Here is a 65,175-nt window from a genome sequence, read left to right as displayed (position 1 = left end):
TAGGTGTTTTCTCTGACTCAGGTGCAGGCAGCACAGGTCCAAAGCCTGGTGGAGAGGGCCAGGGTGCGTGGCTGGAGGAAAGGAAATCAGGTGGTGGGGGCCCCTCTTACCTCCTCCTGTAACATATCCTCAAGTGGGTGGCTGCCTCCGGCTAGCCTTCCATCTTTAAACCCACTAATCTGTCTCCACTTCTATTTTTTTCCCCAAACATTTTATTTTTAGTTATGCATTTGTGTGAGGATTTGTTTACATGCATTTAGATGCCCAAAGAACCCAGAAGAGGAGCTGGAGTTGCAGGCAGTTGTGAAGTGCCTGATATGGGTGCTGAGAACTGAACTGGAGTCCTCTGGAAGAGCCGCAAGCACCCTTAACTGCTGAGCCACCTCCAAACCCCTCTGTCTCCACTTATTTTTAAAGCCCCAAAGGCACCTGGAACTTGAGACATGACAGAGTTTAGCTAGTGCTGACTCAACCACTCACCAGCTGTGAGACCTGTGGGAAAGAAACTGCTCCCCTCTTGTAGCAGGCTTTCTTGGGCTGCCAGGCCCCAAATCATGACAGATACTTATTAATTATGAATGCTTGGACTTAGCTTAGGCTTGTTTCTAGCTAGCTTTTTTTTTTAATTTAAATTATCCCATTTCTATTAATTTATGTGCTGCCCCAAGGTTCATTTACCTCATCTACGTACTGTCCATCTGCTTTCCTGCTTCCTCCATGTCTGGCTAGCTGGCCCCTGGCTGGCTGGCCCCCAGCTGGCTGGCTCCTGACCGGCTGGCTGGCTCCCCTTTTCTCTCTGCCTACTAGCCCTTCTTATCCCTCCTCTGCCTAGCTATTGGCCATTCAGCTTTTTATTAGACCAATCAGATGCCTTACGCAGACAAGGTGAAATAGCAACACATCTTTACACAGTTAAACAAATGCAACATAAAAATAGCACATCTTTACATAGTTAAACAATTATTCTGCAACACAAACAAATGCAACACATCTTTACAAAGTTATACAAATATCCTATTCCACAACACCCTCTGAATTTTGTTTTGTTTTGTTTTTCTGCACAATGGAAAACACTAGGCTGTAATAATTGGGATGAAGAAAATAATGTAAGTGAAGTTCTTGCCAAGCACTAGCATAAATCTGTCCACCATTGTCCACAGAATAAAGTAACTATTATTCACGTATAACAAGGAATGGTGTACTGATGGCCGCTGTAATGAAGATGCAACCAGAAAACACCATGCCAAGTGAAAGAAGCCTGGCACAAAAGACTAAGTAATATATGAGCTCCTGGGATAGGCAAATTCACAGAAAAAGTATTAGAGGCACCAGGGGCTTGTGGGAGGGGGCAGGATTATTGTTTAATGTGCACAGAATTCCTGTTGGGACCATGAAGAAATTCTGGAAAAGGATAGTGGTGATGGCAGTACAACATGGTGAGTGTCGTCAATGCCCCTGACTCTCACACTTAGTAACTGGTGAAAACAGGAAATTTTGTGTGTCTTTTACCAGTGTAAAAATGTTTTTTGAGCCAGATGGTGGTGGCCCACGCCTTTAATCCCAGCACTTGGGAGGCAGAGGCAGGTGGATCTCTGTGAGTTCGAGGCCAGCCTGGTCTACAGAGTGAGTTCCAGGACAGGTTCCAAAGCTACACAGAGAAACCCCGTCTTGAAAACAACAACAACAACAAGTTTTTTGAAGCTCAAGGACAATTTATTTGTGTTTAAAAGGAAAGCTTAAAGCAGGCAAGCTGTAAATCGCAAAGCTGCTGGGAGGAAGAAGACGCATGAAGTCATCCACATGGCAATGGGCAGCCTTAGAAAAAGAGTAAGGGATCCAGCAGCTTCAGTTGGGAAGTTTAAAAGCCAGGTGTGGTGGTGCGTGCCTTCAATTCCAGCACCCAGGAGGCAGGAGCAAACTCTGTGAGTTTGACTCAGCCTGATTGAGTCTCAGAAAGGCCTGCAGACCCAGTGAACCCCACAGCCATTCAGCTCCTCACAATCACATTTTGGGTAAATAAATAAAAACATTATGCTAAGTGAAGGCAACCAGACACAAAAGGTCATATATGGCTTGCTGGGTTTCAGATTTGGTCTGAGTGAGTCTCTCAATAGTTTTGTTTTGGAAGTTTTGTCCCCAGGGTAGCATTGTGAGGGGTGGGAGAGCCTTTAAGAGGTAGGGCATCATGGGGGGCTGCTGTGGGATGTCCTTCTGTATGCTGTGAATATGTGTTGCTCTGGTTGGTTGATAAATAAAGCTGCATTGACCTATAACAAGGCAGCTTAGAGGCAGGTGGGAAATCCAAGCAGACGTATGGAGAGAAGAAAGGAGAGGAGGGGGAGACACCAGCTGCTGCCAAAGGAGCAGCAAGATGCCAGCAGACCGGCAATGCCACGGCCACTTAGCAACTTATAGACGAATAGAAATGGGTTAAGCTATAAGAGCTAGCTAGCAAAAAGCCTGTCATAGGCCATACAATTGGTAATTAATATGAAGCCTCTGAATGATGACTTTATGAGCGGCTGAGGGCCCGTGGGGCTGGGCGGGACCTGAGAAAACTTGCAGCTACAGGGGGCTGTTAGGTTGTGGGCACAGCCCCTGCCCACAGAATGAATGAATGCTGCTCTCACAAGTGAATCAGTTAGTCTCTAGAAAGCAAGCTGCTATAAAGGAGCAGGACCAGCCCACACCGCCCTGTGGCCTCTGTATCGTCTCTTCTCAGGCATGTGGCCCCGACGGAGTGTATCAGCCATGTGACAGACCAAGTTCTCACCAGAGTGAACAGCTGTCAGCTCTGTTTTGATTTGAAGCCTTATTTGTGTGTGTGTGTGCGCGCGCTTGGTCAGAAGACAACTTGTGGAGTCAGCTCTCTCCTTCCACCATGAGGCCCCTGGAGAATGAACTCAGGTCATTAGAGTTGGCAGCAAGAGATTTTGTCACCGAGCCATCTTGCTGGCCCAGTACCATGTTTTTGAGTAACCGAAACTATGGCATAATATACCATCTCCCCTGACCCTGCTTCTTTCTTCCGCTCTCTCCTACTCTCCTCTTTCAACAGCAGCTCACTGTGCAGTTCAGGCTGGCCTCCAACAGGTGATCCTCCATCTTCCGGCTCCCATGTCTGTCCTGGGATTATACGTATTCTACTGGGGCTTTTGAGAGCAATTTTCCTACCCTCTATCCTTAGAGGGTGGGAGAGCAGAAAGTGCTTCAGATCCCTACCTTGGCAGACCCAGACCCCTCACCTCCCCCGAAGCCAAAGACTCCTAGCCTCAATGAGGCCATCTGCCTCACCTCCCCACCCCCGAATTGTCCTCTCTGGGCCAGTGTCTCCCCTGCTGGACAAGTACCTACTGCATGACCAGGGTCCTCTTGTCCACTGGGCAGCCAAGGATGTGGAAGCAGGCCTCCTGAAACTCCTGCACCCTGTGGACTTTGGAGAGACCTGGGGGACAATGGAACCCATTCCTCTCCTGGGTCTGAGGTCTTGAAGAAGATAATGCCCAGCTCAGCTTGCCATATATCCAGCTGTTAACCACAGATACCCCAACTTCTGTCCCCATGTACTGATAAACACAGAGTTCTTGAAAGCCTTTGGTGAGGTAGTGGGGAGGGGATTTTAGGGGTGAGTTCTGCCTGGAGATCTGAAAGGAGGAAGGGCTGGGAGGATGGAGCCTGTCTCTCTGCACACACCTAGCATGCCACACCCTGAAACCGATGGTGCCCTGCTGAATGCCAGCAGCTGCATGGGAGCCTTCAGAGCCAGCAATCCCTTCTAAGCCTCTAGCCCTGGTCCCAGGAACCAGGCAGCATGCAAGCTCAGATTTCTGAGCTGCTGCAGGCCTGCCTGAGGGAAGATCAGATCTGGTGGGTACTGGAATCTGTGGGAATGGAGAGCTCCTGGGGCCTGGTCCGGAGGGTAGAAGGACCAGACTGTAATCCTAGCACTCAGGAGGCGGAAGCAGAACTGTGAGTTCCAGGCTAGACTGGGCAACACAGTGAACTCCAGGCCTTCCATTGAAACAGCAAGACTCTTAAAAAAAATCATGACATAAAAACAATAAAAAGCTCTATAGACTTCTCCTGGAGGCAGAGTCCTGAAGGACTTGGTTCTTAAGCTATATGGGGTGTCTAAATTCCCTGGAGAACTCATTAATACACAAACTGCTGGATTCGACCCAGACATTCTGGATGGTTAGGTCTGGTGGGGCTAAGAGTCCTGTTTCTGGCAAGTTCTCCAGGGAGAAGCTGCTGTTCTGGGCTTGGATAACTTTACAGGAACTGCCCAGATATTACTGATCTACTAACTACTTACTAACTACTTGGACTATTCAGGAAAGAGGTTGCCCCCTCACATGTCAGTCCTGCACCAACAGCCCCTCTGCAGGCCCAGGGACAGAGCCTCACAGAGACCTACATGTTTGTTGATCATGCTACTACATATTGTCAGTCTGAACTTGTCTGTGTAGCTTCCCTTAGGACACCAGCGTGTTCTCGGGTGTTCACTGAACACTGATGGCGGCATCATGACGTGGTTGCTACATAACAGCCAGTGACTTCTTCAGCTTGCATGCAACAAAAAAGAAAGGTCGTGTCCATGAATGCTGAAGCAGGCCCAAAACTCATGTAAGGAGGAATGGAAGACGTTGATAAACAGAAGGGGTTGGAAGGGGTGTGAGAGACCACTGAAGCTGAAGGAAAGCAAGGCGGGAAGGAGTCTTTGCTGAAGTCTGGAGACCCACAATATTTGGAAGGAACCACGTAATTTTGACACACTTCCAGATTACGATTGGGAAATTATTCTAGTACACTACAGTGCCTATAGTCCCAGCTGCTCAGGAGGCTGAGGCAGGAGAATTGCCACGAATTTGAAGTCAACTTGGGCAACCTCATGAGTTTAAAGCCACCTTATGATACAGAGTTTGATCTTTTCTTGAAGAAATAAGCAAGCAAACAAAAAACAAGCAAACAAACACTAGACAAACAGAATAAAGCTGGGAAAGTGTATTAGTCAGGTTTTCATTACTAGAGTGAAGTACCTGAGGCAGACAACCTCATAAGAGAAGTTTATTAACCCTGCAGTTTTTAAGGCTGAAAATCCAAACAGCATGGAGCAGGCTCTCAAGAGCCCTCCTCTTCTCTTGGCTACAGCAATCATGGGAATTCATCTCTCTCTCTCTCTCTCTCTCTCTCTCTCTCTCTCTCTCTCTCTCTCTCTCTCTGTGTGTGTGTGTGTGTGTGTGTGTATGTGAGCATATATGTGTGTGTATGTATGTGTGAGAGAGAGAGTGAGAAAGAGAGAGAGAGAGAGAGCAGGATACAGTCACAGGGGCTCTATCCTAAGGACTTACTTAATTCATCCTAATCATTGCAACCTCTAGCTAGCATAGTCAGAATAAGTCCCAGGGGAGTAGGGGAAAGAGGAAGGAAGAAGGGGCCTTGAGTGATTTGCTGTAGTCTCAGTTGATCTCTGAGATTCAAAGTATGAAGTGGGTGCTCCATGGGTTAGTATTCTGTCACCAGAGAGGTGGGGTAATGACAATGTCTTCTTTGTGGAATCTTGTGAACAATTCACTCAAGACCAAACAAAACAAAACAAAACAAAACAAACAAACAACAAAAAAAAAAACCACGTACAAGGGGCTAAGGTGGCTCAGTAGTTAAGAATGCTGACCGTTCTTACAGAAGAGGCGGGTTCGGTTTCTAGGAACTCATATGGCAGCTAACAACTGTTTATAACTCCAGTTCCAGGGGGATCTGACACCCTCTTCTGGCCTCCACACGTACCAGGCAGAATATGGTACACAGACATACAAGCAGGCAAAACACTCATACACATAAAATAAAAACTAAATAATAAAAAAAAACCTTGTGCAAAAAGAGAGCAGAAAAATAAAGGTTCTTGTTCTCAGAAGCCTTGGATCAAGTGGGGGAAATAGACAAGCCATTATAAAGTGTAAGACTTAGCCTGTAATCCCATATTAGGAAGGCTGAGGCAGGAGAATTATCATGAATTCCAACCCAGTCTGGGTCACAGAGTAAAACCCTGTCTCAAAACACCACCACCAAAACCCTAAAAATAAGATGTGACAGCTGCTAATATAACAGATACCAATCCAGATGGACTTGAGAACAAGGAGAGACAAGTCAGAATGAGCATGTGCACTTGTGATACCCTAACAGTGACTTCATCAGCATTTGCTGGTCAGACATTGCTCTGAGGGACCTACACAACCAACCTGTTCAATTCCTATGATGCACCCCATTTTAGAGATAGGTAAACTGAGTTTCTTTTTGGTGTTCTACCTCTCATTTAAACCTCATTCCAATTCTACAAATTATGTGTTCTAGATTAGTACCTCACTCTGAATTGCCCAGTAAAATGACATGAAATTCTTGTTACTTTATTCCTGGAGTCAAGGACAGACTCCAGATATGTACTACTTATTAAGACAGGGTCTCATTATGTAGCTCTGGCTGGGCTGGAGCTTGCTGTATAGACCAGGCTGGCCTCAGACTCACAAAGTTCCTCCTGCCTCTGCTGCCTGAGTTCTGGGGGAAAGTCATGTGCCAGTATGACTGGCACAATCATTTTTTTTAAAGACAAGGCCTTGCTGTGCAGCCCAGCATGGCTTCAAACTTTCTGTGTGACCTTGAACGCCTGATCCTGCTGCCTCCACCTCCAAAGGAGACACTTCTTTGGCTTCAGGGTCTCTTTTGTTTTTTGTTTGTTGTTTTGTTTTCACTTTTGAGATTTGACATCCCTATGTAGCTCAGCCTGGCCTCCAATTTTGGATTCTTCTTCAGTCGTCTGAGTGCTGGGATTAAAGGCATAGCTGCCATCCTGGTTAAGAGTTGAAACTTTTTGTTTTTTAATCATGTTTTCTTATTTAGGTTATTTACTTGTTGTTGTTGTTGTTGTTGTTGTTGTTGTTGGTGGTGGTGTGTGTGTGTGTGTGTGTGTGTGTGTGTGTGTGTGTGTGTGTGTGTAGGTCAGAGGACAACTTTGGGGAGTCAGTTCTCTCCTTCCACAGTGGGTTCTGGGCATTGAACTCAGGATGTCACACTTGTGTGGCAGCACTTTGACCTGCTGAGCCCAAACTGTAAAAATCTTAACCGAGACGTCTGACTGCCACATCCCTGCTCAGCTTGTTTGAACTCAGAGACAAGCCACCATGCAGCTAGAAGGCTTCTCCGGTCCTGCCCCGCCCTGCAGTCAGGACGAACCCTATTCCTCCGATCTCTCCGTTTTCACCCCAGTATATGGCTCCAGGTTTTTTATTTTTTTTATTTTTTTTATTTTTTTATTTTTTTGGTTTTTCGAGACAGGGTTTCTCTGTGTAGCTTTGCGCCTTTTCCTGGAACTCACTTGGTAGCCCAGGCTGGCCTCGAACTCACAGAGATCCGCCTGGCTCTGCCTCCCGAGTGCTGGGATTAAAGGCGTGCGCCACCACCGCCCGGCTTCCAGGTTTTTTATTAATGAGACCATTAGCAATTCATCTTACAGCGCCATCCTTTTTGTACCCTGGCTTTGCCATCCACAAAGTGGAAGGATCAGGCCAGAGTTACTAATACCAAACGTGAGCTTAACCTGGTTGTCTTTGGAAGATGTTTCTTCTAGTGTGGAAGCAGGGCAGTGTCTTCTCCTTCTCAAGATTTCAAAATTGGCACTGGTTCCTGGGACCCTTGCTGGGCAGGAGAATTTTCACAAGCCACATCATTCATGTCTTCAGCAGATCTGACAGGCCCAGAGGAGAAAGCCTGAAATAGAGCTGGCCGCCCTCAACCTTTCAGTGGCTCAAGGGAGCTGTCTGTCCAGCTCTGAATAACCCATTGCACCTAGAATAGTCTGGGAATTTCCTTATGTGGCAGAGTACGTGTCGGGGGTGGGTGGGGTGGTAGTTCACTGAGCCCACAGGCTCAATTCATCCTATGAGCAGAGACAAGAATTGTACTGTTCAGCACTAAGAAATGAATGTAGAAAAGGTGTGAAGACATTTTAAAACAAAAAGTGCCTTTAAATCTCTTCTGTGGCAGGGTGGTGGTGGCACATGCCTTTAATCCCAGCACTTGAGAGTCAGAGGCAGGACAATCTCTGTGAGTTCCAGGCCAGCCTGGTCTACAGAGTGAGTTCCAGGACAATCAGAGCTACACAGAGAAACCTTGACTCAAAAAACCAAACCAAACCAAATCAACTCTCCCCAAAAAGCTCTTCTGTGGTTTGAACAAGAGGACAGGTACTTAGAATATAGCTGCAATGAGTTGGAGGCAGGAGAATCGGAAGTTCAAGGTCATCCTTGGCTATAGAGTGAATTTGAGGTCATCCTGGGTTAGTGAGACACTGTCTTCTCTCTCTCTCTCTCTCTCTCTCTCTCTCTCTCTCTCTCTCTCTCTCTCTCTCTCTCTCTCTCTCTCTCACACACACACACACACACACACACACACACACACACACACACACACCATAGGGGTTTAGATTAGACATAAAGAACTTCCTGAGAGCACTAAGAGACCCTGGAATTAGATTACACAGGTCAGAGGAGCAAGCTATGTCAGCTGCGGAAAACAGTGGTTGTTCAGTAGAAATACAATGGAGTCTCACATGTAGGTTCAAACTTTTTAGCAGCGGGGGTCATGGACACATCTCAGCAGTAAAGCACATACTCAGTGTCCGTGGGACCCTGGACTCTATCAATGACAAAAGTAACAAAATAGATGGGCAGGGCATGCTGGTGCACATCTGTATTCTCCAAATGCAGAGACAGGAAGATCAGCACAAGTTCAAGGTGAGCACTGTGTAGAAAATGAGTTCTAGGCTATCCGTGGCTATATGAGTATATAGCCAGACCTTCAATAAACCTAAATATATAAACAAACAAACAAAATAAAATATAGGTATCATGTGAAAAAGCAAAATGAAATTAATTTATAAGGTATTTTGAGCCGGGCGGTGGTGGCGCATGCCTTTAATCCCAGCACTTGGGAGGCAGAGCCAGGCGGATCTCTGTGAGTTTGAGGTCAGCCTGGGCTACCAAGTGAGTTCTAGGAAAGGCGCAAAGCTACACAGAGAAACCCTGTCTCAAAAAAAATAAAAAAATAAAATAAGGTATTTTGTTCAACCAGACAGACCTAAAATATTATTCATATCCAACAATGTAATTGACATGGAAATAATTGAGATTTCTCACAGTGCTTTCTATATTGTTTTCCAATGCAAGGTGGATTGTTAAAGCAGACCTCATTTCAGGTGAGCTGGATCTTAAATATTCAATAACCATATGGCACAGCACAAGTCTAGAATCATCAACAAGCCTAGGGGTGTAGTTTGGTTGTAGAGCATGTGTTTAGTATGTGTGAGGCCCTAGGCTTCATCCCAGCATACACACACACACACAGACACACACACAGACACAGATACACACACACACACACACACACACACACACACACACACACATATACACAGAGAGAGAGAGAGAGAATCTTCAGTGTCAACTTACTAGATAAGGAGTCACCTAGGGGGCACAGCTTTGGGCATGTGTGTGCTTGTTTTAATAGTAATGGCCCCCATAGGCTCATATATTTAAATGCTTAGTCACCAGTGAGTGGCACTATTGGAAAGGATTAAAAGGATTAGGAGGGGCGGCCTTGTTGGAGGAAGTGTGTCACGGGGGGGGGGGGGGGGGGGGGGGGCTTTGAAGTTTCAAAAGCCCATGCCAGGCCCAGTCTCTCTCCGCCTGCAGGTCAGAATGTAGCTCTCAGCCTCCGCTCCACCGCCTGACTGCATGCTGTCATGCTCCCCAACAATCGGGTAATGGACTCAACCTCTGGACTATATGCAAGCCCATAATTATATGTTTTCTCTTTAAATAGTTGTTGTAGCCATGATGTCTCTTCTCAGCAATAGAACAGTGACTAAGACAGCATGTGAGGGTGTTTCCAGAGAGGTGTTAACCCAGGAAAGAAGAGACGCCATGATATGGGTGGCGCCCTCCCATGGCATGGAGTCCTGGGATGAACAGAAAGGGATAAAGGAAAAAGACCGCCAAGCAGCAGCCTTCGTCTCTCTGCTTCCTGACAGTAGAAGCCACGTGACCACCCGCCTCCCACTCCTGTCTCTATGCGCTCCAGGACAGATGGTCTATCCTCGACCTCAGCCAAAATGAATCCTCCCTTCTGTAAGGGGCTCTGCCACGCTTTTGATCACAACGAGGAAGAACAGTAACCACACACGGATATGCACACATGATCTGCAATCATCACTTGACACCAAATGACAAACCAGAGTGGAATCTGCTTTTAGCCAAAGACACAAAACTTTCTAGGTCTTCAACCTGTGTGCCATGAGGTTGGAAAGCCAAGAAAACCTTACCTTTTGGTACCTTGCTTGGCCATCACCATTGCCCCAAATACAAAGCCCACAGCTCTACAGTGAGCTGAGAAGGCAAGTAAGTGTTCTGTTCTCTGTGACATGGCACGGGCGGCGTCCCTCGGCTCTGTCAGTCAGGGGGAAGAGCAACTGAAATTAGCATCCCCCCACCTCTGAGACTACTTTCTTTCTCCCTCCCTCCCTCCCTTTCTTTTTTTTTTTTTTTTTTTTTGAGACAGGGTTTCTATGTGTAGCCCTTGCCAACTAGTTCTGAAAACCAGGCTGGCCTCAAACTCACAGAGATCCACCTGCCTTTGCCTCCTGAGTGCTGGGATTAGAGGTGTGCAGCACCACCACCTGGCTGTGACTATTCTTAAGCTCTTTATCTTCCTCAGTACTCAGAACAACCTACCTGACATATTTAGTTGTGGATTTTCTGTTTTTGTGTTGCTGTTTTACCGTATGGGCTGAACAGGGCCTGTACTTGGTAGGAAAACATTCTACCATCTCTAGCCCTCTTTTTACTTTAAAAAAAAAAAAAAGATTTATCTAGCGGGGCAGCAGTGGCATATGTCCTTAATCCCAGCACTCAGGAGGCAGAGGCAGGCAGATATCTGTGAGTTCAAGGCCAGCCTGGTCTACAGATCAAGTTCCAGGACAGGTACCAAAACTACACAGAGAAATCCTGTCTCGAAAAACAAAACAAAACAAACAACAACAACAACAAAAGATCTATCTAAAAACATTTTAATTACATGTAAACATGTGTTTGTCTTTACGTGTGGAAATGTGCATGTGTGGGTACAGGTGCTTTGGAGTCCAGAAGAGGGTGTCAGATCTTATGGAATTGGAGTTGCAGGTGGTTTTGAGCTGTCTGCCTGGGGGAGCTGCTGGGAACCATACTGTAAGAGCAGTATGCATGGTTTGAGCTCTTAACCGATGAGCTCTCTCTCCAGTCCCACCCCAGCTCCTTTTGACTCTCATTTTCATTTGAGTTCATTTCGCTATTTCATTTTTATTCCTATTTATTTGTGTATCTGTGTGAGTGTATGCCATGTATGTGCTGGAGTCACATGTATCTGTGAGTCACCTGAAATCAGGGCAGTAAGCACTCTTAAGCCTGAGCCATCTCCAGGCCCTTCTTTTTATTTTTGAGATATCACTAGACTGAAAGCCTACGCTTGAACTCACGCTGTAGTCCAGGCAGCCCTCGAACTTGTGATCCTCCTGTCTCACTTTCCCAAGTAGTTGGGATTCTAGGACTGTCTCCCCAGGTCTGGATTGGATTCTGTAACCATAACATCACACCAGAAGGCGGGGAGGAGGCCAAGGTGAGTCACTGGCAAAGACACAGACCAACCCAGTGGAGGAGACATATTAGGCCCAGACTATTCCCTAGCATTCTTCATCATTGTATGACTCGGGTTGCAGCCTCTAACAAGGAAGATCTCAGAGGTTTGGGTTACTAGAACATTCCTGGTCTCCTTGCCACTTGAGAGCAATGTTGGGACCGTCTGACAGGGAGAGGCTAAGCAAGGAAGGTCTCTGATGGCAGAGAGAGAGGTGGGGGGGACACTTTCATACTGTCCCTCTCTGGCCATCACCCCAAACCCTGGCAGCAGAGGACAGCAGGAGGAAGAAAGAGCTGGGTGGCTGACTGTCCAGAGCCTGGGAGGGGGTCGGCAGAGCCAACTCCACAAATACAAAAGGGGCAGGGACATGCTTGCCTGCCTCCCCATGCATACGGAACCCGCACCCCCACACAACGGCATCACTCCCTCTCCGATGACTTGGCACGGCCTCCTGACAGTTTACAACACAGGCACCCGCCATCCACCGCCCACTCTGCACAGGACCCCGGAGCTGGATGCTTTGCAGCCTCCCAGCTGCGGGCCCTGCCAGCCCTCCCTCTCCTCCTCCAGGGCTGGGTTTTTCCAGCCGGAACCTCGCTCCCTCTACTGCAATCTCTGGAAATTGGTGTCTGACGCGGCTGCTCCTGCCTATTATTTATTTATTTCTTCTTTTCTTCCTGCTGAGACCCTCCTGTCAGAAGGAGAGCTGCAGTCCGGAGACAGAGAAAGGCAGAAGCTGCAGGGAGAGCTGGGAGCAAAGAGGAGGTAGAGAGGGACTCCCAGGCACCCTTGTCTGCTTACCCTAGAGGACCATGAGCACCGGGCAGGAAGCCAGGCGAGACGAGGGAGACTCCAGGAGAGGCCAGGAAGCCTCGCTTCGGGACCGAGCCCACCTGAGCCAGCAGCGCCGGCTCAAGCAGGCCACCCAGTTCTTGCACAAGGACTCGGCTGACCTGCTGCCTCTGGACAGCCTCAAGAGGCTCGGCACCTCCAAGGACCTGGTGAGGCCCCTGACCCTTTCTTCTCCATCCATATCCTGTGTCTGGGGCATGGGGAAGGTGGTATAAGGGGTAGAGCCTCAGCCTTCAGATTCCTCTCTCCTGTTCAGATGAGGGAGATGGTTCGGCCAACTTGCAGACCCCAACACTCCCCAGATCCTCCATTGGGGATGTTTCTTGGCACTGAGGGTCCCTGGGCTCATAACTGTTTCCACCGTTTTCCTCCCTTAGAGCCCAAGGCTCGTCCTGGGGACAATGGAGAGTTATGCTGTTCAGTAGAAGCCTAGAGGATCTGGGAATCCTGTGGAATGGGCATATGAGGCCAGCAAAGCCTGGAGGATTCGTCAGCTTAGGGTTATGATTCCCTGCTTTTAGATTCCTTCAAAGCTGCCCATGAATTTGCCTCATTCCTTAGACCTGGCCCCCTCCTTCTTTTGCCCTTTGCCAGCATCAAAGTATTAGGGTCTTCTTGGCAATCAGGGTTCACATGGCTCTGACCTGGACTACCAGTCTCTATGTCTGTGTCCTTCTGTCCTTCCAAACCACTGCAACAATTTTGGCCCCAGAGAGAATGGGCTCCGGGATTACTGTAAGGAGCTGAGGGGCTCAGGGTCAGCTGCATACTTTCTTTGCCCCCAGAGATAGAATGGTTAAGAACATGAGCTTAGGAGCCACCTTGTTTGGGACCAAATTCTGGCTGTAATTCAGAAAGTTATGACTCTGCCTTGGTTTATTCATCTGTGAGAAGGGGATAAAGTGGTGAGCATCAGGCTGGTAAGGCGAGAGTTACTTGGGCTTCTACATCCTCAGCACAGGGACAGTGCCTGGCTCATAGAAACACCCGGGAAACGTCATCGGGAATCTTCTAGCTATGATTCCATTTAGCTGTCGTGTTGGCATGAATTCTGGAGAGTCGGGAGATCCCTGAACGCCTTTCTGGGGGAGCCACTTCTCCCGGGGGGCAAAGACACCCCTCTGTTGCTTTGACTGACCTGGCTTTTCCTTTCTGTCCTACTCCTCACCTGGGTTTTCCCTCTAGGAATCTCCTAACCCCATCGCAGCGGCCCCACAGAACACAGGAGACAGCCGAGGAAGAGGGAGGGGGCAGGAAAACAGGTTCTTTGGTGTCCAGGGGCTTGGGCTTTGTGCTTCTCCATATAATCCCACAGCTGTCTTGCCCAGAAGTTGCCCTGTGGACACTGCCACCTCAGAGTAGCTGGCTGAGCCTTTTGATGTCAGGGCTTCTCACCCTTGCCCTTTGCCTTATCACCTGCACAGATCTATAGTATGTAGCTCCTGTAACTTTGGGAATGAAGGAGCAACAGTCTGGGAGCCCTATCTCCCTGCTTGGGATAGCTCTGGAACACACTTGCCAACAGTGAGGAGGAAGGAGTCACAGCCGAGAGAAGGGCATGGGAACTGCTTGGGCCCTGAGCTGGCTGCACTTTCCCAGAGCTAGCAACTTGCTGCCAGGGTCTCATGAGGCCAAGGGTGGAAAAACAATCCCAGGCTCCCAGGGTCAGGTGGAGGAGTGTGTGGAGCCTGGGAGGCTATAGCCATTCTCTAGGAAACTTTATTTTAGTTTTTTTAGAATCTCTATGTAGTCCTGCTGGCCTGAATTTGCTATGTAGCCCAGACTGGCTTACAACAGTTTCTTTTGACTTTATAAACAACAGGGTTGTATTTTATTTCTGAGATAGGTCTCACTACGTAGCCCAGGCTGACCTCATCTTTGTGGTGATCCTCCTGCCTCTGCCTCCAGGGAGCTATGATTACAGGAATGAGCTACCATGAGACTAAAAACAACCACTTTATTTTGTGTCTTTTTCCTTTTTCTTTATTTGTAGTACTGGGCATGGGTCTTTGTGCATGCTAGGCAAGTTTTCTATGACTGAGCCACCCCAAATCTCCAAGCCAAGGAGGCACTTATATGCTGAACTAGGCCTGGGACAGAAAGATGAGCAAGACAGATCTGACTTGAAGGCCTTTCTAGGCTGTGGTGGGGATGAAAGCTAAAAATAACATCTGTGAGAACCATGACCAAATGAGCTATGAAGAAGGAAGAGGGAGGACAGTATAACCCAGAGGCCAGGCCTGCAGTCAGAGTTGGAAGCAAGGCCCTTCTGCTCAATAGAGTGTGAGAGCTATGCATTCAGACTGGCCTAGGGAGAACTGGGAGGAGGGTTTCCAGCAGAGAGGTGAGCAGAGGTGGAGCTTGGGGTGAAACAGGCTGGCCAGGCAAGAGGAGGAGTGTCACCAGGGCGGGAGAGCAGTGTGTGTGGATTATGCTGGCAGACAGCAGCCAGGTCACCTAGGGATCAGGTTAGAAAATACAGAACTGGGTGTACTGGTTCACACCTTTAATCCCAACACTTGGGAGGAAAAATAAAGTAGATCTCTGTGAGTTCAAAGCCAGCCTGGCCCACATATCAAATTCCCAGAGTCAAGGCTAGCTACATAGAGAGGTCCTGTCTCAAAATAAACACCAAAGCAAGCAAACAAGAGAACAAACTAAAAGAAAAGCAACAACAAAAAATGAAAACAGGCTGTGTGTATATGTGTATGTGTGACATATTTTATACAGGAGAGTAATGCTTACATTTTTTTTTCAAGACAGGCTCTTACTCTGTAGACTCTGACCTTGAACTCACAGAGATTCACTTCTTTCTGCCTCCTGAGTGCTGAGATCAAAGGTGTGTACCACCACACCAGGTACTTCCTTTAAAAAACAAACAAACATAGCCTACGGTGAGCTTGAACTCACGGCTATTCTTCTGCCTCAGCCTTCTGAACACTGGAAATGTCTAGGTACACACCACCACATCTAGCTTATATAGTTATTTTACTTTTACTTAAGCATTTCTCAAACCTGAATGTGCAGGAGTCTTATTGAAACAAGATTAGAGGCTGGGTTTGATGGCATATGTCATTAATCCTAGATCTTGGGAGGCAGAGGCAGGTGGATGTCTGTGAGTTCAAGGTCAGCTTGGTCTATAGAGCTATTTCCAGGTCAGCCAGGCTACAGAGTAAGATCCTGTCATGAAACAAACAAAACGAAGACTTGGCTAGGCGGTGGTGGTGCATTCCTTTTTTTTTTTTTTTTTTTAAATTTTATTTTACAATACTATTCAGTTCTACATAATAGCCAGATTCCCTTGTTCTCTCCCTTCCTGCCCCCTCCCCTTCCCCCAGCCCACCCCCCTTTCCCACCTCCTCCAGATCAAGGTCTCCCCTGAGGACTGGGATCGACTTGATAGACTCAGTCCCGGCAGGTCCAGTCCCCTCCTCCCAGATTGAGCCAAGCATCCCTGCATAAGTCCCAGGCCTTTTGAATAGGTGAGACAGTTGATTGGCTTGATCTGTTTGGGAGGCATCTAGGCAGTGGTACCAGGTCCTGGGCTCGTTGCATGAGTTAGCTGTTTGAAACCTGGTGGCGCATTTCCTTTAATCCCAGCTCTCAGGAGGCAAGAGGCAGGTGGATCACTGTGAGTTGGAAGCCAGCTTGGTTTACAGAGCAAGTTCCAGGATAGGCACCAAAACCCATACAGAGAAACCCTGTCTCAAAAACAAACAAACAAACAACAACAACAACAACAAAAACCAAACCAAACCAAACCAAACCAAACCAAACCAAAAAATAAAACAAAATGAAGACTCAGGCCAGGGGAGCGGCTGAGTGATAGAGCATTTGCCAGGCATGTGCAAGGTCCTGGGTTTAAATCCATGCACCAGAAAACAAGAACAAAATCCTTGATTCAGGAGGTCTGAGGCTCTGCATTTAGACTGGCTTTAGAATGTCATTAAGAGGCAGGGGAGGAGGGAAGAGAGGGGGATCTGTGATTGGTACGTAAAGTGAACAAAAAATTTCTTAATAAGGAAAAAAAACCAAACCAAATGAAACAACAAAAACAAAACAAAAAGAATGTCATTAGAGCTGTTGGTTTAGGGCAGGAGAGATGGCTCAGAGTTAAGAGCACTCTTCCAGAGGACACAGGTTTTATTTCTAGCACCCACATGGCAGTTCACAATCTTCTGTAACTCCAGTTCCAGGGTATCTGATGCCCTCTTCTGGACTTCACAGGCACAGGCATGCATATGGTACACAGACATTCATATAGACTAAACACTGATGCACATAAAATTATTATCTATCTACAGCTACATCTCTATCTAGCTTTCTATCTATCTGTCCATCCATCTTCATCTCTCTCTCTCTCTCTCTCTCTCTCTCTCTCTATATATATATATATACATACACATATGTGTGTGTGTGTGTGTGTGTGTGTGTGTGTGTCTTAAAACTCTATATATGTCGACTTGCGGACCACCCTGTGAGTAGCAGGGCTTTAGCTAAGTCAGTGTAGAAAGACAAATCTTGGAGGCAGGCTTTTCTGTGAGTGAACAGAGATGTCCAGTGGCCCAACAGAATTGTGGGAGTCTGGACACATCAGGTGTCCCTACAAAGAGAGGAAGCTGAGCTGGCAGAATACAATCAGTGATTGGACGGATGAGGGTGGCTGCAGATGGGAGGTCAAGAACGATGGCTCATCATTCTATCCTGGACACTCTGCTTATATCTTTAAAAAATATCTTCCCTTTGAGCCACTCAGGCCCTGCTGGCCTCATACTTGGCACATAACTGAGGATGACCTTGAACTCCTGATTTTCTTTCCTCTGCTTCCCTGTTGCTAGGATGACACACCTGTTCTTCTACCAATGCAAGGCTTGTACCATACTGAAGTTAGTTATGAGCCCCTGTGTAGGGGCTAGGGATTGAACCCAGGTCCTCTGGAAAAGCAGCCAGTGCTCTTACCTGCTGAGCCGTCCCTCAGCTACTTTCTTACTGCTCTCTGATCTGGGGCAGAGCTAGGACAAGTATCCTGTGGTTTGCAAGGCATAAGGTGGGGAAGCAAGTAACCTGGATCCTGGGCTTAGACTGCCTTCACTGTTCTGTGATGGAGCCAGCAGCCACACAGCGTGATCCAAAGGCGCCTGGTGGAGGGAAACCAGAGGCGGCTTCAGGGCGAGTCTCCCCTGGTGCAGACACTGATCCACGGCCATGACAGCAGCAGCAGGACCAGTGGGACACAGGTTCCAGCTCTTCTTGTCAACTGCAAGGTAAGAGGTCTCCCAGGGTTCTCCCACTTGCCTGCTGAGCCTGCTCACTTCCCCAGCTCTCCTTTCTGCCTTGGCTGTCAAAAGGTGGAGAGAAGTCATTCCTCTCCTTTTCTGTCCCCACATCCGCTTTCCTGTCTGCTCACCTGTCTTCTCTGTGTAATGCTCCATCAGCAGTCCTATGCTCCCATGCGTTTATCAAAGTATATTTAAAGTGAGTGTCCCTTACTGTGCTGCACACATTGGGAAAGTATGCCCGAGTACAAAAGGCTCATATTCCAAGGTGAGAAAAACTTTACTTTTTAAAATTTATGGGTATGTGTTTGTGATGTCATGTGTGTGTGCAGTGGCCAGAGAGGCTGTTGGATTCCCTGGAGCTGGAGTTGCAGGCAGTTGTGAGCTGACTCAGGTCCTCTGAGTGTGGCAAACACTCTTAGCCACTGAGCCATCTCTGTAGCCCCAAGGCTCCTCATCTCTGGAGCACCCACTTGTTAGTGGAACATCCCAATAAATGTCCACTGCCTCTGCCCAGAAGTCTTATTTCCTGATCTCCAACCATCCCTTGTCCACATTTTTCTTTTTTAAGGCTCAACTCAGATGCTGCCTCCTCCTTGAAAGCTTTTCTCTGTCCAGCAGGAAACAGCTCCCTGTCTTCTCCATGCTCTGAGGCACTCAATCCACGATCCTTCTATAGACCTTACAATGTGGAGTCATATTTCATCTCTTTTACACTGCTGAGGGATAGCATTCACTAAAGTATCTACTAGTCATACATCTTACACAGTAGATGCTCTATAAATGTTTGGAACAAGAAAACTTATTTCCATGTGTATGTATCCACGTGTTCACCCTCATGCCTGCCAGTATCCCAAGGCAGTGAACTTCCACTCTTGGTCACCCAAATCTGAGTGTGTGCACAAGAGCCTTGTCTTCTTAGCCTCCCCGTGACCTGCAGCTTTTTGACCAGGAGGAGGCCCTCAACCTCCCAATGATTCCTCTAAACAAACAAGATTGCCATTCTGGCCCAGATCTTTCTCAACTTAGTGGACTCACCATGTGGAATACAACTATTTTTGTTTGTTTGTTTTTGAGACAGGGTTCCTCTTGTGTAGCTTTGGAGGAACTGTCTTGGGACTCACTCTGTAGACCAGGCTGGCCTCAAACTCAGAGATCCACCTGCCTCTGCCTCCCAAGTGCTGGGATTTAAGGTCTGCGCTGCTGCCACCACCTGGCTTGATTCCCTTTTGGGAGTCAGTTTCACTTTTGAGAACTTGTTCATTCCCTCCACCCATCTCTAAAGGGGAATGATCAAAGGGCCCAGTCCCCTCCTGGGGGACTCATCAACCCATCACTCTTTCATTTTCAGTGCCAGGACCAGATGCTTCGAGTGGCTGTGGACACAGGGACCCAGCATAATCAGATATCTGCTGGATGCCTCAGGCGCCTGGGGTAAGAGTGTGGCCTAAACCAGGGGTCAGGGTGGGGTTTCCTTCCCCTCCTTTTTTTGTTTTTTTACTAGACTGGCCTCAAATTCAACAACCTCTGCCTCAGCCTCCTGTGTGTGGGTTGTGTTGAGACTACAGGCCACACTTGGGTTTGGGATGGGGTTTCTTTTGGGGTGATGAAATCCTTCAAAGTATCTAGTGAAGATGGCTGCACTCTGACATACTACTAAACACCACTGAACTGTACACTTTTTGTTGATTTTTGAGACAAGGTTTCACTATGTAGACCAGGCTGGCCTAGAATTCAGAGATCCGAGTGCCTCTGCCTCCCAAGTGCTGGGTCTAAGGGTGTGTGCCACTGTGCCTAGCACTGAATTGCACACTTTTATGGAGTGAATTTTGCTGGGCCTGGTGGCTCAAGCCTGTAAACCTAACATCTGGGTGTAAAGGAAAACTGGGAACCCAAGGCCAGCCTTGGCTACATAAGATGTCTGAGACAGCCTAAGCTCCACAAGACTGTTTCAAAAACCACAGCTTTCCCCCACCAACCCAAAGAAAACCAACAACCAAAAATGAATTTGATGGCATACAAACTGTATCTCAGTACATATTGTTTTTAAGTGGGGAGAGGTTGGTGAGGCAGCTCTGGTAGGAAAGGGTGGAGCCTCGCCTAGGTCAGGGACTGGAAGAGAGCATAGATCAGTATTGGCTTTTTAACCGTGAGGGCCTAGGAGCGGGGACTGTGGTGGCTATAACCCTTGCTTTCTAACCACAGGTTAGGGAAGAGGGTCCCAAAAGCCCCAGGTGGGGACCTGGCACCTGGGCCACCAGGTCAGGTGGAACAGCTGGAGTTAGAGCTGGGGCAGGAGACTGTGGCATGCTCGGCCCAGGTGGTGGGTAAGTCCTCCAGCCTCTCACCTCTTCTGCATGGGACAAGGGTAGAGGCTTTCAGCCTGTCAGCACACAGTCCCAAGACGCTCAGATTATCAGCCTCTCTGCTGTTCTCAACTTTGGGGTGGACTGGGAAGGAAAGGGTGAGTGCTCAGAGGAGGCCATCAGTCAGAGATGCAACCTCATTTTCCAACGGTTCCTGCAGATGTGGACAGCCCTGAATTTTGCCTGGGACTGCAGACTCTGCTTTCCCTTAAGGTAAGGCACCCATGCTTGGGCCTGACCCAAAATTCTAGGAGAGGTGGACAGCTCAAGGTGGAGGCCCCAAGTAGGCTGTCGAGGAAGATGGAGAGGTGTGAAACTTGGAACTTGCTCAATTAGTCCCAAAAGTAAAATCAAGAGAACGGGTTCCCTCCCTGAAGGGGCAGGGGCATGGGAGCAAGGGGAGGCAGAAGGAAGGGGTGCGGGTGTGAGCTGGCAGGGAGGTGACCACACATCGGGGTCCCACGGCAGTGCTGCATTGACCTGGACCGTGGAGTGCTTCGGCTGAAAGCCCCCCTCTCGGAGCTGCCCTTCCTGCCTCTGTACCAAGAGCCTGGCCAGTGACCACCGTCTCAGCCAGACCCTAGGGCGGCGCTGTGCCTTAGGGGAAGAGTGGTGTGGAGCGGGACATGACCTGAGCAGGGCGTCTGGAGACCACCGCGCTAGTCTCTTTTCTCACCACCCTGATCTCGCAGTTGCCACCCTAGTCTCTGCTTCTCCACAGCTGCCCTCTGCCCCAGGAGTTCCTACTGAGTATCTATGACTCCAGGGTCCTGGCTTCCCCCTTCCCTCTTATCCCCTCCCAAGAGCACAGCCAAGTCAGTTACAGAAAAGGACCTATGGAAAATGGACTCTGTCCTGGCTGTGGGGGTCAAGGTCACCTGCTGCCTCCACCTGTCTGAAGTCCGACCCAAGCACTCCTCCACTGCCCTTACCACTACCTCTCCCACCTCTAGGGCTTACCTGTCACAACCAGACTCCCAGCCTGTGTGCAGCCCCTCCTGGCACCTGCACCCATCTGCTTCGAGTTGGGTGGGAGTGACAAGTGAGTAGGACTGTTAGTCTAGGAAGGTCCAGTCCCTGAGCTGAGCGCTCTCCGTCATTGTCTTTTCTGGGCTGCAGATGTCTGAGCGTCTTTCTGGCTGGGATGACTCTCAAATCATGGTTAGAGGAAGAGAGACAATGGTATACCTAACCCGAACTAGGGAACCGGGTCCCTTACATGGGAACTAAATACTAAGCCTAAGAGACCAAAGAGGAACCAGGACACAGCCTCACTTTCTTTACTTTCAAGAGCAGGCCAGCTTAGTGTAAGTGCCACGGTACGCGGTCTCATCCTGACCCTCATCACCTTGCTTCGAGACCTATGCTCCTTCCCCAGTCTGCCTCCTACTGCTGCTGTAATGGCAGACCTGGCCCAGGGCAGGCCCTCAGCCTGCTTTTGCATTAGAATAAACACTGGTTCTCTAAGCCATGTTCTTCTCTGGTCTCTTCCTCTTACCTCCAGGAATCTCCTAACCACAGTGCCTCTGCCCTCAGACCCACAGGGAAAGTGTGAATGGAGTCCCTCTCCCAAGCTGGAATACCGGCTTGTGAAGGACAAATCACACTGTATGTGCTGCACAAATACACATGCAATTGTACAAATCAGTGTTCACCTCCATTTGAGCAATGGACGCTAACACCCTCCATTTTATTGTACTCCATTTCGTTTAGTTCAGAAGCCCTGAGGGTTGGGGAGATGACTTAGTGGGGAAGAGAAGAGCACTTGCCATGCAAGCACGAGACCCCGAATTCAAGCCCAGCACCCATGTAACAGGTTCAATTCCAGCACCCACATGGCAGCTCACACCTGTCTGTAACTCCAGTTCCAAGATCGGACACCTTTACCCCGACATACATGACAAAACACCAGTGAACATAAAATAAAAATAAATTATATATATGTAAAAAAAAATGCTGCTCAGGAGGTGGTGGCACACGCCTGTAATCCCAGCACTCAGGAGGCAGAGTCAGGCGGATCTCTGTGAGTTCGAGGCCAGCCTGGGCTACAGAGTGAGTTCAGGGAAAGGCGCAAAGCTACACAGAGAAACCCTGTCTCAAAAAACCAAAAAAAAAAAAAACCCAAAAAACAAAAAAAACAAAACTTTAGAATATGGCAGGGCCGAGGTGCAGCTGAATAACAAAGTGCTTGGCTAGCATGTGCAAGGCCTTGGGCTTCTGAACACACACACACACACACACACACACACACACACACACAAACACAAACAAAAAATAAACAAACAAACAAAAACCAACCAACCACCATCACCACCAAAACCAGAGAGAGAGAGAGAGACAATGACAAAATGAGAAAGCTCTGACCTAGTTGCTTCAACAACTGGAAGAACACAGGAAGATGAGACAGGAACATGTCCTGAAAGATGCCCTTAAACAAACACTGCCCTTCCTGTAATAATTACTGCTGTCAGCTGCCTGGAGCTAAGCTGTGAAGTCGGCACTCAGCGGGAGGGAGCAGGAGGGGTGGGGCTCACCTCCGCTGCTCCCCTAGTCCCTCAGGCCTGAAGCCTGGTGTCCTGTCAGGTGTTGGCACTGTGGAACAGGTTTGCTGCCTTTTCTCACAAACGGGTCTGTTTTCCGCAGTGAGAGTAAGGACAGGAGGAGGGAAGCACAGGGGTCCGGGTGATTTACAAGCCTGGGATCCTGGGATCCAGGTGGTGACCATGGGGCATTCATCAAAGGCTCTCAGGGGTGCCGCCATCCTTCCATGTCGAGAGTCACGTCCTGCTCCACTGTAACATACACTCCCCATCCCGCCAAGATCAAGGATCCTTCACCAGCTAACTGGCCAAGCCCAGCTATGTGGGGTCCTGGCAGCCTGAGGGGGTGCACTGCGGTGGCTGGTCCGGGTGGTAGAGAGTCTGGTGAAGCAGGGTACAGACTGCAGGGAGGTCATCAGGATCTGAAGGCCAGGAAGAGACTGGTGAGAGGCTGTTGGGCCTCGGGGTGCAGGGCCACTGGCTTTGTTGACACTCACCCACACCCAGCTCCTGCAGTAGGCTGTGGTACTCTGGCTCAGCCTCCAGCAGCTTCAGCAGATTAGTGGACTCCATCCGCTCCAGCTGCACATCCCAGTACACGTAGATCTTCTGATTGAAAGTCACATATACCAAGCAGGGGCTGTTGCGGCCGTCTTTGCAGGCATACTGGCCTGGGAGATGGGGGCAAGAAGTCAAAGGTCAAGACTTAGTCCTGGTGTCGGGAGGAGGCCAAGGACAAGAAGACATCAGAGGCAGCAGTACTAACTCTCCACAAATATCAGTCAACAAAAGCCTTTTCCTATTTCTTCTCTGTGAAGAACTCAGCATAATACATAAAATGGTAAAACATATAGTGCATCCTAGCTATGGAAAAGACACAGTCAGCACCCCAAAAGATGTATTTGTAGGTCTTCTCATCTCAGCGATAGTCTGGAGGAAGAGAGACAGCCCTGCTAATGCAAGGGGCAGGTTAACAAAGTAGCTGGAGAGAAAGGCTTTTCTTGGCCTGTCTCTTTCTTCCAAAGCACACAGCAATCTTTCAGGTATCTGGGCTGTTTTCCAGCTCCTTCCATTTATTTTGGGATCCTGGAGACTGAGCCCACAGCTTTGTACATGCCAGCCAAGGCTCTACCACCAGGCTATACTGTCAGCCCATTGCCATTTTAGTAGCCAGCTCTATCCCTGTCACCCAAATAGCTACCACAGCTTCCCAAAGTCCCCAGTTCAGGACTACAGAGATTACTCTGAAGCGTTTTCTTCAGCCTGGCATGCTCAGCTGGAAACACTCTCCCACAGTCATCCCAGTTTTACAGATTTTGAGATGGAGCTCTCACTGTGCTTTACGTCTCATTCCAAACTGCCACGATGGGGCTGGCGAGACAGCTCAGTACACTGGCTCCTCTTTCGGAAGACCAGGTTCAGTTCCTAACACCCAGCTGTCTGTAAAGCCAGCCCTGGGGACATGATGCCCTCTTCTGGCTTCTGTGGGCACTGCCCAGGCATGGTACATAGGCATACACTCAGGCAAACACTCAGACACATAAAAACAAATAAAATTTCCCTTCCAAATTGAAAAACAACCTGTCAAGATGGCAGCGGGATACCCATCACCCACCAATGAAAGCGAAGGAAGCCATTCGGGTGTGAAGATGTCTATCGGGCTACACTGAATGGGAACGGTCAGTCACTTGCCAGCACATTTACTAGCTTGAGTAGCTGAGCTTAGAGGCCGCTGTCCCACCTGCACAGAAGGCACGGATATTTTCATCCACTTGGAAGCGGACCACGGTGCGGTTGTGATCGATGATATATGTCTGCCCATCCCAGGCACATGCCACCACCTCCTCAAGCCCATTGCCCTGAAAAAGGTCAAAGACAGGGTGCCAGAAGGGTCAGGGGCTAATTCCTAGTCAGATGTAGTGGCACACACCTGTCATTTCAGGGCTTGGGAGGCAGAGGCCAGTCTGGGCTCCACAGCACATAGGAAAATCCTGTGTTGGAAAAGAACAGAAGATCTGATGCTGGGACGGGGCAGTGAGATAGGAAGGACCCAGAGCTGGACTCTGGGTGGCAAACTGTAAATTGGGGTATCTCTTCCATGCGCCAAGTGCTCAACAGGGCACTCAGTAATCTACTTTGCTAACATTCAAAGCAACACTATGATGCAGACATTATTCTCAGTTTTATACTGGAAAATTTCTTCTTAGAGGGAAAAAGCCACTTGCCCAGGGTCACAGACAGGGGTCTGTTCTACTAGTCAAAACCATCCAGCACATACCATGGTAGCGTGACCAAAGTAGGTCCATCTGTCAGCTGAGGGCTACCATGATAACAAATAGACTCATGGACAAGAAAACCCCCCCACAAGATACAGCTATATTCATGACTAATAGCCCAATTCTAGACCTACAGCCTGCTTTCTTTAGGGCTATTATTTTGGCTGAAAGGCATGAGAATGATTTTCTAGTAGCCTCATAGAGAAGTATTAAGGTCTGGGCCATAAGGATATACTTGAGTGTAAATAGAGGGACACACTTGTTTCAGGTCTAAGATAAAGGCTTGCTGTTGACTAGGATGTGAGAACGGCTGCATTTAAATGTCTTCTTGTGGGGCTGGAATGATGGCTCAGCAATTAAGAACACTGGTTCCTTTCTGGAGCACCTGGGTTTGATTCCCAGCACCTACAAAGTGGCTAACAACCATCTGTAACTGCAGTTCCAGGGGATCAGATGTCCTTTTCTGGCCTCTGTGGGCACCAGGCACACATACATATATACAGGCAAAACTCAAAAAGGGAAAAAGTCCACTCACCGTGACATCCAGCTTCTCCAGGGCGAAGAGCTGGTGATCCACCTGTACAGACCACAACAGCTTATCTGCTTCTTGCATCAGCTTTAGCGTCCCTGTAGGAAGAGAGGTGGCACGTGTGTGGGCTGTGTACATGTGTGTGGGGTGGTGGTGGTGGTGTGAGTATGTGTGTGTGCTGGGCCTTTGAGCAGACCCCCTTAGGCAGACACTCACCTCACCCAGCCCAGGACTACTCACCATCTAGGGTGCACAGGGCAAAGAGGCCTGAGTTACCAGTTTCAGGGTTATGACCTGTGGGGCGATGGAGAAGGAATGAGGGCAGAGCCCTGGGCCTCTTTTCTCCCAGCACTGTCTTGTTCTTCAGCTCCTTCCTCCCTTACCTTGTTTGATGTTGCCAATCAGGTGAGTGGAGACATTCTTGTTGTGGATCCGGCCAGATGTCTGGTGCAGCACTATGTCCCGAGCAGCTGGGGTTTCCCTGTGGGTAAAGGAGCCTGGGTCACTGGGAAGCCAAGGGAGCGGAGTTCTCCAGGCCCTTTCTACCCACCACCACTGCAGGGGCTTCCATTTCGGAAGCCCACCTCTGACCCTTTCCGACTCATGCAGCAGATGGAAGGAAGGTGATGGGGCTGCCAGGCGGGAGTCCTGAGTCCAGAATCAATGACTGGAATCTCCACAAAGACGGGTTCACGGTGCTCAGATGCTGTAAGGTTAATAAAGCCCAGGACTCCCGGTCCGAGACAGTCTTCTCTAATGGGGTCAAGTGCTTGGGCTGCAGCTTAGATGATGGAGCCCTGGCGCCTGCAGACCTGCCTCACCGCCATGTCACCCTGTCCCTGCTCGGGTGCACCCCCCCCCACCCTTACCTGCTGTCTCCTGTGGCCTCCTCGGAGGCAGGAGGGGAGCCAGTGTCCTTGTTCCAGGTGCACAGCAGAACCGCATAAGCACACCCTGGCTGCGACACGACCAGCTCAGGCACACCCAGAGGCCCCGGGGTCACAGAGAGACTGTCTACCTGCACCAGGGACACATCAGGAAGGAAGGGAGACCGTCACCAGAACCAGGGGAGACAAGGGCAGGGCTTCTGAGAATTACCCTCCAGCTGGATGGGGACGGAGGAGTTCTAAGGTTCGTGAGTCTTGTCTGGCACCATCCCCTCATGGACCACTGCTTTCTGCTGTGTGCCCCACTGGCTCCAGACCTGGCTCACAGCACACACCTTCACGTACTGAATTCTGCACCACTCTTTGCACTCTACCTGTTACCAGAACTCCACTGGGACCTTCCCTGGAAATGACCTGGATCTCTCTCAGCAAGGACATTTTCCTTTCCTCCCAGATGGGCTCCACTTTCTACAAGCCTCTGGGAGGCCTTTCCTGTTCACTGGGGCTCTTAGGTCCCCAAGCTCTGCTTCTCACCTGACCTTCCAGCATCCACTTCTTGAGGGACACCAGCTGCCCTGTCAGGTGTTCAGGCCCCTCAGCCATCTCTTCCCAGCGGAAGGCTCGTACCACACGGTCTGTGTATCCCACCACCAACTCGTAACACCCATCTCCATCTGTAGGCACAGAAACAAAGGGTTGGGAGCCAAGCCTGAACTGGTCAGCTTGGGCCATGGCTACCTCTCCATAGCCAACATTCCCGGCACTTTCAGTTGAGTGCAGCTCACGTCAGTCTTCGGGGCCATTTACCACATCCTGTGGTTATTGCCCATCCCTGCTTGGCCTTGTGCCCATGCAGTTTCTCACTCAAATGCCACACAGGGCCTGTCATCTCTGTTCTCTGCTTCCTATATCCATGGCATAGCACCTTGACCCACCCCACACCTACTACCTAGACAGCTTCTGGTCAGTCAGCAGCCCCATGTCTCTACAGCTCACTCTCCTGACACTTTCAGCTCTTTACCAAGTGCCACCTTCCAGCAAGAATGACCCTGACACCGGGAGGTGGTGACGCAAGCCTTTAATCCCAACACTCAGATCTCTGAGTTCAAGGCCAGCCTGGTCTACAGAGTGAGTTCCAGGACAGCCAGGACTATTTAGCAGAGAAACCCTGTCTCGAAAAACCAAAAAAATAAAAAAATAAAAATGAAAATAAAAAAAAATCTCTGACAACTCCATTTAAAATTGCTACCTCTTGGGTCTGACTCAGCAGTTAAGAGTACTTGCTGCTCTTCTAGAGGATCCTAGTTAGGTTCAGAATACCCACGTCAAGTGGTTCGCAACTTCCTGTAACTCCAACTACAGGAGATTTGACCTTCACTTATGTGCATACACTCACACACAAACCTACATATTGTTAAATACAAATAAATCTCTAAAACTGCTGTCTCTACCTTGTTATCTTCAGCCCTCTGATTTGTTTTATCCCCAGCACTTACTACCTTCTAATATAGTGTTGATTGACTGATTTTTGGCTGGGATTGAACTCAGGCCTGGTATATGCTGGATAAGTGTTCTAATCCTGAGCCAAATTCCCAGCCTCATTATTTAATTTTTTTATAAAATTTATTCTGTCTCTTCCTAGTAAGATCTAAGATGGTATGATATTTTTGTTTGCTTTATTCACTTCTGTAATTCTGGAGCATAGAATAGTTCCTAGTTCATAGCAGGAGCTCAGTAACTATGCATCAAACATACAACCAATGAAAATAAAGTAAAACAAAATAAAAAGAGAAAAAGTAAACACAAAACAAACGTACAAAACGGACCCAGCTCTCTCCCTCAGCCCAGTTCCTCAGCACCAGCCCTAGGCCCCTGCTCTTTAGCTGCTCATGCTCACCGATGTCGCTGATCAGCATGACCTTGGTGTTGGCTGGGATGTGCTGCTTGAAGACTGGACGCTGCTCCTCTCCAAGAGTTTCATGGTGCCCAGAAGCATCTAGAGCCTTGGTGGATGTCAGGTCAAATAAGTGAAGCCAGCCTTCTGCACTGACTGCCACCACCAGGTTCTGGGAGAGAGAGGTACAGGAGAGATACACAGGTTGGGGAGGGAGGCTGATGAGCAGATCTCAAGGGCCAGAGCTGACATTCCCAGGGAGTCACAATGGAGGTGAGGACTTGGAGTTCCACCTTAGCCCAAGATGCCCCGAGTCCTTACCTTTCCTTTATTACACACATCTCCGACGCCAACACAAGTCAACTGCAAGAAAGAAAGGGAGACTGATGGCGGCACCACGAGAGACCATTCCTTCCTAATCACCAAAAGCTTGTGTCATGTGACCTATGTGAATAGTCTTTATTAATAAACACATTGAGTTATGCTGCGGGCACAGGAATATATCATAAGAACTCAGCTGGTTATGGCAAAGTCACAACCTGGAGGGATCAGGGAATTCCTCCAGAGGAAGCCAAATTCCAAGGAGCTTTTGGTGTTACTTGGCTTGTTATATATCAGCTGTATTCTGTTATGAAAATCATGTGTGCCTTCATAGCTTTCCCAATTGACTTTTCCCTAAGAAGGGCTAACAGTGTGGACTGATCACTCTCTGGACATACACATTCCAGGTATTTGGAGAGCAGCCTCAGGAAAGGCTTTCTCTGGAATCAGATATCTCCCTTAGCCACTTTCAAGGACTAGCAGTAATAACAGTCCACATGAAAGTCTCCTAATTTAAGGTAAATTCCACAAGGAAACACCACCTAGGTCAGGTGGATGTTAAGTAATAGCTTTACACAATTTAGCTCAGACCCTCCTTTCTTACAGCCTTACTAGCTTTATAGACCTTTAACTCCTTACCTAACCACTTCTGGGAATATTTAGATAACCCTCTGCACTTACAGCTATGCTCAGCCAGAACCCCGGTTCAAGCCTCCCTGTAATTATCATCATTGGCAGCATCCGGCCAGGTCCATCCCCAGAGGGAGGAAAGTACCTTAGCAGAGATACCTCTGTACTTTCTAAGAACAGACTTAAGCATCCAGGCTATCTGTTTGAGAAGGCCTGGCGGATGTGCTAATTAAGCTTTACTTCCTCCTTTCCCAAACCTTACCTCTAGTTCCAGATCTCCCTTTAACTATCACCAGAGGCATCTAGCTGTACACAGGTTGCCTAGCAACTGAGCACACTTTCCCCCACCCTGCAGAAAAAATGGCAGATAGCTTGGATAGATAGGAGCCACAGGAATAAAGAAGACAGTTTTATTTTCTCCCATTGACCTAGCAACTTATAGATTCTTAACATTTTCTACTAATCACGTTTAAGATTATAGTTGAGCACATAAGAGCCCTCTTCTTAGATATTACCTGAATTTAGCCTTTAGTTAATTTATTTTCCCATTGGTCACTTCCCTTTGGGATTGCAAATGATAATTAACAGTTATTGCCTCCCTATGTGATTCTTATCACCCCTCTGTTTGACCCTGGAAGCCTGGCTTTGCACTGCTAAGGGAATACTGCTTGTAAGTGTATATATACCAGGACTCCCAGGGTACGTGGGGGACAGAGAAGAGAAAAGAGAATGGGAGAACTAGATGGGTAAGAACTTGAGAGGAACAAACTGAGATGGGAAAGAACTAGATTGAAGGGCTAGAAGAGAGGACTAGACGAACAAGATGGAAGATGAGAAAGAGTCAGATGGGAAAGCCCTAGCCGGGTAAGAACAAGGTGAAAAGGACCTAGATGAGGCAGAATTAAGTAAGACGAGAGAATTAAGATAGAACTTAAGAGGGAACAGTAGATAAACAAAGAGAATTCAGGCAAGAAAGGAGCTAGGCACGAGAACAGAACTGAAGCTGTATATATAGGATGTTATGCCAGAGGAATTAAAGCAAGTGAACTATAGAGCTCGGTGTGCTGAGATTCTATTTCCTGAAAATAGTCCTTGTTGTTAGTAGTTCTCTCTCCTGAGCCCCTGGGATGTATAATATTAAGGCTGGTCCCTCTAATATTATACAAGAGAGTTATATAGTTTGGTTTATTCATACAGCAATAGGAAGACCCAAGTAGATAAAAATTCAGACTTAGGTCTGAAAAAGGAAAAACAAAATCTAGCTGTGTGGTGCACACCTATACTCTTCCAGCACTCAGGAGGCTGAGGCAGAAAAACTGTCATGAATTCCAGGCTAGCCAGGGCTATATAGCAAAACCATGTCTTATAAGGCCTCCCCCGCAAAAAAAAACCCCACCAAACAGGAAAATAGCCTGGTTATCATACTTCTAGATTATTCCAATTATCATCCCCATTTTTGATTATACAGTCACATACTGCATAGGGACATCTCAGTCAACAGCACGTCACATATACTATGGTATACCTATAAGGTCCCATCACATAGTTGGGTGTCAATTAAGAGGCTGAGGCAGGAGGACTGAAAGTCTGAAGCCAGCCTGAGCTATAAAGCAAGACCCCACCTCACAGAACTAAGGAAACGCAGTGACTGTCTTAGCTTATATAAGTGCTGTGGTGGTCACCTAATGATGCATTTCTCAGACCGCATCCTTGCTATTAACCCATGCATGACTGCACTGCATACAATCACACAATCTTAGGCAGCCTCCATAAAGCAGCAAGTTCATTCTACAATATAAAGGACAATATAGTTGTCCTTTTTTCCTCTTCAAATTGACACAAGCTAGAGTTACATGGGAAGAGAAACCTCAGTTGAGAACGTGCCTCCATTAGATTGCTTGTAGGCAATTTCTTGATTAATGGCTGATGTGGCAGGGCCAGCCCTGGGCAGGTGGTTCTGGGTTGTATAAGAAAGCAGGCCAGTAAGCAGCTTCATGTTCTCCTTGAGTTCTTGCTTCCAGGTTCCTGTCTTGAGATCCTGCCCTGACTTCCGACTTCAAGACAGACTATAAGCTGTAGGCTGAAATATGCTCCTTCCTCCCCAAGTTATTTTTGTGCTGCAGGCCGCAAGAATATGAAATAGAGATTCAGTTGTATATGACCTTTATCACAGCAACAGAAAGCCAACTAAGATCAAGTCTTGTGGGAGACTTGAAAGGGGGACAGATGAGAGCAATTCCTGAGGTTAACCCCCCACCTCCCACCGTCAAACAAACTCTGAGTGGTGACTGGGCTGAGTGGCTAGGGAATTCCTTGTGGGACTCCTCGGCAGTCCAACACAAAGGCATGCTAGCTCCTTCCCAAGCCCTGCAGAGATGAATACTGACCATTCCCTGGCAGGAGCAGGTGAGCCATGGCCGGCTGTCATCATTCTTATACACAGACAGTTTCCCACTGGTGTCTCCCACTACCAGTTCATTTAACTGCAAATGGAGAGAGAGCAATGTTAGGAAGGGATTCTAGTGAACCTCAGTAACCCCTTATCAGCTTAGTTTGTTTTTGGAAAAACCATAACATTATGAAAAAAACTTTGATGGGCTGCAGGAATATCTGGGTTGATAATGTGCTTTGCCTAAAATGCCTGAGGCCCTGGGTCCTATCCCCAGCACCACAAAAAATGAGGCATGGTTGCTGGGTGTGGTGGCATGCCCTTTGATCCCACCCTGTACTTCAGAGGCAGAGGCAGGAGGATTACTGTGAGTTCAAGGCCAGTCTGGTCTATAGACTGTTTCAGGACATTCAGGGCCACATAGTGTCTCAAAAAACAAAACGAAAACAAGATAAAACAGGCATCATGGCACACACCAGTCATCTCAGCATGGGAGGTGAAGGCACAGTGTCAGAAGTTTGAGGTCATTCCCCAGGTACATAGCGAATTTAAGGCCAGCCTGGACACTGCCTTTAAAAAAGAAGGCATTGAGAGGTATGGTAGATCTGCCTGTGATCTGCACTCAGGAGACTGAAGCCAAGAGACTGATAGCAAGTTCAAGGCAACCTGGGTTACACAGTAAGAACATGTTTCAGGAAAAAGAAAAAGTCTTCTGAGACTGGTTGCCTGGGTGCTGGGGGTGGCTCAGGAGCAGAGCAGTTGCCTAGCACAGTTAAGCAAAAGGAACCCAACAACAAACAAATCTTTTGGGACCAAGGCAGCCATTGTTTCCCAGAACTCACTTCCATGTGTGCGCAAAGGAAAGGCTCTACACAAGAGCAGTGATTCGGGTGGGTCAGCTATCGGCACAGCTCTCTGTCCAAATGCCTGGCCTTGGCTACTCTCACTTGTCCATTACAAATGGGACATGTTTTGAAAACAGTCCAATAGTGAACTTTGGAAGAATATTACTTCAGACCTCCTACTTTGTCAGAGGTCAAAAATACAAAGCCAGTTCCCAGGGCCCCATCTCTTCTCACAAGACCCCTCAGTTTTAATGATTTTCATGTGTATGGGAACACAGAGGAATGGACCTGTTTGAGGGACCGACCGGGCCTGAAGTATTGCTGGTGTCAGCATCCTGGCTCTGAGGAAGGGAGGGTCCCTCCACAGAGCCTCTCCCCCACCACTGCTAATCCATTTGGGGAGTTCCTCATGATTACCAGGTGACCCCAACCCCAGCTTCTACAGTTTCCTGTCTTCTCTTGGGAAGAAGAAGACAATGAATGTCTCTCCCAAAGAGAAAGTTAAAATTAGATTTTTAAGAGATCAACAACAGGCTGGGCGGTGGTGGCACACACCTTTAATCCCAGCACTCGGGAGGCAGAGCCAGTCGGATCTCTACGAGTCTGAGGCCAACCTGGTCTACAGAGTGAGTTCCAGGACAGGCACCAAAACTACACAGAAAAATCCTGTCTGGAAAAACCAAAAAACCAACCAAACAAACAAACAAAAAAAAAACCCAAAAGAGAGAGAGAGAGAGAGAGAGAGAGAGAGAGAGAGAGAGAGATCATGTGGTGTGACATGGATCTGTTAGAGCCAGCTATTTGAGACCAGCAATTTGAGGACCCCCCCCACAGAAAACAAACAAACAAACAGAAGAAATTTGAGACAAACTGGGATTGACGTAATTATTTGACTTTTAAAGATGTATTTTTAATAGTTATGGGAGTTTTGTGCAAAGTTATACAAAAAGGAAAACAAAAAAGGGAATATCTGGTTATAGAAGCATATATTCTGCTTTTTTACAAAGCCCCACAGCTGAGGTCTCAACTACAGCCAGCCCCCGAGAGAACTTTTGCAGACACCATGGAGAGTGGATCCACAGTGTAGGGTCAGAGCGCAACTGCTGGACTCTAACACCGATCCTCACGATGCCATTTCCACTCCTTCCTCTCACTCTCTTCCATGTTTGGAGACAGGGTTTCTGTGTAGCCCTGGCTGTTACGGAACTCACTCTGTAGACCAGGCTGGCCTTGAACTCACAGAGATGGGCCGCTTCTGCCTCCTGAGTGCCAGGATTAAAGGTGTACCCCACCACACCTGGTTTCTCTCTCTAAAAGATTTATTTTTATTTTATGTATATGGGTGTTTTGCCTGCAATGTACGTCTGTGCACCATGTGCACGCCTGGTGTTCTCAGAGGTCAGAAGAGGGTGTCAGAGCCCCTGGAACTGGAGTTACAGACAGCTGTGAGTGCTGTCCCTTGAGTGCTGGGACTAAAACTGGGGTCCTCTGGAGGAGCAACCAGTACTCTTTGCCAAGCCACCTCTCCAACCTTGATTACACTTTTCTTAAAAATTTGAAGGCAGAAACTTTCGGGCCATATCCATGTAGGGTTGTAAGTCTGCCTGCTTCTCTGGATTATTCAGAAAAGTGCGACTTTTCCTTGCCTTTCTGTCTTCTCTGTGCATGCTTTCCCTAATACTTGGAGCTTTTAAAAGGCATCTCAGGCTTCCTCGATTTTTCTCTAAAGCTCCCCTCTCACCATGCAGTTGCTTGTGTGTCACGTGTCTGACCTCGTGTCCAGATAAAATGGCATGGCCTTTCCCTTCCTCACCTCAGGCAGCTGCTGATGTTTGACAGTGTGCCTGCCAGGTTTTTCTTTTAAGTTCTAATAAAATTGTCTTTGTGCTTCCAAAACAAATATTTTTAAAATTACAGACATTTATTTACGTATTTATTTACGTGTGTGTGTGTGTGTGTGTGTGTGTGTGTGTGTCCATCCGTCCATGCACATACATATAGGTGCCATGTGGTGTGTGTGTACAGGACAACTTGTAAGTGTCAGCTCTCTCCTTCTACTATGTGGGTCCTAGAGATCACACTCAGGTCACCAGACTTGGTGGTAAGCGCCTTTATCTGCTGTCCTTGCTTACATTTTTCATGTATCAAATGCTGAGAGGAGCCTACAATGGTGTGCATGCCTATAATCCCAGCACCCAGGAGTGGAGGAAGGAGGGGAGGACTGCAAATTCCAGACCAGCCTGGGGTAGGTACACTGTGAGACTTTATCAAAGAAAGAAAACGTAGAAATGAGAGAAAATGCTCAGTCAGCCCTCCTCCCAGTTTCCAGGCAGCCCCCTTGTTGAGCAGGGCCTCTGTTTTGCAGAGCCACAGACACAGAAAAGGAATCATAAAACAGCACAGTAAGTACACTGAGCAAGCAGATGTGACTCAGGCAGCTGGAGGCAACATGTGGGAGAGGACATTTCCAGGGTGGCTGTCTGCTTTCTAGCCCTTGAATGCTTCTCATCAGATCTGCTGCTCTGACAGCTTAGCTCTGGCCTCACCAGGTCACACGGTGACACTAAAGGACCCCAGAGGGAAGGTCCACCATGTTCAGGAATGCTGAGTGAGAAGGTATAATCTCTCTGTGATCTGCTTCAGCCTCCCAAAGGCTTGCTGGGCCACGTCCAGCCATGCTTCTGTGGGCGGTCCAAAAGCATGCTTTAGTTCCGGCTTCCCCTCAACCTCCGCAGGAAATAAATCAGGTTTGGAGACCTTTAGGCTAAGGGTTTATCGAGTTGAAATCAATCTGTCTCCACCCCCAAAGCTCCAAATGTTTGGGGACCACAAACCATGTGTGTGTGTCCCCCCCTCCCCCGAGACAGGGTTTCTCTGTGTAGCCCTGGCTGTCCTGGCACTCACTCTGTAGACCAGCCTGGCTTCAAACTCAGAGATCCACCTCCCCTGCCTCCTGGGTGCTGGGATTAAAGGTGTGCACCACCACTGCCTAGCACACAAACCATGTTTTATTGGTAGTTTTGAGACAGCATTTCACTATGTAGTCCTGGATGGCCTGGAATCTGCTAGGCAGATCAAGGTGGCCACAGACTTGCAATGAATGATGTCCTGCCTCTCTCCCTTCTGAGTGCTGAAATTACAGATGTGTACCACCATGCTTAGCAGCGATTTTCTTCTCTTTCTTTGTTCGTTTTTTTGGAATGGTGGTGGGAAAGGAATGCAGGGCCTCACACATTCCAGACAAGTGCCCTACTACTGGGCTACACCCCCCCCCATAATTGTTTACCTACAGTCATGTACTAGAGCTGATCATTTGCTAACTAGTTAACCTTTTCAACTTCTTCCATCTTCCCCCCAAGAACACACAAAGCTGTGGAACACATGGCTGTGGAACAATCACATTTGCTTTGTCTTTTTTTAAAAAAAGACACTATAACCAGCACCTCCATCATACAAGATTTTGTTTTTCACACTTGCCTTTCCTAACAATTTTATATTAAAAACCTGAGTTTGGTACCTGGGCAGCATCCATATAGTAGATGTGAGAACTAACTCCTGCAAGTTGTCCTTTGACTTCTGTATGTGCACTGCGGCACGTGTGTGCACTCACTCTGTCACTCACACGTGCAAATAAGTAAATACAATTTTAAAATTATTGAGCATGGGAGATGACGAGGCCTAGTGGTTTAAAGCACTCGCTACTCCTGCAGAAAACCACTTTTGGTTCCCAGCATCCACATGTCAGCTCACAACCATTTCTTCGGTTTCAGGCGCGCGCGCACGCACGCGCACGCACGCACGCGCGCGCACACACACACACACACACACACACACACACACACACATTCCATCTTTATGGAATTTATAGTAATGGCGCTCACAATGTAAGTAAGAAAAGTAAGGACACATAAATGAGAGTTGAACCTCTGTATCTGTGGGGCGTGGTTACAGGAACTCTGTAATCATAGAGTAGTGTTTGGACATAACCCCTTGGACATTTTACTTTTTTTGAGCCAGAGTTTCTCTGGCTGTCCTGGAACTTGATGTGTCAAGCAGGCTGGCCTTGAACTCAGAGATCAGCCTGCCTCTGCCTCCCAAATTTTGGGACTAAAAGAGGGTGCCATCATGCCCAACTTAATTCCTACTCTTTTATTTATTTCTGTGGTATCAAGAATTCAATTCAGGGCTTTGTTCACGGTTAGGCAAGTAGCTACATCCTCAGGCTGCTACCATATATTTTAAATTATCTCGAGGGCTATATGAATACAGACCTGTGCTGCATATAGTTTGGTCAATGCTGGGCTCCATATGTCAGGATAAATACCATACAGGTTTGTATAAGCACACACTATGATGTTAGGACTACAAAGTAACCCAACAATGCACTCCTCAAAAGCATTCCCTTCAGTAGGGCTGTAGTTGCTATGCCGTACTGTTTAGGTAATGGTGTCAATAAATGAAATCTGAGCATGTTCAGTACAGACCCATTTCTTTCCTCTTGAAATATTTCCTATGTGGTCTGGTGAATCCTGGACACGTAACACTGGGACTGGGACGGCTGCTAACACTGAAAACACTAACAGTTCCAGATCTTTCACTGTATGCCTGGATGTGAAACGATTCGCTTCACCTGCTGAATCTAAAAAGGAACAACTGCCTAGGAAAGAAAAGAGTGCTTTTGTAATTCAGCAACGAAGTAGCACTACAAAGTCAGACACCTGAGTCTCTTCTGGGTAGGCACAGTATAAGCCCGACATGATCAAGACTGTGGGGTATCTGCGGCCGACTGGCGGCAACAGAGAAGACTACTGGTCGATTCCAGTGCGGGCGCCAAGGGCAAGAGCAGCAAGTGCGCAAGCCTGGTAGCATAGGGGATGGGAGGGGCAAAGCCATTGGTAGCGCGATATTATTAAGTGAAATTTACAGGTTTAAAAAAAAAATTGGGGTGCCGGGCAGTGGTGGTGGTGCAGGTGTTTAATCTCCGCCCTTGAGAGGCGGAGGAAGGCGGATTTCTGTGAGTTCAAGGCCACCTGGTCTACAAAGCCTTTCCATAAAACGAGGGCTGTTGCAAAGAAACCCTGTCTCCAAAAACAAAACAAAACAACAACAACAAATTGGGCTTTGAAGGGTGAAGAATTTGAAAGGGTATTTGGACTCGGGGAAGCAATAATACAGGAAACCTGACCACTGCTTTACAAGATAAGCTAAGCCACTGAACTGGGCAAGAGGACCAACTATCCATTACAATTATTATTATTATTATTAATAATAATAATAATAATAAATGGCTGGAGAGATGACTCAGCGGTTAAGACACTGGCTGCTCTTCCAGAGGAATAGGGTTCAATTCCCAGCACCCACGTGGCAGCTCAGAGTTGTCTGTAACTCCACTTCTAGGGCATTCAATGTTCCTCTTCTGGTCTCCACCGGCACTGCACACACGTGGCACATAGACGTACATGCAGGCAAAACATTCTACACGTAAATTTTAAAACTGAAAAATAAAGAAGAACTATTCCAGAGGTTCTAGCCCAGTTACGCCGCGAGCAGTGTTGTTCAAGGACTGGAACTGACGATGAAGATTTCTTTCAAACGCCATGTTGGCTCCAGTGCGCACGCGCACTACATGGCGCTTCCCACCTCTCGCCCCGCCCAAATGCAGTCATTTGCAGTGCGCATGCACTCACTGTGTCGTTATCGACGTCTCCGAGGCAGATGGCGTGCGGGAAAAGGCTCCCGCTGAAATCCAGGGCCACGCGCTGCACGTAGCTAACCGACCTCATGGCGCTCTTGAGAGCTGAGGTGCCGGGCCACCGGGGTAAACGACCCCCGAGTCCTCACGACAGCTGCGCGAGCGTTCAGGCCACCAAACCGGAAGTCTGCGTCACCGCCTGAGCCTCCAGTTCCGGCTTTCTTCGTCTAACCTTAGGGGAGGAGGCGGGCCTTCCGTGCCACGAGCCGACCTGAGCCCTGGGGCTTGACTCAGAGGAGTCAAACCGTCAGCAGGTCGTATTAATAGCTGTCGTAATTAACAATTTTATATTTCCCAACAGTTCTTTTATGAAATTACCCAATTGAAGTTGTCAACACAACGTAGTGGATTGTAACCCACATTAAAAAAATTAAGAGGCCAGAAAGAGCTCAGCAATTAAGAGCACTTGCTGCTCTTGCAGAGGACCCAAGATCGATTCTCAGTCCCGATATGGCACTCGCACCCATCAGTAATTCCAGTTTCATGGGATCGGAAGCCAGCCGCCCTCTTCTGGCTTCTCAGACACCCACGTGATGCAGATTACATGCAGCACGACAGCCATCACAAAACATTTAAAAATATGAATAGAAAAAGACCCTAGTAGTACATATAGTATTATTTTGTGAAAGTTTTGTTTCAGTTGTTTATATTTGCATATATATCCTGGATTATAATTAAAAACAATTTTTTATGCTGTGTACTTTGTAGGCAGCAGTGAAAAAACCCACTGCAAAGCACACTTCATGTATTTAATAGAATCAACACAACTATGTAAACTTTGTTTCCTCACATGAGGAAAACATGTTCAGCAAGATTGAGTAACTTAGATAAAGCGGCAGACGTGAGACTCAAACCAAGATGTTTGACCCAAAATACTAGCTTTGCTGTCACTGTTGGAGTTCCTAGGAAAGTGAAGGCTACTGGGATTCTGGATTGCTGTTGGAGTTCCTAGGAAAGTGAAGGCTACTGGGATTCTGGATTGGCTGTATGGTGTAGCCCCCACCACCAGCACAGAGCTGCCTCTTCCAAGTGGCCTTATTCTAGTTTAGGTGGGATCCTCACTCTCATGACTGGCTGCTTTTGGATACTTTCCCTGTTGAGTCGGGCCCTGCTATTCTTTGGAGGGGACTCGTTGAGACAAGAGTGCTAAGCTAGATGTGGTAGTTCTTGCCTGTAATTCCAGCCCGTGGGAGGAGTAGGCAGGAGGATCAAGATGTCAAAGTCAGCCTTGAACTAGTTCTATGCCAGCCTTGGTTACAAGAGACCCTGTCTCAAAAACAAAATAACAACCTTTCTGGCACTCGGGGTAGGGGCAGGAGATCAGAAGTTCGGAGTTATCTTCACAGAGTCTGAAGCCAACCTGAAACACATGAGGCTGTCTCAATTTTTTAAGTTTTAAATGTGCATGCTCAGGCTGATTTACACAAAGACACACTTAGGGTATGTTGGACCAGAGAGATGGTCCTACTTTCTATGTTGAAGATGGTGGGGAAAGGCTGAGGGTGAGACCTTTCTACCCTAGGAGAGGGAAAATGATGGGATTGGTTTCAGTGAATCTGACAGCTGAAAAAACAAAGGGGAAAAGCAAACAGGAGGCAGTCAGATCAGTACTGGGGACTGCAGATTCACTCCTCGGTAAGTGGTTGCCAGCTCCTATGGGTGGTGAGTTGTGGGGTGGCTAGATCCACGGGAAGGTCTGGGTCACACAGGTGTGCCTGGTGCTCCAAACTCTTGGTTTCTCACGGAGGCGCTGTAGGTTCACCCACCTGCTGTCTACTCTCGCCATCCTGCTCAACCTCTAAACTTCCTATTAGGGTTTAAGGAGAAGACAAAACCAACTTTGAAGTGTTTGTGCCAGAATATAAGTAATTTATGCTTTGTTGTACTTTACTATTTCCTTTCTGAATAAAATTATAAGATAAACATATTAATAAATTCTTAGGGCAGAATAGAAGAGCACCAGCCCACTTCTCCCACTGTACACCCTACTCTGACCCAATTCCTTGAAATCACTTCCTGACTCAGTACTACACAATTCTCTCCCTCATTTGGACTTCTGGAATTTTCAGTGGCAGTGTCCAGCTGTTTGTAGTTATCATCATGTCATTCACAACTTGCATGCCATACCTTCTGCCACTCAAGAGAGCCAAATCAAGTTAGAAAGTAAAGTCCGTCCCTAAAAGACAGGGTGTAACTATTGTGTTATGTGTCTGTGCACTTGTATGTGTGGGTGTACTTGACGATGTGGACACACGTGAAAGCCAGGGGTTGATTTTGAAATGTCTTCCCCAATTGCTTCTCCATCTTGAGACATGGTTTCTCACTATATGGAGCTACTACTTCAGGTCTTCTGGCTGGCCAGTGAACTGTGCCACCTCGCTCCTCAGTTACAGGTATGCATTATGATGCACAATTTTTATGGGTTCTGGGGGTCTTAAAGCAGGTCTTCATGCTTGTGCAAGCATTTACTCACTGAACCATCGCTAGCCCAAATCTTTGCATACCCACATCCTTTGAATACACTGTTCATCACAAGGGAACTTGTGACTGGACCCTGCATAGCTAAGCAGCTGGATCCCTCTCCCAGCAACCATTTCCTTGTGAAACTATTTTTCTAGTTCTTAGTGTTGTTGCCATTCTCTTGTCCTTCAATTTGAAATGGGACACACAACTTGAAGTACTCTCAGGGGGGTGCCACAGGTCCACCAAGCATCAGGCCTTGTGGGCTTTGTGGGACACCATGGCAGGGACTCTCGTCTTTGGCCTGAATGGGACAGGAAGCCTCTCAAAGTGGAGGGACGAAACAGTATATAGTGCAGGAGGGGTAAAAGTGCCTTTTTAAAGAGGTTAGTAGTGCAGATGGAGAGGGAAAGACATGTAGGGGAAGACATTTCATAGGCTGGAGACTGGAAAGACTTAGGCAGTATAATTTACAGAACTCCATTTTAGCTTATTCTCAGAATAGAGAATGTGCATTAATAGCCCAGAATATCAGTTGCTGCTGGACTTTCTAATCTGAGCATGTCCCTGCATAAATGCTGAAGTGTGGATAAGCAAGGCCCAAGTGTCCAGAAGACATGAGCAATGACCCAACAGAGTTCAGGATGTAGCATTATTTTTAGCCATAAAGACTTAATCACGTTATCAAAACATCTTCACTAGACAGTTTTAATGTTACAAAATGCTAGGACTTTTCCATCTCTACTGCTCTATGAAAGTACAGTCAAATTTTAAATTCTTGGAATCTCAAGGAACTTTCAGACATGAACAGAATTTGGGATGCTTTTTATCCATGCATTGTAGAGGCTTAAGACTTGCCCTGAATCACATAACCTCATAGTTTGGGCTAGTTCAGAGAACTCATCTTCAAGTACAAATGTCTGACTCTTGCAAACTTTTTTGGAGACAGGGTCTCACATAGCTCAGGCTGGTCTTGAACCAAAGTGGCTGAAGATAACCTTGAACTCTTGATCCCTCTGCCTATACCTCCCAAGTGCTAGGATTACTAATGTGTACCATCATTCAAGGTTCATGTGGTGTTAGGAATCCGACCCAGTGCTTCATGCCTGCTAAGTCTTACGTGTTTTGTCACTGAGTGTATGTCGTGTGTGTACAGGTGACGGTGTAAGCTAGAAGAGGGCACTGGGTCCCCTGGAGCTGGAGGTTGGGAGCACTTGCTGCTCTTGGCACCCACATGGTGAGGGCTGACAACTACCTCTGGTTCCAGGGGATTTGATACCCTCTTCCGTCATCCATGAGTATTGTACACATAGATACATGCAATTCACACATATATAATTAGTTTTCAATGACTATCTTACTATATGCCCCTGGAGTCACTATGTAGACCAGGCTGGTCTTGAACTCAGGGATTCCCCTTGCCTTTGCCTCCTCCTGAGTGTTGGGATTAAAGGTGTGTGCTACCATGCCTGCTATAAAAATAAATCTTTAAAAAATGTTTGAGTGCCTGAGTCTCCACATGTATACAGTGTGCAGTGCCTGTGGAGAGCACAAGAGGTACTGGATCCTCTTTGAACTAGTTAGACAGCTGGGAGCTGCCTGGGTGGGGTTTGGGAACCAAAGCTGGGGCCTCTCTAAGAGCAAGTGCTCCTAACTACCTTGCTGTCTCTAGGCCCAGCACCTAGCTTTCGACAGGTCCTCACTTTTGCAGTAAGTAGTCCAGTGACTGAGCTGTTCCCAAAGCCTTGGTTGAGTTTCCTCATCTGTAAAATGGGCTACGCCTCTGGAGTGGGTAGCTGTTCCAGCTTTGTCCTGGAAGTACTACCACCATTGAGGCTTCCGGTAACCGTCATGCCTACAAAGCGGGGCCAAGAGAGGAGCCATTAAGACCTGAGATCTGGACGTGCAGGCTCTCTTGGTTCCTGGATCCTGGACAGTGGAAGTAGATAGAGCAGAGTTCTCAAGAAAACACCATTGGTCTGCACCACACCTTTCCCAGACCCTGTAACCTATCCCTTTAATTGTAAGTTAACTCACAGAATAAACCTCCCTTTTAACTATGCAGAGTTGCCTTAATACTTCCACCAATATGCCTCTTTCTTAGGGCAGTTGGATCAAAGATCATAAGAGTCCTTGGTATAGGTCAAAGCTTACTCTGTTAAGTTCTTAGGATTTAGCAAGGACTTGCTTGGTATTGTCACTGAGAGCAAAGGCAAGAGTCAAAGTTAGAAATACCCAAAGGAACCAAACATAAAACTCAAGCCCAAGCCTAGACTTACACCCACTAAGGGAACTAGCAGATACAATGCCAGACATGTTGAAAAACTGAGCCCTCTACAATGTCAAGAGCTGTACAGGTATGTGGGTAGGCAGACTGCCAGAGAGCCCACAGAGAAAAGTATGGGCAGGTTTGGCGCTGACTAGAGGTGATCAAGTGGAAGTTCAATGTGGTTTACAGGGGCCTCTGGCTTCTCGCAAAATTAGGAAAGAGGTATGAAGGAGGTACACTGTGTTCCTGCTAAGACAGAGAAGGTGGATTTGACAAGCACCTCACCAGTCCCTTAATGCACATCAAAACCTTAGACAGGCAGCAACAGTGGGGCTTTTACACCTTAAGAAACCGAGGTCTGCGGCTGCAGAGATGGCTCAAGTGGTTAAGTACACTTGCCGCCTTTGCAGGAGACCCAGGTTTGATTCCCAGCACCCAACTGGTGACTCACAATTCTAACTCCAGTTCCAGGGGACCCGTTGCCCTGTTCTGGCCTCCACAGACACCAAGCATGCACATGGTGCACAGACATACATGCAGGTAAAATACCCAAATTAAAAAATAAGGAAAAAGAAATCATGTAAACACCCAAGGTGTCTGCCAGAGTAGAGGCAGTAGTACAAACCCAGCTTCAGAACCATTAGGCCTGGCCCTAGTTTTCTGGTATTTCTATTTTCCTCTTCCCATTGAGGGAAAACCCCCAGCATTCTAATGCCGGGCTGCTCTAGTCTGCACTGGAGCTCAGGGTGTGTGTGCAGAGGCCGTCTCCTGCCTTGCCAGTTTGTATCACACACTGGAGTTGGACTGGAGTGTGCCCCCCTTCATTCCGCCCCAACCACATGGACCCACCACACCCTACCCCAGAGCTCAACATAAAGGGTTGCCTGACACCCAGTTTGTTGTTTCCACTTTATTGCTCAAGCACAGGACTTGAGGTGTGCCTGGACCTTCAGCGTGCATTAAAGAGGCTGAGGGGACGGGGACAGGGACAACTTGGATGAGGGAAACTGGTAAGAGGGGACACACTGGAAGGCGCTGTCTAGAGGTGATCACTGTGTACCAGGATTATCAGGGATACCATCTCAGGAGAGCAAGGCAAGAGAGGACACACAGTGGTTTTCCCATGCCCCTAGCACCTGCATGGAGAGCGCAGGCTTGGAAAACAACCAGAGGGGGAAGGGATAAGGAGAATGGCTGTCCAGGAGTTGTCGTCTCCATCCTGGCTTCTTATCAGACTCCATCCCTATCACATACTCCCTTCTACCACTTGAAAAATGGAGCCAACAGAGGGAGAAATAAATTAACATTCTGACGTGTACGTATGGAAGGATATACACTCGTGTGTAATGGGGGAAGGAAAGAGGGTTGACACCATCTAAAACTACCCCCCATTTCACCCCCAGCCTGCTCTTCTCCCCTTTCCCCCCAAAGCCATCATCCAAACAGATAGAAAAATAAAGGTCTAATTCACTCAAAATTCTTCAGTTTTTACAAAACTAACAGGGTGGAGCAGGGAAGGGAGCAGGGGCAGGCAGCTGCAGGGGCGTCAGGTGGAGAGGCAGGCAGGCTAAGCTTCTGTCTCCACCTGAGACTGGTTCCCCGGCACGTTGTTCGGCTCACCCTTCATCTCGGTGTCAGTCGGATGGTCTCCTGCAGCCACCTCGGCCTTGGCCTGTAAGATGAGGAAGAGGCTCAGTTCCTGACAGAAAGGCACAGGCACAGCCACCCTGGAACTGTCTTCCAAGCGCAAGCGCGCGCACACACTGAACTGACAAGGCTACTCAACACACTACTGCTGAATGTCACAATTTCCGATGTTTTAAAGTATTTTTACTTTGTGTTGCTGGGATTAAACTCAGGGCCCTGAGCATGCTTGGCAAGCACACTGTACCATATCCCAGACTGTCTAAACGAAAATATCTTTAAATGTTAATGTCATGTTTGCTTCAGTTAGCATGTCTACTAGAATTGTAATGATAGAGATTAGCATAGCCCTGAGCAAGGAAGACTATCACACAATTTTTTGAAGTTTTCTGTACTTTTAAACCCATTTCTTTATATGCTAACCCCCCCCAAATAATTAAAAATATATTGAGCAATATATCCAATGCACTATTTAGTTTCATAACTGTGGTTACTATTAAAAGTATGTTTTGTAATCTGTTTCTTTTTTTTTTTCTGTGTTGTTTTGGTGCCTGTCCTGGGTCTCGCTCTGTAGCCCAGGCTGGCCCCGAACTCACAGCAATCCATCTGGCTCTGCCTCCCAAGTGCTGGGATTAAAGGCGTGTGCCACCGCCACATGGCATAATGTTTCTTTTTGATGGTGTTAGAGACACTGAAGCAACAAACAGGTTAAGTAAGATGTGCTGTGAATGTGCAGTGGAATACTACACAGCAGGGTGAGAAAATGAGAGTCAGGGTGAAAGGTCGTACAGTAATGTAAGCTAAGCTTCCAGTCACTAATTAATGGTGTGTGTGTGTGTGTGTGTGTGTGTGTGTGTGTGTGAGAACCATGGACAGGTGCACAGAGGGGGGAGGCTGAACTGGCAGGATCACGTGCTTCTGTGGAGGCAGAAGGCTAACTACATGCCTATCCTCCTAGGCACCAAGTGTGCAGGTACACACAACTCTCTAAACCCAGGACTCACGGGGCAGAGGCAGGCAGACAGCCAGGAGTTCCAGGCCCTGGTGTGAGAGCTGCGCCCTGGTGAGAGTGTAGTTCCCATGCTGTTGGCCTGGCCTCACCAGTGCGGTCAAAACTGAGGACTTACACTTCTTTCCTGGTCAAAGAATAACATCTGGCTTCTACAACTAAGCCCCACAGGCAACCACAGGCACAGCGCCCACACCTTATGTGCTGAAGGGGCCAAGAAACCCCCTTTCTATTCATTGTAGCCACTCCCACCATGTGGCGGTTTGAAGAATGGCCCCCATAGGTCCCCGGTTTGTGGAACTTGTTGGGAAGGCTTAGGAGGTGTGGCCTTGTTGAAGGAGGTGTGTTTTCGGAAGGGCTCGCAGGTTTCTAGAGCCCATACCATTCCAGGTTTTAACTCTGCCTCTGCTTGTTACTTGCCTGCCATGAACTCTGACCCTCTGGAACTGTACATCCTCTAAAAACTATGAAGTGCCTTGGTCATGGTTGTCTCTTCACAGCAAAGTAGTTACGACACACCCCAACCCTCACCTTGTGCTCCTCCTCAGCCAACCTCTCAAACATGTTGGCATAGAGCTTCTTCTCCCGGGCAAGCTGCCTGCGGGTCCGCTGCTGGCACACAGCCAGCTGGGCCTTGGCGGCTTTGTTGCTGGGGTAGAGCTGCAGGACCTTTTGGAAGTCAGCTCGTGCCAAGTCAAAGTCATTCACGGCCAGGTGTGCCTCTCCCCGGCGGAACAGGCCCTTCTCATTGTTGCTGTCCAGCTCCAGGGCCTGAGAGCACAGAAAGGAAGCAGCAGAGACATCAGACTCGGCAGCACCAGCTGGATTCCCGAGGGACCCCTCAGGAAGATGAGGCTCAGTGAAAATGGCTGTTGTCAAGTTAGGAAAAAAAATAGACTGAGGCATTAAATGGGGAGGGTCATGGCTCAGAAAAAAAAAATTAATATAATTCAAGAGGAAGAAAGGAAATACAGGTCTTCGGATGCAGGAAGAACACAATCTCACCTTTCCAGATACAGAAAATCACCAAACAACCCGACTCCCTTTAGTTTTCCCCAACCCAGGGCTTGCTCACTGCATCTATTGTCTCCCACCATTGAAGCACCTGCTATATCCACACTAGGCCTCTCTATGGGTCTGTAACTCAGAATTCCCAACCACATATCCATCCCACTAATGCCACCCAGTGACTGCGGGCCATTTTCAGACTGGCTGGTGGTGCACCAGCCCTAAGCCCTGCCTGTAAATGCTGCTTCCACATTCTCTGAAGGGATCTCACCTTGTTACAGCTTTCGATGGCAGCTGAGAAGGCCTGCAGTTTCAGGTGACACATGGCCAGGTTGAGGTGTGAGGCCAGTCGAAGTGCATGGACCTTTTGCATTTCCTCATCAGAAAAACTGGACTCGTATTCTAGCCAGGATACAATCTTCTTGTACTGCAGTAGAGCTTGCTTGTACTTGCCTTCCTAGAATGGGAGAGAAGCTGAGGCACCCAGCGCAGGTTCAGCAGCCCAGGTTGTCTTACCTGGTAGCCACAAGTGACTCCTGGACACCAGATTCCCACTCCTCCCCATCCCAGACCAACGGACTAAGATCTAATAGTGACAATCGCAAGAGGTCTCCATGACTGTGGCAGGGCATCACCTGGACAGTCCCCCTGCGGTGTCTCGTCCTTGGCTCACCTTGAAGTACACAGTGCCCCGCTCTTTCACTATGTTGCTCTGTTCCAGCTTCTCCTCGGAGTTCATCTCCCAAGACTCCTTGGCCTGTCACACCCCAGAGGACAGACACAGTGGTCAGCTTGCTCAGTCACCCACGGGCCCGACTCCAGGAGAGAGAACGCGCACACGCCTCAGGCAAACTCACCTTCTCCAAACTCTTCAGATGTACTTCGTATCTCAGGTGTGCGTGTGGTGGGATCTGGAACTTTTCCTTCCCAACACTGCCAAAGGCATAGCTGTAGGGGTGAAAACGCCCGGGTCACCTCACAGCCCTTAGTCTGCTCTGGGTTGAAAGGCTTCCTGTATGTTTCCTGGAAAGTACCTTTTCACCCTGAGACCCGGTTCAAATGGCCAACATTTCCCTAATTTCTTCACTGCACATTTAGGCACTCCCACAGACTCACTACCACTTGCTCCCAACTCTTTTAACCACACACCACTGAGATGACCAACTCAGAGACAACGAAGCAAGAACCATTCTGAAGCCCTAAGAGCTTAAGTATGTGTGGCACACAGTAGGTGTTTCAACAAACATTAATGATTGAATAAACTAATGGCAGATGAAAATCTTGATGTTGGAAGGTAAGGGATTCAGATGAGGCTTGAATGCAAGTCAATGTGGACAAGACTGGGCCACACTTAAGAGACCCAACAAAGGGTTCATGATGGTGATAGGTATTCCCTTAAAGTAGCAGCAGACCACACAGCTCACTGTGGACATTCAGTTATGTCTCTCTGCTCTGCAAAGTGCCTGTATCTCACCTAGGTTTGAGGTATACAATGGAATGTTCTCCTTTCTCCATGCGCTGAATGGCCGTCTCCAGCCCACAGGGCAGATCTAGGCTTTCCCCTTCGCCGACTTCAAAGCAGAGCTCCCGCTGGTCAAAGAGCTGGTCTTTATAGTAGCCTTCCAGTGCCACTGGCATCAAAGAGAGGCAGTGCTCCAGGTGTGAGAAGGCAGAGCATTGAGGAAGTTGCCACCAGCCTCCCCACATCTCCGAATTACTGCTTATACCCAAGATAACCATTGTATCTCAGACCTGCAGGGACGTTAAGACAGTGCGGTCTAACTCCTTATTTTATGGATGAGACCAAAGACTTACAGAAAGGAAATGACTTGGTCCAAACCACCCAAAGTCTTTTGTCTCCGAAATACACTTTCCCCACTCCCTGCTGTTTTGTTTTTTGAGAGAGGGTTTCTTTGTGTAGCCCTGGCTGTCCTAGAACTAGCTCTGTAGACCAGGCTGACCTCAAACTCAGAGATATACCCCGCCTCTGCTTCCTAAGTGCTGGGATTAAGGCACATGCCACCACTGCCCGGCCATTTTTTTACCTTCCACTATAGCACCTTCATTGGGCCTGGCATAGCCTTCACCACGAGTCCGTATTCTGCGAATGATCCCGCCATCTTCATCTTCTGTGAGATCTTCTCCTTTGAACTCAAACAGCTCCACCTGTGGGATGAGATATAAGGTGACCAACACCTTTCTGCACCAACTCAGCAGTGAAACTCTGTCACTCACAAGAGTTAAGACTAATGTAGACCACATCTAGCCAGAGGGGCACAGTCCCAGGAGGAACTGGACAGTGGCACTTCTGACAAGCTGTTGGGGGCTGCTCTGGCCTACACTTTGTCAGAGGCCAGCAGGACACATGGGCTTCACTTGGCCTCAGAAAGACATGCTATCATCCTGCTTCATTTAACAAGGACCCGAGAAACTGAATCTGGCAGGCATCAGAAGTGCCTGATATCTCAGTGGTCTTGTGAGTATTTTCTCATGCCCACTGATTGGATTTCCACTTTCAGACTAAACAGCCTTAATTCTTCCCTTCAGTGGAGGCTTCAACCCCTGACCTGTAAGAAGCTGTCTGTCCTTCCTGTGCCCCAGGTTGCCAATATTCCACACTATCCTTTATAACCCCGATGCTTCCTGACCCCCAACTCCTTTCAGTTAAGAAAGCCTCAGTCACTCCTATTCTAGAAGGGCTTTGGAAGCCCCCACCCCCTTCCCACCCAAAGCTTCTATTACTGGCCACCGTGGAGGCAACAGAGCCAGCTACCTTTCCACCTCTCCTCCTATTAAAGCTAGGCCCTCAGGCTTGGCTACATTGTCTCTAAAGAGGCAGGAAGGGCTGGAGGGCAGCCAGGCAATGGGGTGAGATAAGGTCTGGCTCTCTGCCTGGTGCTCTGTGGCCAGCACTCACCTCAAATACAAGTGTGGCGTTGGGGGGGATCTTTGGAGGACTGCCTGCTGAACCGTAGGCATATTCTGGCTTGCAGGTGATGTGGCACACTTCCCCCACTTTCATGGTTGCCACACCAATATCCCAAGCCTTGATGACCTCCCCTGTGGGTAGAGGCAAACGAAAGCTGCTTAGCAGGGGTCTAACCCCTAGGCTCAATGTCCCCAAGGAAAGCTGCTGCATACACCCAAGGGGAACCCGCACATCTCTAGAAATGGGACCAGAGACAAGCAGCAGCAGTGGCGTCATTCTCAGCACATTAGAAGATGGCTCAGCCAGCCGGGCGGTGGTGGCGCACGCCTTTAGTCCCAGCACTCGGGAGGCAGAGCCAGGCGGATCTCTATGAGTTCGAGGCCAGCCTGGGCTACCAAGTGAGATCCAGGAAAGGCACAAAGCTACACAGAGAAACCCTGTCTCAAAAAAAAACCCAAAAAAATAAAAATAAAAAAATAAGATGGCTCAGCCCTGCAACAGAGTGCAAGAAGCAAGACTGTCCACCTCAGAGGGAGGGAGGAGCTGAATCGATGAGCTGGGGAAGATATCAGCCAGTCCCAGGACAGTAGAAGAAAACACAGGATGCATAATGGACGGATTCCTTTTCTGTTGTTTTGGACAGGGTTTCTCTGTGCAGTCCTGGATCTCACTCTGTAGACCAGGCCGTCCTCAAACTCAAGAGATCCACCTGCTATTGCCTCCTGGGTGCTGGGACTAAAGGCATGTGCTACCACTGCCTGGCAACAGGTGGGATTGTTAACCATTCCTCCTTGATTTTAGATCTGGTGTTTTCTGGGTTTTTGTTGTTCTGATGACTAGTTTATGCTATTTTGCCAAGGCTATCTTGAACTCCTAGGCTCAAGTGACTCGCGTGCCTCAACTTCTCTGGTAGCTGGGAACATAGGTAAGCACTACTGTGCCCAGCTCAAGCTTGGCTGAGAACAGAATTTTTGCTTGTGACAGCTACTATCTATCCACTTCAGAGCCTATCCTGCCAGCCCACTAACCATGCCTACCTTTTCCCAGGTCAAAGGAGAATTTGTCCTTGCGATCCAGACTGGAGTCAAACTTTGTGCCATCTAACAGCCAGCCAGTGTAGTGGACAAAGACCCGGTCCCCAATCATAGGTGTCTCTGTGCCTGTACCCTCTCTCTTGATGACCTGGGAGGAAGTGGGGAGAAAGTGAGTATCCAAGGATGTGGGTAGAGGGCCCCAACCGCCTATAAGCTCATGAAAGGCATGTACTGGACTCTGCCGACCCACTGCCCCTTCTCTTTATTAGCATATCCAAGAGCTCAATCTTCAAACGATTCTGATGTTAGTGGTTTGGCTTAGACTCAAGGAACCTTCCCAACGTCCTCTAGGTTTTGGACCTGTTTTGGAAAACTTCAGATAAATGACCTGGGTCTAAGTTTTGTCTATGGTTTTAGACAAGTTGGTGGACTACCCTGAAATTGTCTGTCAAGCACTGTGGACAATCCCTACCCCCTGGAGGTGCTTGAAGAACAAACTGATAAAGCGTGGACAGAAAACGAGTGGGTCATCAGATCAAGGTCTGGTTTGAATAGAATGGAACGAAGGGAACAGATCGGTTCAAAACTGGTAAAAGGAAGGGCAAGACTACAGGTAAGCACAGAGGCTCTGCATCAGGCCCTAGAAAACAAAATTACCAGACCGTCAAGCTAAGGGGCCCCTTTTTTCAGGACCAGAGTACCTCCCATGAACGTATAGGCATCTGCTTCTGTTTAACATGTTTATATACGGTGACCTCGTGGGCGTGCCACTAGGTGGATGTAGAACTCTAAAGGAAGGCTTCCCTGATAAGAATGTACAGGGGCCTCAAAGGAGTGGAGGATAAATGAGGAACTGACCCTTCTAGGAATCAGAACCTTGCAGAAAACGGGAGAAAATACGGGCCGCATGTTCACACGGGAGCAGCTAGAGCTGGTGTAAAAGCCATGAGCATTTCTAGACCAACAAGGCTCCCTGAGGTCTCTGCTTAGCACAGGCCACACACACTAGGAGCTGAGCAATGGGACGCCTGGAGGAGAAACAATGGATACTGGGAGCGCATGCAATGCGGGTTAGGATTTCACCGTCCTGGACTGCTGGCAGAACCTGCTCTAAACCGGCGCCCATTGTCCCGACCCGGGTCAGGGCGCCCTCCCCCTCGCTCCCCGGGCTATTTGCCGTCGGGCGATTAGCGAGCCGCTGGCTCCAGGGCAAACTGCCTCCCCACGGCCAGCACACCGAACCCCTAACTCAAGAAAGCTCAGGAGGGGCGGGAGAGGAACTACAGATCCCGGCATGCACCGCTCCTGCTCTCCCCGGGCCGAGAAAGGGGGCACAGCATGGCCGAGCCCGTGACCTCGCTGGGTCTCGGCGATTGCAGAAGGGGGCGATTGCGGGGAGGCATAAAGGGCTCTGGGCCAGGAAAACGGCTCCGGGGAGCCATTTCAGGTCCTAGCTAATGTTTAACTTTCAAGTGGGCGAGCCCTGACGCACCTTCGCCCAGGTGGCCCGCGCGCGCACGCTGCGGACGAGGGGGGTCCCCGAGAGGCAAGGCCCGAGCCCCGAAGCGCGCCCCAGCCTCGTGCACCCCGCCCGGGCCCCCGGCTGCGGCTCTCGCGCTCCGCCCCGCCCCTCTCGGCCGCACAGTGCAGCCGGATCGAGTTGGCGTTGCAGTGGGGGCTCCTTCCCGACCGGGGGCCGCACCCTCCGGGAGCGTGCAGCCACCGGGCCACCTTCAGCGCCGCAGCCCGCCCCGGGAGGGCAAATGCCCCCCTCCTCCGGCCGCGGCACACCCCCTCCCCCCTTGAGGCCCACGAGCCTGCAGCCGGGGGCGCCGCGGCCCCCTCACCTTGAGCACGCCCTCGTCCTGCTTGGGGCTGATGTCCACTCCTTCGAGAGGCAGGGGCGCCGACTGCGCCCCGTTTTCGGCCGCCTTCATCTCCTCGGCGGTCATGGCCGCTAGGCGCACCGTTGGCTGCGGGAGTGGGGCGAGCGCGAGCCGGGCGCTCTGGCCGCCGACCGGGGCGAGCGGCGGTGCGGATGGCGTGCGGCAGGAGGCGGCGCTGCCCACGACGGTCCTCGCTCCAGGCTCGCGCAACCGGGCTCTCGGCGCGCTCGCCGCCGGCGGCCGAGTCGGGGGAGACGCCGAGGGGCGGGAGCGGCGCGGCCCGGCCCGTGATTGGCCCCGCTCGCCCCGGGGGCGGGGCCAGGAGGAGCGGCACGAGCGGGTTGCGAAGGGGCGGGAGCGGAGAACTTTCTAGAGAAGCGGTTAAACGGGTTGGGGCTCTTGGGCCGAGGGCACCCGAGGTTTTTTTCTTTTTTTGGGGGGGGGGGGGGATTTGTTTTTCTGGTGATGGCTCCGGGGGGCGGCCTCCTCTCCCGCTCCGGGGCCTCTCGGATGTCAGTGATCATACCCTTCCCCACGTCCTCCTCCCCACCCCCACCCCGCCGGAGTCGAGCCGATTTTTCCAGATCCTTCTCCATCCTCTGGACTCCCAAGTCCGGGCCTGCCTGCCGGCCCGCCCCGTGCACCCAGCCCCGCAGCGTAGTATCTGGAGCCGGAGCCAGGCAGCCAGATGCGAGCGATCGGACCCCAGGCACCCGTGGCGTGGGCACCTAAGCCATGTGGGGATTCGAGGCCGAGGGAGTGAAGGCCCGGGTGCACAAACTGTGGGACACAACAGCTTTGTCCTCCCCGCAGCCTGGCAGCCCCGCCGGATGAGCTGCCTTCCAAAATTCCGTGAGCAGGGGGCCTTGGAAGTGGGGTACGTGTGTGTGGTGTGTGGAAGCACTTCCTCCCACCATACTAACCAGCCTTTTTTTGTTAGTGGTGGAGCACGAAGTGGTTTGAGCTCACGAGGGGAAAAAAGTCCCCTTTCCCTTTTTACCAAAGGTGGACAGACAGAAAGGAATTTTTTTCATCGCAGCCGCCGCTCCTTAGTGATACCTGTGGAGTTGTAGTTACTGCAACAGCGCTGGCGAGATCGGAAGATCTGCCTGGCGAGGTCCTGACTCTGCCCAGCACTATAGTACCACAGATACACATAGCGCCTGGTAAGTGCTACCAGATGGCTACCTATTGGCTTTGTGAGTTTTCATTCCAGTGTAACGAACTTTGTGTCTGTGTGTGCTCGGCATGATGTTCTGTGATGCCAGTTGAGCAGGCAGTCGGCTGTTATTACGGGGTCTGCGAGATAGTTCAGTGCTTGGACTGCGGACCTGGGTTTGATTCCTAACACCCACAACGTTGAGAGAACGGACTCCTGCAAACTTGTCTTCTGACATCCACCGTGTGCCCTGTTGTCCCTCCCAAATTAGTGTAATAAAATAATAAAACAATTATTTTGGTTGAAGTATCACTGTTAGATAACTCGTTGTAGTCCTTCCTGATGGAACCTAACCCATTCTTTCCAGCAGTTTACAGTTTTATGAGTTTAACCAAAATCTAAGACTTCTTGGGTGCCTAGAGACACTGTTGTAGAATGTGGAAGGGGAGCAGCTACTTCTCCGGTAGTGAAGGTTCTTGTGTAGCCCTGGCTTGCACGTGGCAGTTAGCTCTCTGGTGAGAGACTCTGGTAGGCCTTTGGGTATTATCTGGCACAGCCAATTGTGATAGAGAAGGTAAGTTTCGCAGGAGTGAGCGTGTGTCTTCCTTGAGAACGGCATTGTAGGCCTAACGCCTTTGAGTTCATGCAGCATCAACGTTTGCCTTCACACTGCTTCACACAGGTTGATTTAATACGGTGGACGGAACATGTGGTTAGCAATAAGAAAAGAGTCGGGTCGCCCCAGTACAGCTGTGTAAATTGGGGCAGGTCGGCTCGTTTGCAAGCCTCCATTTCTTGTCTGGGAGCCCTGTAAATAGGGTGACTTGACGGTTAGAAAAGAGGGAACTGCATTTGTGCACCGGGGCGGCGCTGGGCCTCCAGTGTCAGGTGAGTAAGCGATGGCCATCACTGTGATGTGATATGTGTGGGGACGGAGGTGGGCACAGTACTGTGGTAACGGGGAAGGTCACGTGCAGGGACGTGAGGACAGATCTCCAGTGAGAGGGCCCTCCCTCTGACATGGCCGAGGATGAGAGTAATACACAGGCACTGAGGTCTTGATCCCAGGGCAGGGCCATGTGCTTCTGGACTTTTTCCTGATTGTCTATATCACTGTTTTTTTTTTTTTCTTTAAAAATTTTTGACCGTTTTATTTGACACGTATGAGTGTTTTGCCTGGATGTGCGTCTGTGCGCTGTATGTGTGCAATGCCTGTGGAGGCCAGAAGAGGGCACCAGCTTTCCCAGGCTGGAGTTAGATGGTTGTGAGCTATCATGGGAAGGGCTGGGAATTGAACCCAGGTCCTCTAGAAGAATAGCTAGCCTAAGCTCACTGTGTACTCTTCAGGTGTTTTCTTCTCATTCCTCCTCCTCTTCACCCCTTCCTTCCCTGGCTCATTTAAATGGTATTCCCATTGGGTAAGTATGCATCCATATGTGTGTCGGTGTTTTCCTCCATCCCATGTGGTGTGTGTGTGTGTGTGTGTGTGTTTCAGTATGTATGTATGTATGTAATGTGGTGTGGTGTGGTGTGTGTGTGTGTGTGTGTGTGTGTGTGTTTCAGTATGTATGTCCCACAGCACATGAGTGGAGGTCAGAAGACAACTTTGTGGCGTCAGTTCTTCCACCTTGTCATGGATTTGGGAATTGAACTCCGGACATCAGGTTTGCACCAAAAAGTGCTTTTAGTGGATGAGCCCCCTCTCATCAGTCCATCCACTTTTTTCCCTCTTTTTTCTTCAAGACAGTGTTTCTCTACGAAGTCCTGGCTGCCCTGGAGATCACTGTGTAGACCAGGCTGGCCTTGAACTCACAGAGCTCTCAACTTGCCTCTGTGTCCTGAGTGTCGGGATTAAAGGTGTGACACCTGGTTCTTTCAGTCCATCCACCTTTTGAGACAGTTTCTCGCTGAACTCGGCATTCACTGATTGGCTGGCCAAGAGCTCTGGGATCCTCCTGTTTCTTCTCAAACAGGAAGTCTCTACAAATTTAAACAACAGGTCTCTATTTTCCTTGCTCAACCCTGTTTCTCTCTAGGATTTTATCTTCTAGATATCTCACATAGAGAATGGCTTTTTTTTTTAAAATGTCTTCCATTAAAATTGTGATTTTGTGTTTTTGAAGAATGACAACACAGAAGAGAGAGAAACCATTAAAAACGAAAGGATTCGTCAGTGAAACAGAAATGGAAGCTAGAAAAGGTGGAACGAATTTCCCCAGAATGAAAACAAAAAATGCAAGGCGCTAAAGACGATGACAAAAGCCTTCAACAAAGAGGAATGATGGGAAATGCAAACAGGAGTCAGGTGGGAGAAGCCGGCCCGTTCTGCCTCCTGGTGGTGTGACTCGGAACGCTGTGTGTGTCTTTCCAGGTCGGGAGTCAGCATGCACAGTAACGGGTTTCAGTGTGGCCTTTCACATGTAGATGTCACTGTCCTTTGTTCTTATGCCTACTGCTCTCTCCCACCTCTCTCCTCCTTCTCATTGTCCTCTTCCTTTTCCCAAATGGTTTCCCTTTCTGCTCTCATCTCCTGTAGAGACACATGTATACATTTAGATTCCACACATGAGAGAACATGTAGTATTTGTTCAAGTCTGGCTTATTTTGCTTAGCATAATCTTCAGCTCTAGCCATCTTCCTGTATGGTTGAATACCATTTCACTGTGCATATCTATCACATTTTTAAGTGCGCCTGTTGCTGGACCCTTGGCTACTCGACCGTTTAGGGGTTGTGAAGAGTGCAGCAGTGAGCTCGAACTCCTTCGTAAGGTTTAGCATCCTCTTCGTTGGATTTAGCATCCCCGTCATTGTTTTGCTGCTACTTTAAATGCCTTCAAAGATTTTCTGTTTACTGCTGGTACAGAAAATGCACTTTTGTGTTGGAGAGGTGTTTCAGCTGTTAAAGACTAGGCTCAGAACCAAAATGCCAAAATGCATTTTATTTGTTTTATGCGAAATTTTCATAACAAAACTTACTGTGTAACCATTATTACTGTTTTTATGTTTTGGAAGTGAGATCTCACCATGTATCCCAGAGTGGCCTCAAACTTAAAATCCTTATGTCTCTGCCTTACAAATGCTTGGCTTAAAGTTCTGTACTACCATGCCTGGCCATTTTTTTTTAACCATTCCCAAGTAGACAGTTCAGTGGCATTAAATACAAGGATGTACAATCGTCCTTTTTTTTTTTTAAAAAAAAAAAAAAAAACAAAACACAGAATCTTGTATAGCCCAAGCTCGCCTTGAAATTTTGGTGTGGTCAAGGGTGACCTTGAACTTCTGATTCCTCTGCTTCTTCCTCCCGACTTCTGGGATTACAGGTGTGCACCACCATACCTGGCTTCTTATTGTTCGCCCTAGGGTCTCGTTGGTCTCAAGCTCATGTCTCTTTTCCCCTGAATGATGGTATTATAAGCACCCTCTACCACAGTTCTTGTTTTAAGCAACATGCTTGTGGTAATTTGTTGTATCTGTTGTACGTATAGCATTCAGGGTTTAGCAAAGGCCATGGGCTGAGTTATTGAGACTCTGAGTTCGTGTTGTTTTAGTCTACCATATTGTTTGCAGTGTCCTGGGGACAACAGGAGAAAGCCACCCCAGGGTGTACCTGAGCATCTGTGCACATCAGCGGATGAGGCTCAGATGGATAAACTGCTGTTTGAATTGAAGGCGAGAATTCTGAGGCGGAGTCTGGTAGATGCTGGGAGCCGAGAAACCGGCCTCCGAGGCGTGTAGGTTGTATCACGTGGCTGAATGGAGAGGAAAGAACACTGAGGAAGACAACTCTCTTCAGCTCCGTCTCCTCAGGCAAACACGCTGGGCTCTTTGTTATGGGAGAATGGCCCCACCTAGTTCCGTGAGCCAAGCTGATTCTGTCAAAGAAGAGTGGGAATCTGGGAAGGCAAGGCCACCTCCTCCTTGGACTCTCTGGCTCATTTGATTGCTTAGCATGTCCCATCCCTTCGACCACCTGGTGCTGGCTCACTGATACTGTAGGAAGATGGTGTGAGGAGGCTTGTTGCTTAGTCTTAGTAATGTCCTACCTTGTTATTCTGTATCCTAAAAAGGCAGAGACCTGGTTGGACGTGAGGTGGGGGCAGGACAGTAGCACAAGGCTCCAGAGTACACTGTTGTGTGGAGCCTGGGACAGTATAGCGTTGTCCTCTGTACCCCTCCTGCCCTGGTAGTACAGTACTCAAGAGCGGGATTGTGGGCTGGGTGCCTACCCATGTCCCTTTGCTTCAGGATCTCTGACTGAGGCTTCAGGTCTGGGACTCCAGGATGCCTCCAGACCGGTGGGTAGTGATTTTTCTGTTTTCTTTCCTTCTATCTTCTCTTGGGAAGCTCAAAATCAGTGTCTTCCAGGAAGACCGCCCTGATTGCTCCACCCCACCATGGGCTCTTTTCTCTGCTGCATATGTGTGGTGTTCCGTGACGGTCATTACAGTTCAGTTTATCATGGGGCCGGTGCTCACATGTTCTTCACTTGTCACAGAGTTATGGGTGGGGTGCGTGTCTTGCTTTCTAATAAGACTACCAACTTCCTGGGCTCAACTAAGACGACTGGGGCTTTGGAAGCCCAGAAACAGCTGCTGTCTGGAACAGGTTTCTGCCTGCTAGGGTGGATTTCTGCGGGTAAGGTGGCCATCGCAGGCCCTCGTCTCTTCAGCATACTCTCCTTTCATTCATTTGTTCTGTAAGCAAACATCCCCTTTACCGAGTTCCCTGTGTGAGAGGTGAAGCATTCAAAGATGGATGCTTGGCAGTTCCTCTGTATTTGCCTTGGGCGCCTCAATTGCACTGGAGCGTTCACTTCCTCTGCGCACTTGGTTTCTGTTAGGTCTCCAACCGGGGACAGAGGGCTCACTGAGATGCCTATTAACATATCAAAGCAGACACTGGCGGCCAAGTTCTCCCAGCATCCCTCAGTCCCTACCTGTTAGGGAGTTCTCCTGGCTGCCATACCCTGCGCACTACCCTGAACTCTCCAGCCCAACCAACTGCTGGGCTGGGCTTCCCTCCCGCTAGCTCCTCTGGCCCCCATATAACTGGCCAGTTTTAGCAGCATGTGTCTCTTGGCCAGTTTCTTGACCCAGGCCGCCCTTTTTGGTCAGAGGCTCTTCTTTTTGCTCTCCCTCCTCTCCTCACATGGCCTGGCTCTGTCTGCCTCGTTCACTCGGGACTCTCCCAGATGTCTCCATCTCTACCTGCTGTCTCCCTTATATCTATAATACAAACCTCAACCCCTTAGGAGCAGTCATGTCCTCCTTTTATTTCTTTTTTTCATTCAGTTCACAGATAATGCATCCAATCCCAAGCTGCTTCCTAATCCATTGTCTGTGTTAGGTGTTAGGCAAATTTCTAGACACTTAGATCTGCTGCTTCTCATCAGAAAGAAGCACGTGAAATCACATGACTTGTTGAAACTGGGGAGGTCCTAATTGGTATCTGGATTTCCACCAAAAGCTAAAAAACCCAGAACACCAAAGACAGGCTATTCTACCAGAAGGGGCTGAGTTTAAATAGGAAGGAGCTAGTGGTTTTAGGGTCTTCACATATGAGCACAAATCACAGTGTACAGTGACTCCTTCTTAAAGCAGCAGAGACGGAGTAGCGATGATGACAGGATGTAGGGAGGAACACGGGACAATCCAGTCTGCTGTTTGGTGGGGCAGGGTCTTCTGTCAATTACAGAGCCAACTTGTGACACCCTGAACACCGAAATGGGGAGCTGACCAATCTGGGCCGCCAACCACTCATCCCAACTTGTCTTCATCAGTTGCCCCAGTCACTTTGGCTCAAGCCAGGGGAGAACCCAGGTATTCCTACACGGCTTTCAGATCGCTAGACAGATGCCAGTCTGCAGTCCAAAGGTGGATAATGTGCAAGCTGGCGGGTAGAGGAAGATGGGGAAGGGTTGAATCTAGAAGGGCAGAGTGATGTTCTCTAGTCCACCTAATTTTTGAGTTAGTTGCTTAGTGTGATAGGTTTCTCCTTTCACATTTGTCTTAAAAATATATACAGTGATTTGTTTCAAACAAAAGGAAAAATCAGTCTTTCTCTCCCATTGTCCTTTTGTCTTCTTTAAAAGAAGTTTCCAAATCTTTCTGGAAAGCTTAAATCCAAGCGCAGCAGTAAACTGATTTGGGTTTGTAGCTCTTAGGAGGTTGACACTAATCTGTGACAGTCACAACTTGGTTGTTAACAGTCACATGACAACGGTATATTTTTGTTGTGTGAAAGCCATTATGAGAACAGAAAGAAGTCTCCTGGAGTCTGTGGTCAGTTAGCTTAGAACCTGTGGGGAGCATGCAGACAGGAGCTGGTGATCCTGGCAACATCATCTGATAAGAGCAGTGAATGTGTAGCTCTACCCTGGAAAGAAAGACTGCGAGGGGCGTGTGACTCCACCCAAGGAGGAGCACACCTAGTTCATCTGGAGGGAGAAAATGTCTTCTTCATTCTCCGTGTTGCAATAACCAGACCCAGCATCTGTCTGGGATGATAACATGTATAATGGTGAACTCATCCCTCGTCAGTTTCCCACAGAGTGCTCCACATGTTTCTATGTCACGGGCAGGGTTAACATTGGTGAACTGGGGAAGCTTGACAGAGCTTCAAGGTACCGTCCGTGCAGTGTGGTCCACTGATGATGGGAACATTTCTGGGTTGCTCAGCACTCCAGGGCTTAAAGACTTGTCTACCACTGGTGACCTAGCTAGCCTTATGGCTGTGTTACAGTCTGAAGCCTGTGGATAACACCCAGGTTGTGAATGCTTATCCGGGGCTTTTCTAAGTCTGGCCCCTGTGGCCCTCCGGGTCTGGATTTATCTTGATAAGCTCTTGCTCAATTTTTAGTCACTCTTTTTCCAGCTCCTGGTTCTGGATCATCTTCTCAAAGGCATGGAACTGTTTCTGTTCTAACTGATGCAGCTTTTGCTCTTTCCCCAGCTGGGCGGCCATGTTCTGGGAAAATTCTAACTCTTCCTTCTTCTCTTCATATTTTTCACATTCTTTGGTGTGTGTTTCCAAACTGTTTCTGGTTCTTCTGCCTGGAGAAAAGCAAGTTCTTTAATTTCTTGACTGTGTCTTCTCAGGAATGACAACTACTTTGTCATCCCGCTACCTGGGGACTTCTCTATGAAGGACTTGATGTACTTGCTATAGAGGATAAAGGCATGTTCAACGTTGCTTTCTTCAGAGTAAATGGATGCCACGTGGATGACTTGAACTCCAGAGTGGAAGTACTGACAGGGTGCAATATTGAATTGCACTGTATTCTCAAGCTTCACCCTGTCTTTGGGTGGAAGGGTGATATTTCCATGGTCAGGCCTCAGGACCAAAAGCTTCTGATTCAGATTTCTGCCTTCAGAATACAGCCACATTGGAAGAGTCTGTTGTTTCAAGTTCCATTGTGTTTGAAGACAAGTATCTGCTGACACAGATACTGTCAACATCAGATAGAAACCATACAGTAATATGGTTTGTCTGGGTCGCTGAAGCCGAATAGCATGTGTGTCCAGTATGAGGTCTGGTCACTGGTCACTTGGGATGATCCAAATTTGTTTATGGACAACTACATGGAAACTCCAAAGTTCTAACAGATGCTGATAGGTTTGGAGGGAGAATGATGTCGTAAAGCAGGCAGTAGCCAATAGGAAGGTCAGATTCCTAGCCAGAAAATGGGTTGGGGGTGGAGAGAATGGCAGGAGAGCTGCAGCTACCCTGAATGGCTGGGTCTAGGCGGGTGAAAGCCTGCAAGGCAGTTACGACAATCCCTCTTCCCTCCCTTGTTAGGTTAGGGAGATCATCTCTGCGTTTCTTATACATATTCATTAACAAAGTTACTTATAATTTGCAGGTGATATTTTCATGTGGTTCCCCACACGATGTCTTGAGGAGAGATGGGAAAGGAGGTACTTGAACTGAGTCTTGGAAGATGATAGGTGTTTCTTAGTGCACAAATCTAGGAAGGGCATCCAAGGCAGGCCAGAGCACAGCATTACAACACGTTTGGCTATTTAAAGAGATAGGAAATTTATCCTGCGCCAAAGTGCCTCACTTTATCCCACTTCAAAGTTCTCTCTTTTGAAGTGGACTGTCTATTTTCAGTATTAAAGTCTTTTATTCTTTGGAACCTGAAACTTGAAAAGGATTCTACAGGCTTCCTTCCACTTTCTGATTGGATTTGAGACCCACTCCACAGAAGGGAATTCACTACAATATACTACAAACCTGATCAAAAGCCCAAGGCAGAGAAGGTCCTAGACATGAGTCGGGGGAGTTACTTAAGATGTTTGAACATGATGTGCCCATCAAATGCTTTTCATGTGTTTGTGTTCATGTCCATAGATCAGTGCTGCTGTTTGCTTTCATCAGAGAAGCATCTCTTTGCTCTGGGCAGCAGTTAGTGAAGAGGCTCACACATACCTGGTCAAGAATCAGAGACTCTTTGGGATGCTCAGCCCTAAATGGGGCATTTGTATCACCCCCTCCAAGGCTCAGGGAACATTGCGGAAGAGGGGCCGGAAAGAATGTAAGAGCCAGAGGAAGGGGTGGAGTGATGGAGAGTACTGTCTTCCGGGCATGACGCGGCTGTTGTCCTTTCTGACTTACAGCAGCTCTGATTACCTATACAAAACCTGCATACGATTTAGCCCTGCCAGTCCCTGAGGACATATAGGCAGTTAAGGGTTGCTAGGGGAGAGGGTCTCAAAAGGCACTGCCTTTCCCTGAGGATCTGTGGCCAATTAGTGGGACCCTTTCTCTAGTGGTGTAGCTACTAGTAAGTTGTCCTGCTCCTGTAATGACCCTAACTGAGCTCATTGATTGACAGAAGGGGAAGTAGGAGGAGCACTGTTGAAAAGAGGAAGATGATCAGTAGGAGAGAGTGGGTTCATGGGGGTGAATGTAGTCAAAAGTATATTGTATACATGAATGAAAATGTCCAAGGGAAACCTACTGTTTTGTTATTAGCATATTAATATATGTTAATAAAAATGAAACTAAAACAACAACCAAGCAAACAACCTGGCCTACTAAGAAGATGCCCATATGGGGCTTAAGCCTTTCAACATCGGAGGAGACTGTTAAAATAGGACATGTTGACTAGGGATGTAGCTCAATGAGGGAATGTTTATCTAGCATGGACCTTTGTCCTCAGAACTGCTAGAGAACTGCTTTAAATGGCAGACATGGTAACGTGTTTCGTCTCGGCTGTGGAATGTAGCCCGAAGTCCTTGGAAGAACACAAGAGCTATCTACTACACCGTCTGGATGTTACTTTTTTGATGGATCTCCTTCCTTTTTGTCTGCATTCATATATGTGTCTATGTGTGCATTCACACAGAGATGTATGTGTAGTATACATATATTCTGGCTCTATGACTGTGTATATGTACACATATATTCACATGTGGCCAATGTGTATAAAATTATATACATGTCTCTTGTAGTTTTCTCTTATTTTTTTTAAATGTATGTATTTTTACTTTTTACTTTTTTGTTTTTCCAGACAGGGTTTCTCTGTGTAGCTCTGACTGTCTTGGAACTCATTCTGTAGACCAGGCTGGCCTTGAATTCAGAGATCTGCCTACCTCTGCCTCCTGAGTGCTGGGATTAAAGACATATGCTACCACCACCTGGCTTATTTTTACTTTTTAAAAATATGTTTATGACTGTTTTACCTGCATGAGTGTCTCTGCACCACATGTGTGCAGTGCCTGCAAAAGCCAGAAGAGGGCATTGCAGAGCTTGGAATTGAAATTGTAAATGCTTGTGAGCCACTTGTGGGTGCTGAGAATGGACTCCAGTCCTCTATAGGAGCAGATGGTGCTCTTACCCACCGAGCCATCATCTCTGTAGCCCTGTATGTGTTCTTTATTAACACACAATTATGAGATGAATTTGAAATAAGTAACTTAATTAACCAACTCAGTATTTTCCACAATGAAAAGCAAGAACTATATCACAGGCCTGAAATCCGAAGGAACAAGGACAGCACGACCAACCCTGGTAGGTATCACTCCAGGTTCAGAACACCATGCTACGGCCTGAGCTTGGAGGTCAAGGGTTCTCTTTAAATGAAACATCTGCTGAGTCCCAAACTGTTAGACTTGCAGCAGCAGCAGCAGACCCAGGAACAGAGCTCTCGGTTTTCTCAGAATGCTGGTGCTTGGCTTCATCTTGCCTCTTAGACTTCAGGTATTTGTGTGTGTGGCAGTTTAAGTGATATGTCCACTATAGTCTTGGCATCTGATGCTTGGTCCCCAGCTGGTGGCACTGCTTGGGTAGGTTGAGGAGGTGTGGCCTTATTGGAGGAAGTCTGTCACTGGGAGGGGCCTTCTGAGCTTTGTGCTTGTGGTTCAAGATATGAGCCTGCAGCTCCCTGCTCTGGCCACCATGTCTTAGCTCAGCCATCATGGACTGGGACCCTTTGGAACTGTAAGCCCAAATAGACTTTCTTCCATGAGTTGCCTTGATTGTGGTGTTTGTCACTTGAGTAGAAAGTAACTAGGACAATGTGATGAGTTGGCATTTTTTTTTTTTTGTCTTTGGTGATGGTGTGCTCATATTTTTGTGATTCTGTTTTATTTGAAGCTTGATGAGGTGTTCTTCAGAGAGTTAAGACAGCAGAATTGTAAATGTGAATTCCTGTGGCCTTACAAATGGAGCACTATGATTTTATCAAATGTTTGTAAAATTTTATTTTATGTGTTTTGCATGCATGTATGTAAATGCACCAATTTTTGTGCAATGACCGAGGAAGCCAGAAGAGGCAATGGATTCCCTTGGGACTAGTTACAGGGGGTTGTGAACTGCCATGTGGATGCTGGGAATTGAATCTGGTCCTCTTAACCATTGAGCCATCTCTCAGGCTCATAGTATCAGAAATTTCTTGAGCTTCTGCAGTTGTCTTTCCTCAGAGAGATATTTCAGTACCAACTGGTCTGTTACTGGATTTAGGGGTCCTTTAATGGTCACCAGACAATACCAGAAAAATCAGGGTCCCCTTTTAGGGTTCTTTGTCGCATTAATAAAAGAGTGGATTCAAATTAATTAATAATAAATAATTATATAAATAAATTATTATATAATTAACAATTCAAATTAATAAAAGAGTAGATTCAAATGGAAACTTAGGACACTTTTACTAGTGTTTAAAAGAAAACCCTCCCAGGGCAGGCAAGCTGTAAGCCTCAGCTGTTGCTCAGAGGTTGAAGGTGGAGGAGAAAAAGGAAGTCTATTCCTTGTAAGCCAGCATGGAGGTCATTCTGTGGCAGAGAAGCAGTCACATGGTGGAAAAAGAGTAAGAAAGCCCACAGTGTTAGGAAACCATGCTTAGAAAAGAGATAGAAGAAAAGGGAAATTTATGCTTTCTGAATAATTCAGAAAAGTGGGAGACTTACCACTCCATGTGGCTGCAGCTTGTCTGTAAGCTTCTGATGACTTTTTTCCCCCATATTAACCTGTGTCTGTGAGAGTGTATGTGTATGAGTT

The 65,175-nt window shown here is 48.2% G+C and overlaps 4 protein-coding genes across 9 annotated transcripts; 2 read left to right on the top strand and 2 right to left on the bottom strand.

The window, feature by feature from the left end:
- Positions 1-12,120: 12,120 nt before the first annotated feature.
- Nrip2 (nuclear receptor interacting protein 2) lies at positions 12,121-20,876 on the top strand. 3 transcript variants are annotated; one of them, XM_028881514.2, is made up of 6 exons: positions 12,124-12,722; positions 17,685-17,837; positions 19,201-19,283; positions 20,055-20,176; positions 20,376-20,428; positions 20,684-20,876. In XM_028881514.2, the coding sequence occupies exons 1-6, from the start codon at positions 12,534-12,536 to the stop codon at positions 20,774-20,776; spliced, it is 693 nt and encodes a 230-aa protein (XP_028737347.1). In that variant the 5' UTR covers positions 12,124-12,533; the 3' UTR covers positions 20,777-20,876. The 3 variants fall into 3 exon arrangements, with proteins under 3 accessions (XP_037060002.1, XP_037060001.1, XP_028737347.1); XM_037204107.1 differs by having other exon boundaries at positions 12,121-12,722; positions 20,376-20,776; XM_037204106.1 differs by lacking the exon at positions 20,684-20,876 and having other exon boundaries at positions 12,121-12,722; positions 20,055-20,468.
- A 1,692-nt stretch (positions 20,877-22,568) lies between these two features.
- On the bottom strand, positions 22,569-38,749 carry Itfg2 (integrin alpha FG-GAP repeat containing 2). Its single transcript, XM_028881513.2, has 12 exons — positions 38,214-38,749; positions 31,680-31,775; positions 28,663-28,704; positions 28,345-28,513; positions 26,982-27,121; positions 26,430-26,578; positions 25,944-26,041; positions 25,801-25,854; positions 25,567-25,658; positions 24,497-24,614; positions 23,253-23,426; positions 22,569-23,177 (listed from the first exon to the last, which is right to left on the bottom strand). The coding sequence occupies exons 1-12, from the start codon at positions 38,307-38,309 to the stop codon at positions 23,074-23,076; spliced, it is 1,332 nt and encodes a 443-aa protein (XP_028737346.1). The 5' UTR covers positions 38,310-38,749; the 3' UTR covers positions 22,569-23,073.
- Positions 38,750-43,902: 5,153 nt separating this feature from the next.
- Positions 43,903-52,726, bottom strand: Fkbp4 (FKBP prolyl isomerase 4). Its single transcript, XM_028881512.2, has 10 exons — positions 52,479-52,726; positions 50,635-50,779; positions 49,586-49,728; positions 48,714-48,834; positions 48,143-48,299; positions 47,526-47,616; positions 47,342-47,425; positions 46,940-47,125; positions 46,192-46,431; positions 43,903-44,679 (listed from the first exon to the last, which is right to left on the bottom strand). The coding sequence occupies exons 1-10, from the start codon at positions 52,581-52,583 to the stop codon at positions 44,575-44,577; spliced, it is 1,377 nt and encodes a 458-aa protein (XP_028737345.1). The 5' UTR covers positions 52,584-52,726; the 3' UTR covers positions 43,903-44,574.
- LOC114701469 lies at positions 52,664-63,123 on the top strand. Of its 4 annotated transcripts, XM_028881578.2 has the most exons (3): positions 52,664-53,394; positions 53,523-53,683; positions 55,800-63,123. In XM_028881578.2, exons 1-3 carry the CDS (start codon positions 52,670-52,672, stop codon positions 55,802-55,804), a joined length of 891 nt encoding a protein of 296 aa, XP_028737411.1. In that variant the 5' UTR covers positions 52,664-52,669; the 3' UTR covers positions 55,805-63,123. The 4 variants fall into 4 exon arrangements, 3 of the variants coding, with proteins under 3 accessions (XP_028737411.1, XP_037060000.1, XP_037059999.1); XR_005091172.1 differs by having other exon boundaries at positions 52,664-53,683; XM_037204105.1 differs by lacking the exon at positions 55,800-63,123 and having other exon boundaries at positions 52,664-53,369; positions 53,523-53,982.
- Positions 63,124-65,175: the final 2,052 nt, after the last annotated feature.

This window comes from Peromyscus leucopus, chromosome 3 (assembly GCF_004664715.2).
Source record: "Peromyscus leucopus breed LL Stock chromosome 3, UCI_PerLeu_2.1, whole genome shotgun sequence".
NCBI classification, from domain to species: Eukaryota; Metazoa; Chordata; class Mammalia; order Rodentia; family Cricetidae; genus Peromyscus; species Peromyscus leucopus.
Note: the sequence above shows the minus strand (reverse complement) of the source record. Positions and strands in the feature narration are given on the sequence as shown.

Bases quoted from the DNA above. Each gene is read 5' to 3' on its own strand.
- Nrip2 (XM_037204106.1), top strand. From the start codon at position 12,534: ATGAGCACCGGGCAGGAAGCCAGGCGAGACGAGGGAGACTCCAGGAGA. The intron at 12,723-17,684 runs GTGAGGCCCCTG...TGATGGAGCCAG, and splicing joins TCGGCACCTCCAAGGACCTG to CAGCCACACAGCGTGATCCA. The intron at 17,838-19,200 runs GTAAGAGGTCTC...TTTCATTTTCAG, and splicing joins CTCTTCTTGTCAACTGCAAG to TGCCAGGACCAGATGCTTCG.
- Itfg2 (XM_028881513.2), bottom strand. From the start codon at position 38,309: ATGAGGTCGGTTAGCTACGTGCAGCGCGTGGCCCTGGATTTCAGCGGG. The intron at 31,776-38,213 runs GTGAGTGCATGC...CTCCATTTGCAG, and splicing joins GAGACGTCGATAACGACACA to TTAAATGAACTGGTAGTGGG. The intron at 25,855-25,943 runs GTAAGGGAGGAA...ATCGCCCCACAG, and splicing joins GATTGGCAACATCAAACAAG to GTCATAACCCTGAAACTGGT.
- Fkbp4 (XM_028881512.2), bottom strand. From the start codon at position 52,583: ATGACCGCCGAGGAGATGAAGGCGGCCGAAAACGGGGCGCAGTCGGCG. The intron at 48,300-48,713 runs GTAAAAAAATGG...CTTTGATGCCAG, and splicing joins TGAAGGTGCTATAGTGGAAG to TGGCACTGGAAGGCTACTAT. The intron at 47,126-47,341 runs GTGAGCCAAGGA...CTCCCATTCTAG, and splicing joins GGGGCACTGTGTACTTCAAG to GAAGGCAAGTACAAGCAAGC.
- LOC114701469 (XM_037204104.1), top strand. From the start codon at position 52,670: ATGGCGTGCGGCAGGAGGCGGCGCTGCCCACGACGGTCCTCGCTCCAG. The intron at 53,395-53,522 runs GTACGTGTGTGT...TTTTTACCAAAG, and splicing joins CAGGGGGCCTTGGAAGTGGG to GTGGACAGACAGAAAGGAAT.